General features: G+C 32.3%; 3 protein-coding genes across 11 annotated transcripts; all 3 read right to left on the reverse strand.

Moving 5' to 3' along the window:
• Window positions 1-7755: 7755 nt before the first annotated feature.
• On the reverse strand, window positions 7756-12448 carry LOC141705739 (protein EXECUTER 1, chloroplastic-like). 5 transcript variants are annotated; one of them, XM_074508627.1, is made up of 10 exons: window positions 12385-12448; window positions 11484-11590; window positions 11014-11095; window positions 10250-10762; window positions 9998-10151; window positions 9702-9880; window positions 8764-8838; window positions 8515-8601; window positions 8291-8411; window positions 7756-8000 (listed from the first exon to the last, which is right to left on the reverse strand). In XM_074508627.1, exons 1-8 carry the CDS (start codon window positions 12424-12426, stop codon window positions 8515-8517), a joined length of 1239 nt encoding a protein of 412 aa, XP_074364728.1. In that variant the 5' UTR covers window positions 12427-12448; the 3' UTR covers window positions 7756-8000; window positions 8291-8411. The 5 variants fall into 5 exon arrangements, with proteins under 5 accessions (XP_074364728.1, XP_074364727.1, XP_074364726.1 ...); XM_074508626.1 differs by having other exon boundaries at window positions 8515-8838; window positions 10028-10151; XM_074508625.1 differs by having other exon boundaries at window positions 8515-8838.
• A 17563-nt stretch (window positions 12449-30011) lies between these two features.
• Window positions 30012-34622, reverse strand: LOC141705741 (protein EXECUTER 1, chloroplastic-like). 5 transcript variants are annotated; one of them, XM_074508632.1, is made up of 10 exons: window positions 34559-34622; window positions 33658-33764; window positions 33188-33269; window positions 32424-32936; window positions 32172-32325; window positions 31876-32054; window positions 30938-31012; window positions 30689-30775; window positions 30465-30585; window positions 30036-30174 (listed from the first exon to the last, which is right to left on the reverse strand). In XM_074508632.1, exons 1-8 carry the CDS (start codon window positions 34598-34600, stop codon window positions 30689-30691), a joined length of 1239 nt encoding a protein of 412 aa, XP_074364733.1. In that variant the 5' UTR covers window positions 34601-34622; the 3' UTR covers window positions 30036-30174; window positions 30465-30585. The 5 variants fall into 5 exon arrangements, with proteins under 5 accessions (XP_074364734.1, XP_074364733.1, XP_074364732.1 ...); XM_074508631.1 differs by having other exon boundaries at window positions 30689-31012; window positions 32202-32325; XM_074508630.1 differs by having other exon boundaries at window positions 30689-31012.
• A 17436-nt stretch (window positions 34623-52058) lies between these two features.
• On the reverse strand, window positions 52059-60352 carry LOC141705738 (protein EXECUTER 1, chloroplastic-like). Its single transcript, XM_074508624.1, has 9 exons — window positions 59999-60352; window positions 58056-58252; window positions 55787-55894; window positions 55317-55398; window positions 54553-55065; window positions 54301-54454; window positions 54005-54183; window positions 53067-53141; window positions 52059-52303 (listed from the first exon to the last, which is right to left on the reverse strand). The coding sequence occupies exons 1-9, from the start codon at window positions 60350-60352 to the stop codon at window positions 52277-52279; spliced, it is 1689 nt and encodes a 562-aa protein (XP_074364725.1). The 3' UTR covers window positions 52059-52276.
• Window positions 60353-61373: the final 1021 nt, after the last annotated feature.

Consider the following 61373-nt stretch of genomic DNA (forward strand, 5'->3'; position numbering starts at 1 on the left):
AGTCTTTTCCATCTTCTAATAAAGTGCGCTGTCAGTTGTGCAACAAATCTGGGCATACAGCCAATATGTGTCGTACGAAGTCAGACAACAACATGAAAGCCAGAGCCAATCTCGCACATAGTGTTTATTCCAGTTCATGGGTTGTAAATTCTGGTGCATCACACCATATTACAAACGATGTCCACAATTTTTAGTCACCTCAAGACTACACTAGACTCGAGAAATTAACTATGGGGGATGTAAATCAATTGCTATCTCTCATACTGATAACACGTCTTTTTACACTACTAATCATCAATTTACTTTGTCTAATACATTATGTGCATCTGTTATAAAATTAAATTTTATATCAGTAATCAGTTTTATCAAAACAATAATATGTCTATTGAATTTTTTCCATCATTTTTTCATGTTAAGGATCGGCTCTGGTGTGCGTCGTCCAGATAAGAATAGGCTTTCTCCACCCACTATGTATTCATCTCAAACTCAGTCCTCTCTACAATTGTGGCATTTGGGCTACCCCAACTTTAAATCTTAATATTAGTTTTGAATTCAATTTTAGTTCCTTGTAATTCTGAAAACTCATTATCTTGTGATTCTTGCTGTATAAAAGCCACAGATTGCCATTTTTTTCAATTTCTCCTAATTCCAATAAATCTCTTGAATAATTATCATGGATGCCTGAGGTCCTGCACCACTTCTTTCCATTGACAGGAAATATTATTATATGATTTTTGTCGACCATTATACCAGGTATCATGGTTTTACAAAATAAAATCTATACTGATGTCAAAATAGTTTTTCAAAAATTTCAGTATCTGGTTGAAAGAATTTTTTACACTAAAATTAAGTCCATATATACGGATGGAAGTGGTGAATTTCCTAGTTTACAGTCACATCTTCACACAAGGGATTGAAGATCTTAAATCACCACCATATACTCCTCAAATAGTCGCTTTTGCAGAACATAAACACCGCCACATTATAGAAACTGCAAAAACCGTTTTACATCAAAATTTAATGCCATTAGACTTTTGGTCTTTTGCTTGTCATCATAATGTTTACCTCATAAATAGAATGATAATGTCTACCTTGGAAATAAATTACCATATGAATATCTGTTTCGAAGTTCTCCTGATTAACATTCTATTCTTGTCTTTGGTAGCTTATGTTATCCGTGGCTTCGGATCTATACTGCGATAAGTTAGAACCACGATCCCAGCCATGTCTATGCCTTGGTTTTTCTACACAATATTACAACCATTTGAGCTTTGAACCCTATCTCTCAATATTGTATATTTCGAGAGATGTTGTTTTTGTGAGAATAGGTTTCCTTTCTTCACTCTATTCATATCCATTCATCATATTTTTCCTCCGTAAATTGGGATCTACCAACCAGTACTACTGATCCTGCTTCTCTTATCTCCACAGAAACATCCCATCCAAATTTAAGTGAACTTCACTGCCATTAAATGTATCCAGAGCTGTACCTATTACTGCATAGCAGGAAAGTCCGTAATATTCAAGTAATTCTTTAACTTCATCTAATGACACTCTGACTCCATCACATTCACATTCTACATCGTCCTCCATACCAGATATGATATATTCAAATTCTACTGCCACCATTCAGTCATAAAATGACTCCATAACCTCTTCTCCCACTTCTGACATACCAATACAAAATAGCCGTATTATAACAAGGTCTCAAAATAATATTTACAAGCCAAATAAATTCTATGGTTTTACAGTTACTACATCTCCTTATTATGTGCCAACATCATACAAGCATGCCAAAAAACATGTTCATTGCGGAATGCTATGAAAGCCGATTTATTGCTCTTTTACAAAATCACACATGGGATCTTGAACCAGCTGATGCTTCTAAAAATATTATTGATTGTAACTGGGTTTTTAGTATAAAATATAAGCCTGATGAAAGTATTGACAATTTCAAAGTCAGACTTGTTTCAAGGGGTTTAAATAATGTTCATGCATTTACTTCCATCATACTTCTAGTCCTGTTATAAAATCATCTACAGTCGGCTTGTTCTTTCCATTGTATACAGAAAATGGTGGCATTTCACCAACTGGATGTGAATAACGCTTTTCTCCATAGCCGACATAATGATGAGGTTATATGAGGCAACCCTGAGTTCGAAGATTCTGTATTTCCTACTTATAAATTTATGGACAACGCCTACTACTACGACTACTACCACTAATTGGTTAATCAAAACTTCCTAACATATTTATGGGATGAAGCAATCAATACAGAATGTTACACTCAAAATATCTCTTTAATCAATAAAGCACATGGCATGACACCATTTTAATTATTGAAAGGAAAGAAATTAATAATAAGCTTTTTGCATATATTTGAATGCAAATATTTTGTGTTAAGAAATCTTAGTGAGCATCCTAAAAAATTGAAAGCAAAAGCCAGAAGAAATAATTTTTATTGAATATGTAATTATAAGGGCCTACCTAATATACAATCTAAGACTCGACATCGTTATAGAATCTGTACATGTTGTCTTTGGTGAAATAATATCCAAATATTGTTATATGAAGGTTATCGCAATGCATTCAAATTAAAATGATATGGATATATGGTATGTTCTATAAAAGTGAAGATGATGGAGATGAGCCAGTTAGAAGAACTCATGGTTCTGAGAATAATGCATATTGTCCCACCAACGAATAATTCATCCATCGAAAATCATATTGGATCATCTGATGTTCAAAGTAGAGCAACATTGATCGATTAACTATAATACAATCAATTACTATAGTGAGGTTGATTCTTCAAGGTTCATGAACTTAGGCGGAGCTTCCGAGAATCGAAATTCAAGTTCAAATCGTAGGCACTATATTTGTATCTTGAGAGAAAATAACATAAACTTAAGAAGAATTATTTTAAGCAAAGTGTTGACGGAGGAATTTGGGAACAATAAAACTTGAGGTTAGTAGCCGGAAACAAGATCTGTGATGGCGGGTTCTTTATCGGAAACTGTGAGCAGTAGTCGGTGGATCCGATGAACAGTATTCATCGGAAAAAGATGAACAGTATTTGGTGGGTGGTGATTATTGGGGGCTGAGATTGCTTAGGGTTAGTGGTGGCTCCTTTGCGCTCCTCGCTTCTGACCCCTTACAATGTGCATACGTACCCCTATTTATAGGGGATCAAGCCCACGTAATTCTTGGGGAACAAGAAACCTAATGGGCTTAGATTCTTATCCCGAGGCCCAATAGGAAACCTACTGGAAACCGTCTTCTACTAGCTTTAGGAATGTCCGCCGATGAGGCCCAACCACAAAGGCCCAAGGCTCGTCCGCGGCTCTTCGAGACTTCACGGATAAGGCATCTCCCTGGCCAAGGATAACCCTCCGCTACCAGCTGTTCTCTAGTCCGTGGACGCAGGTATAGCCGTGGTTCACCCCAAATGTTGGACGCATCCTTGTCCCCCGATAAGGAGCCCCTACCAGATTGCAGGACAAGTGATCCCAAGCTTTTGGGTGCAAAGTGCAGGATACTCCGAAGTCTCCCAACGAGGACACCCGTGACTACAGAGACAGAGCTCCCAAAGCACACACCAGATTTCACCCCACATCCCCAATGAGGACACCCATTGACTACAGGAGGAGGCCTTCAGTCCAGGCATACCCTGGAGGTCTCTGACCACGGACACCGCCTTTCCTGTAGATATGCTACAGGAAGGAGTTCCTCAATAGAGTACCTGCATCAAGTAGGTTAGTAATAATAATCTCCATCTTCCTTGAGCCTTCTAGAGAATCTACCTAATCAGCACATAAAAGATATACTTATGTCCAAGTAGAAATTCAAGGCGCGCCCTAACATCTCTGTATGTTGGCGCCGCCCTGTATCACCAGCTTTTGGTTTCTCATACCATTTTACATCATAAGGCGCGCCCTAAACTATTCATCTTTGGGGCTGACTTTAATTCTGCCCAAGCCACAGTATGGACATGTCGAAGTAATCATGTCCAAATGATCCACCCAAGGAGCCTTCCTTACCTAGGGCGCGCCCTAAGGCTCACTATAGGACAGACTCCAATTAAGCCACTCATCTATCTTTTTTCAACGATTGGGAGCACCGTCATGTTCAAGGGCGCCTTTAAGGCAAAAACGGTCAGGGTCACTCAATGTTTAACCAATGCAGCGGTTCTTAGGGCGTGCCATCTGTTTATGGAAAGTTAATCTTATCTTTTCCAAGTTTTTTAGGCGTTTCTCCTTCAATTTTACCTATTTTATCAATCTTAATCTGAATATTGTTTATACCAACATTTGGGCATAACACAAAGTACGAGAAGTGAATATTGCAAGACGTGAAATATTTATGAAACCAATTGAAGAAATCTAGTTCTCGATTTGCTTTTTTTATCGATATATCATCATCTTTATGCTTATTAGTTAAATTTTTTTATTTAATAAAATACCATATTTTTCTTATACACTTATTGATTATAGTATAAGGAATTGAACTTAGACTTGAGTTAAATATTAGTCCTTCCCTATTAACAACACAAAATATACTTCTACAAAAGATATTGATATATTTGATTTTTATAAAATTCGTCTCCAAACTAATATCAAATATTAAGGGCTACCAAAATAGCTGGATTAGATCGGGGTCGATTTACTAGGTAAATTAATATTTTGAGTAAATAAGCCATCAAAATGTTATAGACTTTAAAAAACATACTAGCTTTAAGGGTGCGAATTATCATTCCATGAAACCTACAATCATTTACAAGCCATCAACTAAATTTGTGAATTAGCATCCCCTATGTCCCCTAACATACACATAACTAAATTTGTGAATTAGTATCCACTGTGTCCCCTAACATGCCCCCTTTACTTGTTATGGTTAGTTATTATTATTTTACTGTCATCTCTACTTCCTTCTTATATTCTATATAATATAAATATTAATATATATTATGGTATAATTAGATAATACAAATATATTAATTCAACAGAGTATGTATCAATAAAATTGTAAGTATATCAACAGTTTTCAACTTTGTAGAACAAACTCTCAATTGATAATTTAATTCAGAAAATATAAAGGAGTATTTATCATATAATACCTTTTTTATATTTATAAAATGTATTTTTAATTGATTAACTATTAGATAAATAAATATTTTAATAATTGAATATACATTATATAAATTTGAAAGAAAATAATAAATTAAAGGTGGGACAAAAAAGAATTTGTAAAAAATAATTAATTGACCAATAAAAAAAAGAGATCTCAGATGACACTGAAAATTTAATAATTAACCAATAAGAAAAAGAGGACATGGTAGGGAACACGACAAGGGAGGAGAGGATCCCGACTCCTTTATCACATATATATTGACGGGATCAGGCCCATCCACATAAGATGCAAAAGTTAGCTTAAAAATTTGACCCATATAAATAAATGCACATAAATTAATAAATATTATATCCATAATCCTCACTATTTAATCTGAGGTAAAAAAATAATTGAAAAGAGAAAAAAAGAGTAGCAAGTCTTAAACAGAGTCAATGACAACTTATATAATAAACGATTATAAATTTATAATCTTTTACATTATGGGCTTTTAAAATCTTTATATAATTTGATCGATATTTCTTTGAATTTGGTCATAGGTAGTCCTTGTATTGGCGAAACCGAAAATAAGTAATTGAATTTATTTTATTAAAACGATGGTAATTAAATTTTACTAATTTCATAGCCTTTTGCTTTAATTTTTTTCTTTCTCCCTTTTCTAATTCTTTACCTTTAAATTTTAAATATACAAAAAAAAAATTATTGATATAGTTTTTAAACTAAATATATCAATTCATGGTAAAAATTGAATGAAGTATGAAAAAATAATCTCTAATGGTAATGTTTAAATTTGTTAAGTTAGTATTTTAATAGTTTATAATATAAATTATGCATTATTTCCTTTTTTTATTGTTTCACCTTTGGACGTATTATATATGGATCTACCGTATTATATATGGATCACGTAAGTTCAAACCCAAAATATATTGATCAAACTATATCATAGGCTTTGGAGCCCATGATCTCGAAGATTCTCGATTTTAAATCATTTATTATATAAATCATCATTAACTTTTACAATTATCATGTGAGCTAAATAATAGTCGATAGCCTTTTATGACTTGCATCAATTTTTTATATTTTAAAACTTTTTTCTCCACGAGATTCAATGGTAAGGTTTATTGATCTAATAACCTCCAATTATGTTAATATACGTGTGCATTTGTGTCTTTATTTACATGTATCCATGATAATCTATTAGCGATTAATATTAGTAAGAGACGGATAATTCATACCCCCAAATTCGGTATTTTTTCTTTGAAATCTATCAAAATATTTAAACATTTTTTTTCGTGTAACAATTTAAGATGTGAATGGATCTTAATCGGATCAAGATACAAGTGAAAATTTTTATTCAATATTAATATAATGTCAATTACGATCTACTAATTTTGTTAATATATGTGTGCACATGTGTGTTTATTTTTATGTAACTATGACGATGAATAAGTAATCAAGTTTAAAGAATGATAATTATGACTCGTATGCCTTGTCTATTTTCGAAGTCTGTCACATATTTGAGAACTTTCGGTTGATGTTAGAAAAATGAATAAACATGTTTGTAGTTCATTGTACATTTGTGTATATTAGAGAAATGTCAAAAAAAGGCGCATATATGAATATTTTTACTTTTGAAGTCATTTTAATTTATTATTTTTGTTATGAAAGTCATTTTAATTTATTTATTTTGTCACGGAAATCATTTTAATTCTAATCAAGCTCAATTTATAATTTTTTCATTCATTTATTTATAAAATACTTGCAGCAAACAATGAACACGGTGCTCCAAAAAGAATTTAGATCATCAAAACCAAGGTGACATTCTTATTTATATATAGACTAATATCCATCATTCGTATCTTCGTTAATTAGTATCTCTTTTTAAAAAGTTGACTGAAACTCATAATCGATCGTGGTCAAAGTTTGCACATCGGTCATTTTTATTTGAGAAGCTAATTTTCAACAAAAAATATCCTTCCTAAATATCAAGACTGACCAACTTTTTGGTAGGTTTTGCTTTTTTGACTATAATTTTGACCCCGTTTTGGTCACCTTCTTTCCAATCATAAATAAATCTGATATATATCATAAACTAATTCGAGCTCACAAAGTCAAGATTTTTGTTAGGAGGTTTTTGTCCCAGTATCATTCATGTAAGTACAAGGTTATGTGGGAACGAAAATTGTTGGCACAAGATGGGTCTACCTTTGGATTAGAGTATGTTCTAGGATCCTCTCTTTTGCTTCTATCTCCATCACTGAGTGCAGTAAGAGAATGATGGCAGATTGGCGAGCTGTCAAGACTAAGAAGATGAGTACAGTTCCTAGATATAACCATTCAGTAAGTGATTTCAAGTAGATATAGGAAGAGTCAAGAAGATATATTATTGTCAATCATCTCAAAAAACAAGCGAACGAATCTGCCGATTTGATGGCTAGAGTTCCATGTTTGCTAAATAGCTACAATGAAAATGAAATCATGTACTTGGCAAAAAAATATGAAATCAAGTCTCATCCTACTAATTTGTTGGAGACTCTCACGTATGATTCTCGTTTTATCAAATAAAATTTAATTTCTTTCGTAAAATAATAAAACCCCAGGTTTCTCATCACACAGTCTTCTACATGGATGTAATTTTGAAAACCAAATACCAAATTTAGTCTCATCATAAAAATGCCAACAAGGCTCAACACTAATCACGATTTTTTTTCCAATCTTGTCGATTCTTAATATTCAACACAATCCAAACTTTGGAGAGTAGCATACTAAGAACAGATGACATAACAAAGTTCAAATACCCAATAGCTAACATCCTATTACATTAGATATGCAGTTCATTCCATCAGTACTCAGCGCCAAAGGACACAATATGTGAGCTGCAACAAAACAACAGGATGTAAACATATGTGTATTAGTTAGTAGAATAATGACATGGAAATGTTTATCTAAGCTCATTACGACAAGACATAGGTTATCAGGTTTCCCAAGTCTATCATTTCTACATCGAATTTACAGTGTTAAAGTTGTTGTGAAGTTAATTCTTGTATAATATATAAGCTCTGGACAAGAATTACTATGAATATCTGAACTACTTTTCTTATTTCAAATTTCAGTGTTCTTTTGCATGATATAAACTAGATTGAGAAGCCAAGGGAAAAGGGCTTACTTGGAAATCATGATCAGTGACATTTTTAGACACTTGGCAGACTCAGCTGCTTAAACAACTTCAACACATGATATGTTGAAGCTGAATATAGCATTCCAATAGCAAATCCATTTTTGCGATACTGCACTTACACAATATTTATCACACACTGTAATGACTGGTACTTAAAATAAGTCTAAAGCAAGAAATGGAAGCAAAAAGAAACCAAAGAAAAAAGACTGCACCTATCCCCCGAGAATAAAGAGATCAACATCAACCCATCCAGATTTCTGAAAACCAGTTAACCTGCCATATCCCTTATAGAGAGCAACCTAATTTCCTCAACGACCAAATGGCAATTACTAGTTCAATAGCAGATGGCACAACAAAATTGCAGATTTTGTTCGCGGACAAATAGTACATAAAGGGGTAAAATATGACTGAAAGAACTGTAAAGCGTTGAAAGTCTTAAGCAGTAAAGATAAACAATATACCGCTCCAAATTTTTCTTCTAGAACAGATCCCGGATGAAGTTTATATTTGTCCCCAACTTTTACTCTGAATGCAACCTGTAGAAAATGGATACTATTATCAGATAAGTATTTGTAAATGCATCTGAAAGATAACCAAAGAACAGAGCCCGGCTTATGTATTCCTAGCAAACTATATTGACTGGAATATTACAATGCTTGACATTAAGATTTAAACATCGAACAATTAGAATAGAAGCAGTAAGCACCCCACGCCAAACCATGCTAAAATATATAGAACTAAGTAACCTCATCCTATGACAACTATCTTTAGTTTTAATTCAGCTATCAGAGAAGGTAGTAATAGACATATCTCATCATATAAGAAATTAAATTAACCATTGCAGAAAACTTTTACCACTAATATTGAAACTTCCTATATGCCTATGTGCCACTAATCAACTCTCGAAGTCACAGATTTACAAATGTAGCTCTAGAGTTCACATATTATTAACAATTCACTGAAGAGAGAGACATATTTTGCTACTCATACAACTCCAAACAGAAGTTACTGTTTAAAAAGATATAAAAAAAATCCGCAACTGACAATCTAGAGAAGAGAAAGACATGTATGATACTCATTACAAACAACGCTCAAAATTGACAAAAGAAAAGTGCAAATGATATAGCATGATAGAAGTGTTCCATATCAGTATCTTTTTCTAGTTGTCACGAATTAAAATGCCCTTAAAAACACAAAGAATGCTCATTCTACATCTTATCATGTCTACCAATCACATACTGACAATCTAGAGAAGAGAAAGAATGCTCAAAATTGACTGTATAAAATTAATGTCAAGATAACAAAATATTGTGGGAACAATGATGTTAATCAACAAATTTCTAAAACAGGATGTACACAAGGATCTTTGTAACACAAACAAATATCAGAAAATACTTGCCTTTCCAGCTGGCAGCTCAGGATCACCAGTTAGTTTTACAGCTTCAACATAGACTACATAGTCATCTGACTCGTTCTTTGAAAGATTCTCCAGTTCACCATCCTTGCGCCACTGACCATACTTGCGCGTTATCTGAATAACTTCCGTAACGATGTAGCCATTTGAGCACAAATATAACCCTAATTATGTATAAGAAAATATCATTAAAAAGACACCAGTCTTGAATGAGGAAGTAACGGGAATGGGAAGCAAAAACAGAATGACACAAGAATGATTTAATAGGTGTTTGAACACACACGTCAAATAAATTTTATCCCACATTCTACCAGTTAGAGGATCAGATGATGTTGTAACGTCGATGCGATTAAACATTGTTAATCCAGATAGGCAAGGTTGCTTATTTAGGGCTCGACTGCGGATAAGCTGCCAGAACTTTTCTGCATCTTCATTCTGTAACATGTATACAAAGATAGGTTTTAGGATAATATTTCTAAATTGATAGTACACTTTCAATAACAAAGCACGATATACAAACAAGAGAAATAAACCTTTTCGGGCTTTCCCTTGCCAATGCACTCCACTTTATCAAAGATGGTGTGGTCTAAAGTACGATACCCTTTAAGAATATCGTCACCAGCTGCTAGATCTTTGTCTTCTTCTACAGTCAAACAAAACTTGAAGTAACCTTTCCTCTCTAGCGTACCTGGGACTTGAAGCAACTCTTTCTCCAATTTCCTTGTGTTATTCTCTTTAAGACCACCGACAGAAAAATCAATCCAAATTACAGTTTGGTCTTTTTCATCTGAATCACCAGTACTAGAATTTGTTGCAGCCTTAGTTGATTTGGGATTAATTTGATGTTTAGACAGTAACTTCATAAACGTCTCTTTGTTAGCATCTGTTTTTCCACCTGATACCGCTAATTTCTTAAGTGTCTCGGCCCATTGATCCTGACTGGTTTCAAATGATGGCGTCAATTGAAACACTCGCAAAGCAAGCTGCACATTAGAATCCTTCCCTTTACCATCTTGAGGAGCTGCCTTATGCTTCAGGTAGATAGCCTATAACACATGTACAAAGCCTAAATACTTGTATAATCATGGCCTCGCAGAGTTATGTCAATGAACTTAGTTCACGTGGAAAAAACTTGGTAGCTTTGTAAGAAAAGCTTAGTAAGAAAGATTTTCAGTTTTACATAAATCTATAAGCAATTCCAAACCTAGATACTATGTAATACTACATCATAATGTAAAAGCAGAGCTGTATTAAATGCATAAAATCGGAGCATGCTCAGCTTACAAGTGAAGAGTACCTTCTCTTTGTCTTCACCTTCCTCACTCATTGGGGCACATATCTCGAACAATGGGGTACCCTCATTGGCTGTTGCAAGCTGCCTGAAACCCGAACACAATTACACATTAAATAAGTTATATCGCAGGGTACTGAAATCCAATAAAGAAGCATCTTATACAAAAGACAGAATGAATCAACTAATGACAAAGTGCACACAAATAATATGATATGATAATGCAAATTTTAAGCCAACAAGGCAGTAGTCAAATGATTTAGGAGAAAAACTAAAGAATAATAAACTTTAAACAAAAATGCCCAAAATGATGCTAGAAGAGACAATGATCTATATCATTTTCACAGTCCATATATCATAATGAAATTCTATGTTAGCAAATGACATGTAGTATAAGTGTTACACTATATTCTATAATATAAACAGAGTAAAATGTAGGTATACAGTAGAAGTGGCAACAAAGTTATAGACCTTACCATGGACTATAACTTATTGCCAAGTAATTTCCATCCGTCGACTTAATTTGAATAATGTGACCATAAGGATCTTTACCGTCTTGGCAAACACTAAACCACCATCCCTCCTGAAAGAAATGAAATATAATGAAGAGATAAACTTGTATAAACATCAGGTATAGATGTATAGAGAAATAGAAAACAATGTCTGCTCGATATCGTATATAAGTCACAAGATGGTGTCTATGGTGGAGAACAGGTAAATGATGTTGCCATTTCTTTGAAACAAAGTCATTCTAAATATTTTTCACTATCAGACACACATGTACAAGAAGAAATAGAAGAAAATGAAGACACTATGCTGAGAGAAACATCTATAAATTAAAGAGAGTAAATATCTATGAGTAACAGATGCTAATTTGCAAATCACATATATGTTTCTGTCCTAGACTACAGGTGAAGTTCATGTACTACACCTCAATTGCTTAAAGAAGTCACCAATATAAACATTACAAATTACTAGCTAAATTATATTCCAAATTGTCGAAGATCTATAATGTGAAGCTAACAGAGTAACAAAGTAATGTCACATGAAGGTACTAGAGAAACGAAAGGCAAACCAAAACTCCCTTGTTACATACTCATTAAACTCGCATCTTGGTGTTGACATATCACACCACACCACATATGACTCTAAGCCTTCATCTGACGAAGTTTACTTAACATGGTATCAGAGCTTATACGGTACTTAAACATACGAAATCCATATCTAATATTCACATCCTGCGTTCTAAAACGTACAAAACACGCACGTACAAAACACGCAGCATTTTCCATTTCTCTGTATAAAATTAACAAAATTATTAACACAAAACAAGAAGAACAAACAAAAAAATCTCGAAAAATTTAATCAAACACTTACAAGCCCATGCTTAGTCGACAAAGATGAAGATGAAGAGGCCATTATCAAACTCACAGAGGTTTTAATTTTTATGAAATTTGTTTGTATTACGTTTTTCGAATTTTCTTGTGGGCACATGTTAAGAATCCGTGATTAATGAGTTGTCAAAATTTTATTGGTGGGGAGCTTATTAATAATGATGTACCCTGTGCATACACAAAATTCTCCACCAATAAAATTCTCCATCAATCACGAATTAAAAGTAGCTTTTTTGGAGGCAAAAGTTATAGGTAGGGCCACACAAGTTTATTGTTAGTTAAAAGCTTATATAATAATAATATTTTTCATTCAATTTATTTTGGTACTTTCAACTTTCAAGTCATTGCACCTTGAAAGTGTTATTTTAAAAATTCCTGATAAATCCCGATTCAAGCGATTAATCCTCGATTAATTTCCTACAAAATATTTGATTGATTCTATTTTTGAAATTCGATTAATTTTTACTAATTTTTTTTATTGGAGTATATATAATTATTTATTAAAAATTAAAATACTATATTAATTGAAATATGAATAAGTATAGAAATTACGATATAATAAATATATATTTGTCAATAAATAACTAATATAATGACAATGATATATTAAATATAATTTAATATTAAAATACATCCGATTTTTATTCCAATTAATCATTCTGATTAATCCCCGATTTTCATTTAATCCTAAATCGGTAACTCGACTGATCTTCCCCGATTCCCAATTTTTACAACCCTGCTTAAAAAATTCTTAATTGATGGTCAATTTCAGTGGCACATATCAGACCTGACAAATTGAATAATCGGTTCGATTTTCGGATCGGATCAATTTGGGATCGTGTTCACTTTCGTATGATAATATATTTGGAGACTATTCGGGTCGGGTCGGATGCAATTCGATTCGAGTCTATTTTGAATTAAAATTTAAAATAATTTGGATAAAGATCAAATAAAATTGAGTTTCGATTAAATTCGGTTCGGATAATTTCGGATCATAACTTATTCATTTTTCAACTTACGAGACTTATCAAATATTTTTTTTAATAAAAGTAGTGTTTTTAATATAATATTATGTAATTTTAGAAATATTTATGATCAAATAATTATGTTATCATCAATATAAAATTATTTTAAGTACTAATCTTACTTATTTCCGGTCATACTCAATTCACATAATATATATTTCAATTTTGATCAATTCATTGGATACTTAGTAGAAAATCGGCTTTTTTATAATCGAATCAAATTTACAATTATGATCACCGGAATATCATAAACATACCTATTTTCACTCTTTCATTTGGTAAATCTAATGATATATTTCTCAAGTCTTGTGACGCTCTATTTCACTCTTTCATTTGGTAACCCGACCCCTCTCCAAAAAGAAAATCAAATGGTGTGCCCGTCGAATCCGCTGCCACCGCCTGCGGAGAGGAGCCGGAACTGGCTGTCACTTCCGGCGGAGCTGACGTCATCAATTCTCATACGTTTAGGTGCAGTTGAGGTGCTGACGAGTGCTCGAAAAGTGTGTAAAACATGGCGCCAAATCTGCTCCGACCCGGAAATGTGGCGGGTCATAAAAATACAACATTTGGATTATGAAAAAACACCCAAAATATTGAAGCATGTGGTTATGAAAGCTGTTGATTTGAGTTGTGGCCAGTTATTCCATCTTGATCTCCAGATTTGGGGGCATCCTCGTAATATGTTTGCGAGGTAGGCACCGAGACTTGTCTTTTTAATCTCAAGTATACCTCTCAATATATAGGCATCTCAAGTTGCTCTTCTTCTATTTTACTCGATGAGGTACACCAAGTAACAAAACAGAAAAAGTAAACAAAATGGGTTTTCCTTATTATTTATATTATATCCTGATTAATTAATATTAATATTACAAAATATATTCAGAGTATGATTAAAATAATCCTTACTCAATATATTTTATATTAATAATTAAATAATCAATATAAATAATTAAACTTGTAATAGAAAAGAAAAATATAAGAGTTCCCACTAGTACTAGGCCACACAATCATTCCACTTATGCTAGTAGTTGTAAACAACACTAACAAAAGATGCTATATAAACTCAATATCTTTCTTTTACAATATCAATGTGGGACAAAATCCCCATAACCCATTTCAAATAAGCAACTTTGTCTCAATATATTCATGGATTCCACTAAGAAAATATCTTAGATCCAAATATGCAAGTTTAAGTCCTCATGTCAAGGAACAACCTCCAAGTGTTAATTTTCGGAAATCATATCAAGAACATATATAAAATATGCTTCAAACTTTCCATTTTCTAACACTTGGTATATCCTTTTTTAATCTATAGTTATTTATTTTTGGACTCTGGTATGAAATTAATCTGTTGTATCCGAACGTGTATGAAGATCGTGGAATACACCCCATCTAGAGTTGATGAAGAGTCTTTAGGATTTAAACAAAATCCTTCAAAATCTTACGAATTATGGTCGAATTTCAAAAACCATAAATACATTGAACAATCCCACAAAATTCATCATTTTATGAAGTCCAAAAAAATCCTCCAGCATGTGAATACCATCAGATTTTAATGGATTTTAAATAAGCTCAGTTGAATACCATCCGATTTTTAAGCATAATTTAAAATCCTGATTGAATATCACCAGATTTTGAAGAATAATTTAAAATCCTAGTTGAATACCATAAAATTCTGATACATTTTTAAAATCCCAGTTGAATACAACTAGATTATATGAATTAAAAAAAATCCTTTAAAATTCCAGTTCAATACACCCCCTGTAGAGTTGATGAAGAGTCTTTAGGATTTAAACAGAATCCTTCAAAATCTCATGAATTATGGTCGAATTTCAAAAACCATAAAATACATTGAACAATCCCACAAAATTCATCATTTTATGAAGTTCAAAAACATCTTTCAGCATGTGAATATCATCAGATTTTAATGGATTTTAAATAAGCTCAGTTGAATATCATCATATTTTTAACCATAATTTAAAATCCTGATTGAATACCACCATATTTTCTAGCATAATTTAAAACCCTAGTTGAATACCATTAAATTCTGATACATTTTTTAAAATCCCAGTTGAATGCACCTGGATTTCATGAATGAAAAAATTACTTTAAAATCTTAGTTCAATACGCCCCTTAATTTTAATTTTGCAAATTGCACTATAATAAAGAAGCAAAGAACAACCGTTACCCTACCACAAAGAATAGGTTTCCTTTCTCCACTCTATTCATATCCATTTATCATTTTTTTTCCTCCTTAAATTGGTATCTACCAACCAGTGCTACTGATCCTGCTTCCCTTATCTCCGTAGAAACATCTGATCCAAATTTAAGTGAACTTCCACCGCCATTAAAATAATCCCGAGCTGTACCTATTGCCGCATACCAGAAAAGTCTGCAATATTCAGGTACCATTAAATGTATCCCGAGCTGTACCTATTGCCGCATACCAGAAAAGTCTGCAATATTCAGGTAATTCTTTAACTTCATCTAATGACACTCTAACTCCATCACATTCACATTCTACATCTTCCTCCATACCAGATATGATATATTCAAATTCTACTACCACCATACAGTCATAAAATGACTCCATAAATGACTCCATAACCTCTTCTGCCACTTCTGACATACCAATACAAAATAGCCGTATTATAACAAGGTCTCAAAATAATATTTACAAGCCAAACAAAATCTATGGTTTTACTATTATTACATCTCCTTATTATGTGCCAACATCATACAAGCATGCCCAAAAACATGTTCATTGGCGGACCGCTATGAAAGTCGTGTTTAATGCTCTTTTACAAAATCACACATGGGATCTTGAACCGGCTGATGCTTTTAAAAATATTGTTGATTGCAAATGGGTTTTCAGTATAAAATATAAGCCTGATGAAAGTATTGACAATTACAAAGTCAGACTTGTCGCCAAGGGGTTTACACAATGTCCAGGCATTTACTTCCATCATACTTCTAGTCCTGTTATAAAATCATCTACAATTCGTCTTGTTCTTCCTATTGCTATACAGAAAAGGTGGCATATTCACCAAATGGATGTGAATACCGATTTTCTCCATAGCAGACTTAATGATGAGGTTTATATGAGGCAACCCCTGAGTTCGAAGATTCTATATTTCCTACTTATAAATTTATGGACAACGCCTACTACTACGACTACTACCACTAATTGGTTAATCAAAACTTCCTAACATATTTATGGGATGAAGCAATCAATACAAAATGTTACACTCATAATATCTTTTTAATCAATAAAGCACATGGCATGACACCATATTAGTTATTGAAAGGAAAGAAATTAATAATAAGCTTTTTGCATATATTTGAATGCAAATATTTTGTGTTAAGAAATCTTAGTGAGCATCCTAAAAAATTGAAAGCAAAAGCAGAAGAAATATTTTTTATTGAATATGTAGTTATAAGGGCCTACAGAATATACAATCTAAGACTCGACATCGTTATAAAATCTATACACATGTTGTCTTTATTTTTAGCAAAGTACAAGAAGTGAATTTTGCAAATGGCTAAAGGTGTACCCATTTTTCCACGTCATTTTTTCAAAAAAATTGCCACTTATAAAATGACATCGTTTTAAGCAAAGTATTTTGTACCGCACTACCGTGGTAGGTTTTGTGCATCTCATTTCCTACCTCGGCAGGAAATGGATCTGTATGACTCATTTCCTACCACTTCGATGCGGTAGGAAATGAGGTTGTCTACTCAGCACTAATGGACTAATGTGTTATATTGTGATTGGTTTGTATCTCACATGATTTTCCCTACCAAGAAGCGGTAGGAAATGACTAGTTAAGTTTCCTACCAATTAGTTACATTTCCTACCAACTATTTGTCATTTTTTTAAATAAAATTGAATTTGGTAGTAGTTAAACTACTAGATGACTTTTAAAATTTCAAATCAAATACATTTATTTTTTCTAAATTTTTTATCATATATATCACTGAAATATATACGTATTGACATCTGTAAGGTTGAATCATTCATAAACATTTTTTTAAAAATCGAAACATCGGTATGGGATTAAACACTAGTAAGAACGACTGGTCAAATTACTAGTTGACTGTTAAAATAGCAAACCAAATACATTTATTTTTTTCTAATTTTTTTATCATATCACTAAATTATATGGATATTGACACATCTGTAAGGTTGGATCATTCATAAATATTTTTTTAATAATCAAAACATCAGTATGAAACTAAACACTAGTAAGAAGTATGAGTCAAACTACTAGTTCACTGTTAAAATAGCATACTAAATATATTTTTTCATTCTAAATTTTTTATCATATCACTAAAATAGATAGATCTTGACGTCTATAAGGTTGGATCATTCATAAACATTTTTTAAAAAATTGAAACATCGGTATGCGGTTAAACACTACTAAGAAGTACTGGTCAAACTACTAGTTGACTGTTAAAATAGCAAATCAAATATATTTATTTTTTTCTAAAAATTTTATCATATCACTAAAATAAATAGATCTTGACATCTGTAAGGTTGGATCATTCATAAACATTTTTTAAAAAATTGAAACATCGATATTGGACTAACACTACTAAGAAGTATTAGTCAAACTACTAGTTGACTGTCAAAATAGCGAACCAAATATATTTTTTTCATAAAATTTTTATCATATCACTAATATATATAGGTACCGATATCTGTAAGGTTGGATCATTCATAAACATTTTTAAAAAAATTGAAACATCGATATTGGACTCACACTAGTAAGAAGTACTGCTCAAACTACTAGTTGACTGTTAAAATAGCAAACCAAAAACATTTATTTTTTTCTAAAACTTGTATCATATCACTAAAATATATACGTATTGATATCTATATGGTTGGATCACTCATAAACATTTTTTAAAAAACCAAAACATCGATATGGGGCTTAACACTAGTAAGAAGTATGAGTCAAACTACTAGTTCACTGTTAAAACAGCATACTAAATATATATTTTAATTCTAAATTTTTAATCATATCACTAAAATATAGTTCTTGACATCTGTAAAGTTGGATCATTCATAAACATTTTTAAAAAATTGAAACATCGATATTGGACTAACACTAATAAGAAGTAGTGGTCAAACTACTATTTGACTGTTAAAATAGCAAATCAAATACATATATTTTTTTCTAAAATTTTTATCATATCACTTAAATATATAGATATTGACATCAGTAAGTTTGGACCATTCATTAACATTTTTTAAAAAATTGAAACATCGGTATGCGACTAAACACTACTAAGAAGTACTGGTCAAACTACAAGTTGACTGTTAAAATAACAAATCAAATATATTTATTTTTTCTAAAATTTTTATCATAACAATAAAATATATATATACTGATATCTGTAAGGTTGGATCATTCTTAAACATTTTATAAAAAATCGAAACATCGATATTGAACAAACACTAGTAAGAAGTACTGGTCAAACTACTTGTTAAAATAGCAAACCAAATACATTTATTTTTTTCTAAAAATTTTATCATATCACTAAAATATATAGATCTTGACATGTGTAAGATTGGATCATTTATAAATATTTTTTTAAAATTGAAACATCGGTATGGGACTAAACAATAGTCAGAAGTATCGGTCAAACTAATAGTTGACTGTTAAATAGCAAACCAAATACATTTATTCTTTTATAAAAATTTTATCATATCACTAAAATAAATAGATATTGACATCTATAAGGTTGGCTCATTCATAAACATTTTTTAAAAATTTAAAACATCGGTATGGGACTAAAGACTGATAAAAAGTATTGGTGAAACTACTAGTTGAATGTTAAAATAGCAAACCCAATACATTTTATTTATTTTTTTCAATTTTTATAATATCACTAAAATATATAGATATTGACATCTGTAAGGTTGGATCATTCATAAACATTTTTTAAAAATTAGAATTTTTTTAACTTCATTTGCAATTATATTTTAACAAACATAAGTTTTCAAGGAATGATAATAATTCAACTCAACCAAAAAAAAGAAATTCAACAAATTTTTTTTAGAAATTTGAATAAGAGATATTGTATATTTAAGGATTGAAATTTAGGGGTTAAATTAGGGTTACATAACTATTTTTTAAAAAAATATATATCAATGATCGAACCGTAGGGATGTTAAAACAATTATCACGATGCACGCAAAACATAAAATTTTTCAATTTCATTTTCAATGATTTTATAATGAATATTCAAAAATAAACCGCTAAAACCAAAATGGCCCCAAATTAAAAAAAAATCAATTTTTTTGTTCAAACTCATAACATACCGCAAGTCGGTAGGAAATGCCCAAAAGTTTCAAATATTTCGAAAATTTGAAAGTTGGCGCCCAAATCAAAATTTAAATTCAAATGGCTCCAAACTGAAAAATTCAAAATTTTCGTACAAACTTATAACCTACCACAATTCGGTAGGAAATGCCCAAAATTTTCAAAAAAAATCAAAAATTTGAAAGTTGGTGCCTAAATCAAAATTCAAATTTTTTGCCAAATTCAAAAATTCAAAATTATACCCATCCTCTACTTCTTCTCTCTTCTCTCTTTTTAACCTCATTTCATCTTCCTCTCCCCTCTTGCATCTATTATTTTCTCTCTTCTCACTTCACTAAAAATTCAATTTACATACGTCTCTTAATCAAATTTAATCACCTCACCTCATTCATCTCAATTGTTTTCATATTATCATGTGTTTTTTAGTTTTTGTGATACTTTGTTTATGTATTAGTTTTTTATTTGTTGATACTAATTTTTATTTATTTACTTCTTATTTAAATAGATTGGACATAATACAAGCAAACCGAAATTTATGGATTGAAGATAAAGAAATGGAGAAAGCGATTTCGAACGTTGATGAAGGACTAAACGATGATGACCCATTTTGGGGGTAACTAATTTTGGAGTTTATCATAATTTTTGATTTCATGTAATTTTTGTAAATTTTGTACATTTGTATGGTATATAATTATAAATAAAATGATAGTGGTAAGATGAATTGTATTTTATGATGTATGATTTTCGATTTTGGTTGTTTGTTTGAGATTTAGACATTGATATTGGTAGGAAATATGTTATATATTAAATCAATGAATTATTTTTTAAAAAAACTTAACCAGAAATTCCTACCACATTCCAGCTATTTCCTACCATCTTCAAGCTATTTCCTACCATCTTCAAGCTATTTCCTACTATTTTCAAGCTATTTCCTACCATCTTCAAGTTATTTCGTATTGTCTTCAACAAGGTATTTCCTACCGAGGATGGTAAGAAATGACTGGTAGAAAATGGTGTTTACATGGTATTCTGATATAATTCCTACCAAGTGGCCTAATTTCCTACCACTGGTCATATTTCCTACATACCTATTTCCTACCACCAGTGGTAGGAAATTTGTATTTCCACATGGCATCTTACTTGGCATGCGAGTCCTTGACATGTGGTTGTCCACATCACCAAGTGGGGCCCACGTTGACTGTGATCATACTCATTTCCCACCAATGTCATTTCCCACTTAGTAATTTCCTATCGTTCCTTATCGGTAGGAATTGGGTCATTTTCTATCAATTTTGGGGGCATTTCCTACCGATTCGACGGTAGGATATACCCGTTTTTCTTGTAGTGGTCGCATAAATAGTACTTATCTAGTCTGTAATGATAAGGATAAATATGTATAGTAAAGATATATTTTTTCATTAGATAATACTAATCCTATATTCTCTAAATAGGATTTATATTGTATATATATTGACACCAAGGGAGGTAAATAGGACGGAAGATCAGTTTAACCCATATTATGGTATCAAAGCTCTAAGGACTAATCGTCATAAGTTTTTCTTCATGTTCACATATCAATCATTCGTACTCGTGGATATCTCTAATCCTAACAGCTCCACAATATCAACAACTGCGCAGTTGATTCAATTTAATCCAACATCACAACTGCCCATTAAACTCGTCTGCAGTCACAATTTCACAACTTGGAAGGCCCAATTTAAGCTTCTTCTTCATGGCTATGACTTTTTTTCCATCTTAATGGTTCTGTATCGGCTCCACCATCCACCATTACTACAGGAGATAAAAGCTCTCCAAATTCGGAGACCAGTTATAATTTCGCCAAAATAAACTTATTCATAATGCAATTCTGGCCTCAGTTACTACTGCTCCCGATGCTCATGCCGCTTGGAAATCCTTACATACCTCATTTGCTAATAAATATCAAACACGTATCTTTAGACTACGTGATCTAGTTAAGAAAAGTTTCAAAAGCAAACCGTTCGGTTGTTGAATATCTCCGTGACATCAAGTCCATCAGTGACAAATTAGCAACAGTCGGGTCTCCAGTTTTAAATACGGAATTAGTTATCAAAATACTCGGTGGTCTGGGCTCCGAATATAATCCTTTAGCATCTGCTATTCGTGCTCGCGAATCACCCATATCTTGTGAAGAACTATTTGATCAATTCTTGAATCATGAGTTCTTCCTTAAGTACACTGAGAGTCACCAACCGTCAGCTCCTAATTTGTCTATTTCAGCCACGGCTGCTATTGTTTAACGCGGCCCATATCCAGAAAAGTTTTCTAGCTCCTAGTAACAGGCTTCCTCGGAGAAATTATCATAATCAAGCTCGTAATACTCGTATATAAGGTACGTCATGGCATAATCAGTCTTTTCCATCTTCTAATAAAGTGCGCTGTCAGTTGTGCAACAAATCTGGGCATACAGCCAATATGTATCGTACGAAGTCAGACAACAACATGAAAGCCAGAGCCAATCTCGCACATAGTGTTTATTCCAGTTCATGGGTTGTAAATTCTGGTGCATCACACCATATTACAAACGATGTCCACAATTTTTAGTCACCTCAAGACTACACTAGACTCGAGAAATTAACTATGGGGGATGGTAAATCAATTGCTATCTCTCATACTGATAACACGTCTTTTTACACTACTAATCATCAATTTACTTTGTCTAATACATTATGTGCATATGTTATAAAATTAAATTTTATATCAGTAACTCAGTTTTATCAAAACAATAATATGTCTATTAAATTTTTTCCATCATTTTTTCATGTTAAGGATCGGCTCTGGTGTGCGTCGTCCAGGATAAGAATAGGCTTTCTCCACCCACTATGTATTCATCTCAAACTCAGTCCTCTCTACAATTGTGGCATTTGGGCTACCCCAACTTTAAATCCTTAATATTAGTTTTGAATTCAATTTTAGTTCCTTGTAATTCTGAAAACTCATTATCTTGTGATTCTTGCTGTAATAAAAGCCACCGATTGCCATTTTTTTCAATTTCTCCTAATTCCAATAAATCTCTTGAATAATTATCATGGATGCCTGAGGTCCTGCACCACTTCTTTCCATTGACAGGAAATATTATTATATGATTTTTGTCGACCATTATACCAGGTATTCATGGTTTTACAAAATAAAATCTACTACTGATGTCAAAATAGTTTTTCAAAAATTTCAGTATCTGGTTGAAAGAATTTTTTACACTAAAATTAAGTCCATATATACGGATGAAAGTGGTGAATTTCCTAGTTTACAGTCACATCTTCACACACAAGGGATTGAAGATCTTAAATCACCACCATATACTCCTCAAATAGTCGCTTTTGCAGAACATAAACACCGCCACATTATAGAAACTGCAAAAACCGTTTTACATCAAAATTTAATGCCATTAGACTTTTGGTCTTTTGCTTGTCATCATAATGTTTACCTCATAAATAGAATGATAATGTCTACCTTGGGAAATAAATTACCATATGAATATCTGTTTCGAAGTTCTCCTGATTAACATTATATTCTTGTCTTTGGTAGCTTATGTTATCCGTGGCTTCGGATCTATACTGCGAGTAAGTTAGAACCACGATCCCAGCCATGTCTATGCCTTGGTTTTTCTACACAATATTACAACCATTTGAGCTTTGAACCCTATCTCTCAATATTGTATATTTCGAGAGATGTTGTTTTTGTGAGAATAGGTTTCCTTTCTTCACTCTATTCATATCCATTCATCATATTTTTCCTCCGTAAATTGGGATCTACCAACCAGTACTACTGATCCTGCTTCTCTTATCTCCACAGAAACATCCCATCCAAATTTAAGTGAACTTCTACTGCCATTAAATGTATCCAGAGCTGTACCTATTACTGCATAGCAGGAAAGTCCGTAATATTCAAGTAATTCTTTAACTTCATCTAATGACACTCTGACTCCATCACATTCACATTCTACATCGTCCTCCATACCAGATATGATATATTCAAATTCTACTGCCACCATTCAGTCATAAAATGACTCCATAACCTCTTCTCCCACTTCTGACATACCAATACAAAATAGCCGTATTATAACAAGGTCTCAAAATAATATTTACAAGCCAAATAAATTCTATGGTTTTACAGTTACTACATCTCCTTATTATGTGCCAACATCATACAAGCATGCCAAAAAACATGTTCATTGCCGGAATGCTATGAAAGCCGAATTTATTGCTCTTTTACAAAATCACACATGGGATCTTGAACCAGCTGATGCTTCTAAAAATATTATTGATTGTAACTGGGTTTTTAGTATAAAATATAAGCCTGATGAAAGTATTGACAATTTCAAAGTCAGACTTGTTTCCAAGGGGTTTAAATAATGTTCATGCATTTACTTCCATCATACTTCTAGTCCTGTTATAAAATCATCTACAGTTCGGCTTGTTCTTTCCATTGCTATACAGAAAAGGTGGCATATTCACCAACTGGATGTGAATAACGCTTTTCTCCATAGCAGACATAATGATGAGGTTTATATGAGGCAACCCTTGAGTTCGAAGATTCTGTATTTCCTACTTATAAATTTATGGACAACGCCTACTACTACGACTACTACCACTAATTGGTTAATCAAAACTTCCTAACATATTTATGGGATGAAGCAATCAATACAGAATGTTACACTCAAAATATCTCTTTAATCAATAAAGCACATGGCATGACACCATTTTAATTATTGAAAGGAAAGAAATTAATAATAAGCTTTTTGCATATATTTGAATGCAAATATTTTGTGTTAAGAAATCTTAGTGAGCATCCTAAAAAATTGAAAGCAAAAGCAGAAGAAATAATTTTTATTGAATATGTAATTATAAGGGCCTACCTAATATACAATCTAAGACTCGACATCGTTATAGAATCTGTACATGTTGTCTTTGGTGAAATAATATCCAAATATTGTTATATGAAGGTTATCGCAATGCATTCAAATTAAAATGATATGGATATATGGTATGTTCTATAAAAGTGAAGATGATGGAGATGAGCCAGTTAGAAGAACTCATGGTTCTGAGAATAATGCATATTGTCCCACCAACGAATAATTCATCCATCGAAAATCATATTGGATCATCTGATGTTCAAAGTAGAGCAACATTGATCGATTAACTATAATACAATCAATTACCTATAGTGAGGTTGATTCTTCAAGGTTCATGAACTTAGGCGGAGCTTCCGAGAATCGAAATTCAAGTTCAAATCGTAGGCACTATTTTGTATCTTGAGAGAAAATAACATAAACTTAAGAAGAATTATTTTAAGCAAAGTGTTGACGGAGGAATTTGGGAACAATAAAACTTGAGGTTAGTAGCCGGAAACAAGATCTGTGATGGCGGTTCTTTATCGGAAACGTGAGCAGTAGTCGGTGGATCCGATGAACAGTATTCATCGGAAAAGATGAACAGTATTTGGTGGTGGTGATTATTGGGGGCTGAGATTGCTTAGGGTTAGTGGTGGCTCCTTTGCGCTCTCGCTTCTGACCCCTTACAATGTGCATACGTACCCCTATTTATAGGGGATCAAGCCCACGTAATTCTTGGGGAACAAGAAACCTAATGGGCTTAGATTTCTTATCCCGAGGCCCAATAGGAAACCTACTGGAAACCGTCTTCTACTAGCTTTAGGAATGTCCGCCGATGAGGCCCAACCACAAAGGCCCAAGGCTCGTCCGCGGCTTCGAGACTTCACGGATAAGGCATCTCCCTGGCCAAGGATAACCCTCCGCTACCAGCTGTTTCTCTAGTCCGTGGACGCAGGTATAGCCGTGGTTCACCCCAAATGTTGGACGCATCCTTGTCCCCCGATAAGGAGCCCCTACCAGATTGCAGGACAAGTGATCCCAAGCTTTTGGGTGCAAAGTGCAGGATACTCCGAAGTCTCCCAACGAGGACACCCGTTGACTACAGAGACAGAGCTCCCAAAGCACACACCAGATTTCACCCCACATCCCCAATGAGGACACCCATTGACTACAGGAGGAGGCCTTCAGTCCAGGCATACCCCTGGAGGTCTCTGACCACGGACACCGCCTTTCCTGTAGATATGCTACAGGAAGGAGTTCCTCAATAGAGTACCTGCATCAAGTAGGTTAGTAATAATAATCTCCATCTTCCTTGAGCCTTCTAGAGAATCTACCTAATCAGCACATAAAAGATATACTTATGTCCAAGTAGAAATTCAAGGCGCGCCCTAACATCTCTGTATGTTGGCGCCGCCCTGTATCACCAGCTTTTGGTTTCTCATACCATTTTACATCATAAGGCGCGCCCTAAACTATTCATCTTTGGGGCTGACTTTAATTCTGCCCAAGCCACAGTATGGACATGTCGAAGTAATCATGTCCAAATGATCCACCCAAGGAGCCTTCCTTACCTAGGGCGCGCCCTAAGGCTCACTATAGGACAGACTCCAATTAAGCCACTCATCTATCTTTTTTCAACGATTGGACGCACCTCGTCATGTTCAAGGGCGCGCCTTTAAGGCAAAACGGTCACGGGTCACTCAACTGTTTAACCAATGCAGCGCGTTCTTAGGGCGTGCCATCTGTTTATGGAAAGTTAATCTTATCTTTTCCAAGTTTTTAGGCGTTTCTCCTTCAATTTTACCTATTTTATCAATCTTAATCTGAATATTGTTTATACCAACATTTGGGCATAACACAAAGTACGAGAAGTGAATATTGCAAGACGTGAAATATTTATGAAACCAATTGAAGAAATCTAGTTCTCGATTTGCTTTTTTTATCGATATATCATCATCTTTATTGCTTATTAGTTAAATTTTTTTATTTAATAAAATACCATATTTTTCTTATACACTTATTGATTATAGTATAAGGAATTGAACTTAGACTTGAGTTAAATATTAGTCCTTCCCTATTAACAACACAAAATATACTTCTACAAAAGATATTGATATATTTGATTTTTATAAAATTCGTCTCCAAACTAATATCAAATATATAAGGGCTACCAAAATAGCTGGATTAGATCGGGGTCGATTTACTAGGTAAATTAATATTTTGAGTAAATAAGCCATCAAAATGTTATAGACTTTAAAAAACATACTAGCTTTAAGGGTGCGAATTATCATTCCATGAAACCTACAATCATTTACAAGCCATCAACTAAATTTGTGAATTAGCATCCCCTATGTCCCCTAACATACACATAACTAAATTTGTGAATTAGTATCCACTGTGTCCCCTAACATGCCCCCTTTACTTGTTATGGTTAGTTATTATTATTTTACTGTCATCTCTACTTCCTTCTTATATTCTATATAATATAAATATTAATATATATTATGGTATAATTAGATAATACAAATATATTAATTCAACAGAGTATGTATCAATAAAATTGTAAGTATATCAACAGTTTTCAACTTTGTAGAACAAACTCTCAATTGATAATTTAATTCAGAAAATATAAAAGGAGTATTTATCATATAATACCTTTTTTATATTTATAAAATGTATTTTTAATTGATTAACTATTAGATAAATAAATATTTTAATAATTGAATATACATTATATAAATTTGAAAGAAAATAATAAATTAAAGGTGGGACAAAAAAGAAATTTGTAAAAAATAATTAATTGACCAATAAAAAAAAGAGATCTCAGATGACACTGAAAATTTAATAATTAACCAATAAGAAAAAGAGGACATGGTAGGGAACACGACAAGGGAGGAGAGGATCCCGACTCCTTTATCACATATATATTGACGGGATCAGGCCCATCCACATAAGATGCAAAAGTTAGCTTAAAAAATTTGACCCATATAAATAAATGCACATAAATTAATAAATATTATATCCATAATCCTCACTATTTAATCTGAGGTAAAAAAATAATTGAAAAGAGAAAAAAAGAGTAGCAAGTCTTAAACAGAGTCAATGACAACTTATATAATAAACGATTATAAATTTATAATCTTTTACATTATGGGCTTTTAAAATCTTTATATAATTTGATCGATATTTCTTTGAATTTGGTCATAGGTAGTCCTTGTATTGGCGAAACCGAAAAATAAGTAATTGAATTTATTTTTATTAAAACGATGGTAATTAAATTTTACTAATTTCATAGCCTTTTGCTTTAATTTTTTTTCTTTCTCCCTTTTCTAATTCTTTACCTTTAAATTTTAAATATACAAAAAAAAAATTATTGATATAGTTTTTAAACTAAATATATCAATTCATGGTAAAAATTGAATGAAGTATGAAAAAATAATCTCTAATGGTAATGTTTAAATTTGTTAAGTTAGTATTTTAATAGTTTATAATATAAATTATGCATTATTTCCTTTTTTTATTGTTTCACCTTTGGACGTATTATATATGGATCTACCGTATTATATATGGATCACGTAAGTTCAAACCCAAAATATATTGATCAAACTATATCATAGGCTTTGGAGCCCATGATCTCGAAGATTCTCGATTTTAAATCATTTATTATATAAATCATCATTAACTTTTACAATTATCATGTGAGCTAAATAATAGTCGATAGCCTTTTATGACTTGCATCAATTTTTTATATTTTAAAACTTTTTTCTCCACGAGATTCAATGGTAAGGTTTATTGATCTAATAACCTCCAATTATGTTAATATACGTGTGCATTTGTGTCTTTATTTACATGTATCCATGATAATCTATTAGCGATTAATATTAGTAAGAGACGGATAATTCATACCCCCAAATTCGGTATTTTTTCTTTGAAATCTATCAAAATATTTAAACATTTTTTTTCGTGTAACAATTTAAGATGTGAATGGATCTTAATCGGATCAAGATACAAGTGAAAATTTTTATTCAATATTAATATAATGTCAATTACGATCTACTAATTTTGTTAATATATGTGTGCACATGTGTGTTTATTTTTATGTAACTATGACGATGAATAAGTAATCAAGTTTAAAGAATGATAATTATGACTCGTATGCCTTGTCTATTTTCGAAGTCTGTCACATATTTGAGAACTTTCGGTTGATGTTAGAAAAAATGAATAAACATGTTTGTAGTTCATTGTACATTTGTGTATATTAGAGAAATGTCAAAAAAGGCGCATATATGAATATTTTTACTTTTGAAGTCATTTTAATTTATTATTTTTGTTATGAAAGTCATTTTAATTTATTTATTTTGTCACGGAAATCATTTTAATTCTAATCAAGCTCAATTTATAATTTTTTCATTCATTTATTTATAAAATACTTGCAGCAAACAATGAACACGGTGCTCCAAAAAGAATTTAGATCATCAAAACCAAGGTGACATTCTTATTTATATATAGACTAATATCCATCATTCGTATCTTCGTTAATTAGTATCTCTTTTTAAAAAGTTGACTGAAACTCATAATCGATCGTGGTCAAAGTTTGCACATCGGTCATTTTTATTTGAGAAGCTAATTTTCAACAAAAAATATCCTTCCTAAATATCAAGACTGACCAACTTTTTGGTAGGTTTTGCTTTTTTGACTATAATTTTGACCCCGTTTTGGTCACCTTCTTTCCAATCATAAATAAATCTGATATATATCATAAACTAATTCGAGCTCACAAAGTCAAGATTTTTGTTAGGAGGTTTTTGTCCCAGTATCATTCATGTAAGTACAAGGTTATGTGGGAACGAAAATTGTTGGCACAAGATGGGTCTACCTTTGGATTAGAGTATGTTCTAGGATCCTCTCTTTTGCTTCTATCTCCATCACTGAGTGCAGTAAGAGAATGATGGCAGATTGGCGAGCTGTCAAGACTAAGAAGATGAGTACAGTTCCTAGATATAACCATTCAGTAAGTGATTTCAAGTAGATATAGGAAGAGTCAAGAAGATATATTATTGTCAATCATCTCAAAAAACAAGCGAACGAATCTGCCGATTTGATGGCTAGAGTTCCATGTTTGCTAAATAGCTACAATGAAAATGAAATCATGTTACTTGGCAAAAAAATATGAAATCAAGTCTCATCCTACTAATTTGTTGGAGACTCTCACGTATGATTCTCGTTTTATCAAATAAAATTTAATTTCTTTCGTAAAATAATAAAACCCCAGGTTTCTCATCACACAGTCTTCTACATGGATGTAATTTTGAAAACCAAATACCAAATTTAGTCTCATCATAAAAATGCCAACAAGGCTCAACACTAATCACGATTTTTTTTTCCAATCTTGTCGATTCTTAATATTCAACACAATCCAAACTTTGGAGAGTAGCATACTAAGAACAGATGACATAACAAAGTTCAAATACCCAATAGCTAACATCCTATTACATTAGATATGCAGTTCATTCCATCAGTACTCAGCGCCAAAGGACACAATATGTGAGCTGCAACAAAACAACAGGATGTAAACATATGTGTATTAGTTAGTAGAATAATGACATGGAAATGTTTATCTAAGCTCATTACGACAAGACATAGGTTATCAGGTTTCCCAAGTCTATCATTTCTACATCGAATTTACAGTGTTAAAGTTGTTGTGAAGTTAATTCTTGTATAATATATAAGCTCTGGACAAGAATTACTATGAATATCTGAACTACTTTTCTTATTTCAAATTTCAGTGTTCTTTTGCATGATATAAACTAGATTGAGAAGCCAAGGGAAAAGGGCTTACTTGGAAATCATGATCAGTGACATTTTTAGACACTTGGCAGACTCAGCTGCTTAAACAACTTCAACACATGATATGTTGAAGCTGAATATAGCATTCCAATAGCAAATCCATTTTTGCGATACTGCACTTACACAATATTTATCACACACTGTAATGACTGGTACTTAAAATAAGTCTAAAGCAAGAAATGGAAGCAAAAAGAAACCAAAGAAAAAAGACTGCACCTATCCCCCGAGAATAAAGAGATCAACATCAACCCATCCAGATTTCTGAAAACCAGTTAACCTGCCATATCCCTTATAGAGAGCAACCTAATTTCCTCAACGACCAAATGGCAATTACTAGTTCAATAGCAGATGGCACAACAAAATTGCAGATTTTGTTCGCGGACAAATAGTACATAAAGGGGTAAAATATGACTGAAAGAACTGTAAAGCGTTGAAAGTCTTAAGCAGTAAAGATAAACAATATACCGCTCCAAATTTTTCTTCTAGAACAGATCCCGGATGAAGTTTATATTTGTCCCCAACTTTTACTCTGAATGCAACCTGTAGAAAATGGATACTATTATCAGATAAGTATTTGTAAATGCATCTGAAAGATAACCAAAGAACAGAGCCCGGCTTATGTATTCCTAGCAAACTATATTGACTGGAATATTACAATGCTTGACATTAAGATTTAAACATCGAACAATTAGAATAGAAGCAGTAAGCACCCCACGCCAAACCATGCTAAAATATATAGAACTAAGTAACCTCATCCTATGACAACTATCTTTAGTTTTAATTCAGCTATCAGAGAAGGTAGTAATAGACATATCTCATCATATAAGAAATTAAATTAACCATTGCAGAAAACTTTTACCACTAATATTGAAACTTCCTATATGCCTATGTGCCACTAATCAACTCTCGAAGTCACAGATTTACAAATGTAGCTCTAGAGTTCACATATTATTAACAATTCACTGAAGAGAGAGACATATTTTGCTACTCATACAACTCCAAACAGAAGTTACTGTTTAAAAAGATATAAAAAAAATCCGCAACTGACAATCTAGAGAAGAGAAAGACATGTATGATACTCATTACAAACAACGCTCAAAATTGACAAAAGAAAAGTGCAAATGATATAGCATGATAGAAGTGTTCCATATCAGTATCTTTTTCTAGTTGTCACGAATTAAAATGCCCTTAAAAACACAAAGAATGCTCATTCTACATCTTATCATGTCTACCAATCACATACTGACAATCTAGAGAAGAGAAAGAATGCTCAAAATTGACTGTATAAAATTAATGTCAAGATAACAAAATATTGTGGGAACAATGATGTTAATCAACAAATTTCTAAAACAGGATGTACACAAGGATCTTTGTAACACAAACAAATATCAGAAAATACTTGCCTTTCCAGCTGGCAGCTCAGGATCACCAGTTAGTTTTACAGCTTCAACATAGACTACATAGTCATCTGACTCGTTCTTTGAAAGATTCTCCAGTTCACCATCCTTGCGCCACTGACCATACTTGCGCGTTATCTGAATAACTTCCGTAACGATGTAGCCATTTGAGCACAAATATAACCCTAATTATGTATAAGAAAATATCATTAAAAAGACACCAGTCTTGAATGAGGAAGTAACGGGAATGGGAAGCAAAAACAGAATGACACAAGAATGATTTAATAGGTGTTTGAACACACACGTCAAATAAATTTTATCCCACATTCTACCAGTTAGAGGATCAGATGATGTTGTAACGTCGATGCGATTAAACATTGTTAATCCAGATAGGCAAGGTTGCTTATTTAGGGCTCGACTGCGGATAAGCTGCCAGAACTTTTCTGCATCTTCATTCTGTAACATGTATACAAAGATAGGTTTTAGGATAATATTTCTAAATTGATAGTACACTTTCAATAACAAAGCACGATATACAAACAAGAGAAATAAACCTTTTCGGGCTTTCCCTTGCCAATGCACTCCACTTTATCAAAGATGGTGTGGTCTAAAGTACGATACCCTTTAAGAATATCGTCACCAGCTGCTAGATCTTTGTCTTCTTCTACAGTCAAACAAAACTTGAAGTAACCTTTCCTCTCTAGCGTACCTGGGACTTGAAGCAACTCTTTCTCCAATTTCCTTGTGTTATTCTCTTTAAGACCACCGACAGAAAAATCAATCCAAATTACAGTTTGGTCTTTTTCATCTGAATCACCAGTACTAGAATTTGTTGCAGCCTTAGTTGATTTGGGATTAATTTGATGTTTAGACAGTAACTTCATAAACGTCTCTTTGTTAGCATCTGTTTTTCCACCTGATACCGCTAATTTCTTAAGTGTCTCGGCCCATTGATCCTGACTGGTTTCAAATGATGGCGTCAATTGAAACACTCGCAAAGCAAGCTGCACATTAGAATCCTTCCCTTTACCATCTTGAGGAGCTGCCTTATGCTTCAGGTAGATAGCCTATAACACATGTACAAAGCCTAAATACTTGTATAATCATGGCCTCGCAGAGTTATGTCAATGAACTTAGTTCACGTGGAAAAAACTTGGTAGCTTTGTAAGAAAAGCTTAGTAAGAAAGATTTTCAGTTTTACATAAATCTATAAGCAATTCCAAACCTAGATACTATGTAATACTACATCATAATGTAAAAGCAGAGCTGTATTAAATGCATAAAATCGGAGCATGCTCAGCTTACAAGTGAAGAGTACCTTCTCTTTGTCTTCACCTTCCTCACTCATTGGGGCACATATCTCGAACAATGGGGTACCCTCATTGGCTGTTGCAAGCTGCCTGAAACCCGAACACAATTACACATTAAATAAGTTATATCGCAGGGTACTGAAATCCAATAAAGAAGCATCTTATACAAAAGACAGAATGAATCAACTAATGACAAAGTGCACACAAATAATATGATATGATAATGCAAATTTTAAGCCAACAAGGCAGTAGTCAAATGATTTAGGAGAAAAACTAAAGAATAATAAACTTTAAACAAAAATGCCCAAAATGATGCTAGAAGAGACAATGATCTATATCATTTTCACAGTCCATATATCATAATGAAATTCTATGTTAGCAAATGACATGTAGTATAAGTGTTACACTATATTCTATAATATAAACAGAGTAAAATGTAGGTATACAGTAGAAGTGGCAACAAAGTTATAGACCTTACCATGGACTATAACTTATTGCCAAGTAATTTCCATCCGTCGACTTAATTTGAATAATGTGACCATAAGGATCTTTACCGTCTTGGCAAACACTAAACCACCATCCCTCCTGAAAGAAATGAAATATAATGAAGAGATAAACTTGTATAAACATCAGGTATAGATGTATAGAGAAATAGAAAACAATGTCTGCTCGATATCGTATATAAGTCACAAGATGGTGTCTATGGTGGAGAACAGGTAAATGATGTTGCCATTTCTTTGAAACAAAGTCATTCTAAATATTTTTCACTATCAGACACACATGTACAAGAAGAAATAGAAGAAAATGAAGACACTATGCTGAGAGAAACATCTATAAATTAAAGAGAGTAAATATCTATGAGTAACAGATGCTAATTTGCAAATCACATATATGTTTCTGTCCTAGACTACAGGTGAAGTTCATGTACTACACCTCAATTGCTTAAAGAAGTCACCAATATAAACATTACAAATTACTAGCTAAATTATATTCCAAATTGTCGAAGATCTATAATGTGAAGCTAACAGAGTAACAAAGTAATGTCACATGAAGGTACTAGAGAAACGAAAGGCAAACCAAAACTCCCTTGTTACATACTCATTAAACTCGCATCTTGGTGTTGACATATCACACCACACCACATATGACTCTAAGCCTTCATCTGACGAAGTTTACTTAACATGGTATCAGAGCTTATACGGTACTTAAACATACGAAATCCATATCTAATATTCACATCCTGCGTTCTAAAACGTACAAAACACGCACGTACAAAACACGCAGCATTTTCCATTTCTCTGTATAAAATTAACAAAATTATTAACACAAAACAAGAAGAACAAACAAAAAAATCTCGAAAAATTTAATCAAACACTTACAAGCCCATGCTTAGTCGACAAAGATGAAGATGAAGAGGCCATTATCAAACTCACAGAGGTTTTAATTTTTATGAAATTTGTTTGTATTACGTTTTTCGAATTTTCTTGTGGGCACATGTTAAGAATCCGTGATTAATGAGTTGTCAAAATTTTATTGGTGGGGAGCTTATTAATAATGATGTACCCTGTGCATACACAAAATTCTCCACCAATAAAATTCTCCATCAATCACGAATTAAAAGTAGCTTTTTTGGAGGCAAAAGTTATAGGTAGGGCCACACAAGTTTATTGTTAGTTAAAAGCTTATATAATAATAATATTTTTCATTCAATTTATTTTGGTACTTTCAACTTTCAAGTCATTGCACCTTGAAAGTGTTATTTTAAAAATTCCTGATAAATCCCGATTCAAGCGATTAATCCTCGATTAATTTCCTACAAAATATTTGATTGATTCTATTTTTGAAATTCGATTAATTTTTACTAATTTTTTTTATTGGAGTATATATAATTATTTATTAAAAATTAAAATACTATATTAATTGAAATATGAATAAGTATAGAAATTACGATATAATAAATATATATTTGTCAATAAATAACTAATATAATGACAATGATATATTAAATATAATTTAATATTAAAATACATCCGATTTTTATTCCAATTAATCATTCTGATTAATCCCCGATTTTCATTTAATCCTAAATCGGTAACTCGACTGATCTTCCCCGATTCCCAATTTTTACAACCCTGCTTAAAAAATTCTTAATTGATGGTCAATTTCAGTGGCACATATCAGACCTGACAAATTGAATAATCGGTTCGATTTTCGGATCGGATCAATTTGGGATCGTGTTCACTTTCGTATGATAATATATTTGGAGACTATTCGGGTCGGGTCGGATGCAATTCGATTCGAGTCTATTTTGAATTAAAATTTAAAATAATTTGGATAAAGATCAAATAAAATTGAGTTTCGATTAAATTCGGTTCGGATAATTTCGGATCATAACTTATTCATTTTTCAACTTACGAGACTTATCAAATATTTTTTTTAATAAAAGTAGTGTTTTTAATATAATATTATGTAATTTTAGAAATATTTATGATCAAATAATTATGTTATCATCAATATAAAATTATTTTAAGTACTAATCTTACTTATTTCCGGTCATACTCAATTCACATAATATATATTTCAATTTTGATCAATTCATTGGATACTTAGTAGAAAATCGGCTTTTTTATAATCGAATCAAATTTACAATTATGATCACCGGAATATCATAAACATACCTATTTCACTCTTTCATTTGGTAAATCTAATGATATATTTCTCAAGTCTTGTGACGCTCTATTTCACTCTTTCATTTGGTAACCCGACCCCTCTCCAAAAAGAAAATCAAATGGTGTGCCCGTCGAATCCGCTGCCACCGCCTGCGGAGAGGAGCCGGAACTGGCTGTCACTTCCGGCGGAGCTGACGTCATCAATTCTCATACGTTTAGGTGCAGTTGAGGTGCTGACGAGTGCTCGAAAAGTGTGTAAAACATGGCGCCAAATCTGCTCCGACCCGGAAATGTGGCGGGTCATAAAAATACAACATTTGGATTATGAAAAAAACACCCAAAATATTGAAGCATGTGGTTATGAAAGCTGTTGATTTGAGTTGTGGCCAGTTATTCCATCTTGATCTCCAGATTTGGGGGCATCCTCGTAATATGTTTGCGAGGTAGGCACCGAGACTTGTCTTTTTAATCTCAAGTATACCTCTCAATATATAGGCATCTCAAGTTGCTCTTCTTCTATTTTACTCGATGAGGTACACCAAGTAACAAAACAGAAAAAGTAAACAAAATGGGTTTTCCTTATTATTTATATTATATCCTGATTAATTAATATTAATATTACAAAATATATTCAGAGTATGATTAAAATAATCCTTACTCAATATATTTTATATTAATAATTAAATAATCAATATAAATAATTAAACTTGTAATAGAAAAGAAAAATATAAGAGTTCCCACTAGTACTAGGCCACACAATCATTCCACTTATGCTAGTAGTTGTAAACAACACTAACAAAAGATGCTATATAAACTCAATATCTTTCTTTTACAATATCAATGTGGGACAAAATCCCCATAACCCATTTCAAATAAGCAACTTTGTCTCAATATATTCATGGATTCCACTAAGAAAATATCTTAGATCCAAATATGCAAGTTTAAGTCCTCATGTCAAGGAACAACCTCCAAGTGTTAATTTTCGGAAATCATATCAAGAACATATATAAAATATGCTTCAAACTTTCCATTTTCTAACACTTGGTATATCCTTTTTTAATCTATAGTTATTTATTTTTGGACTCTGGTATGAAATTAATCTGTTGTATCCGAACGTGTATGAAGATCGTGGAATACACCCCATCTAGAGTTGATGAAGAGTCTTTAGGATTTAAACAAAATCCTTCAAAATCTTACGAATTATGGTCGAATTTCAAAAACCATAAATACATTGAACAATCCCACAAAATTCATCATTTTATGAAGTCCAAAAAAATCCTCCAGCATGTGAATACCATCAGATTTTAATGGATTTTAAATAAGCTCAGTTGAATACCATCCGATTTTTAAGCATAATTTAAAATCCTGATTGAATATCACCAGATTTTGAAGAATAATTTAAAATCCTAGTTGAATACCATAAAATTCTGATACATTTTTAAAATCCCAGTTGAATACAACTAGATTATATGAATTAAAAAAAATCCTTTAAAATTCCAGTTCAATACACCCCCTGTAGAGTTGATGAAGAGTCTTTAGGATTTAAACAGAATCCTTCAAATCTCATGAATTATGGTCGAATTTCAAAAACCATAAAATACATTGAACAATCCCACAAAATTCATCATTTTATGAAGTTCAAAAACATCTTTCAGCATGTGAATATCATCAGATTTTAATGGATTTTAAATAAGCTCAGTTGAATATCATCATATTTTTAACCATAATTTAAAATCCTGATTGAATACCACCATATTTTCTAGCATAATTTAAAACCCTAGTTGAATACCATTAAATTCTGATACATTTTTTAAAATCCCAGTTGAATGCACCTGGATTTCATGAATGAAAAAATTACTTTAAAATCTTAGTTCAATACGCCCCTTAATTTTAATTTTGCAAATTGCACTATAATAAAGAAGCAAAGAACAACCGTTACCCTACCACAAAGAATAGGTTTCCTTTCTCCACTCTATTCATATCCATTTATCATTTTTTTTCCTCCTTAAATTGGTATCTACCAACCAGTGCTACTGATCCTGCTTCCCTTATCTCCGTAGAAACATCTGATCCAAATTTAAGTGAACTTCCACCGCCATTAAAATAATCCCGAGCTGTACCTATTGCCGCATACCAGAAAAGTCTGCAATATTCAGGTACCATTAAATGTATCCCGAGCTGTACCTATTGCCGCATACCAGAAAAGTCTGCAATATTCAGGTAATTCTTTAACTTCATCTAATGACACTCTAACTCCATCACATTCACATTCTACATCTTCCTCCATACCAGATATGATATATTCAAATTCTACTACCACCATACAGTCATAAAATGACTCCATAAATGACTCCATAACCTCTTCTGCCACTTCTGACATACCAATACAAAATAGCCGTATTATAACAAGGTCTCAAAATAATATTTACAAGCCAAACAAAATCTATGGTTTTACTATTATTACATCTCCTTATTATGTGCCAACATCATACAAGCATGCCCAAAAACATGTTCATTGGCGGACCGCTATGAAAGTCGTGTTTAATGCTCTTTTACAAAATCACACATGGGATCTTGAACCGGCTGATGCTTTTAAAAATATTGTTGATTGCAAATGGGTTTTCAGTATAAAATATAAGCCTGATGAAAGTATTGACAATTACAAAGTCAGACTTGTCGCCAAGGGTTTACACAATGTCCAGGCATTTACTTCCATCATACTTCTAGTCCTGTTATAAAATCATCTACAATTCGTCTTGTTCTTCCTATTGCTATACAGAAAAGGTGGCATATTCACCAAATGGATGTGAATACCGATTTTCTCCATAGCAGACTTAATGATGAGGTTTATATGAGGCAACCCCTGAGTTCGAAGATTCTATATTTCCTACTTATAAATTTATGGACAACGCCTACTACTACGACTACTACCACTAATTGGTTAATCAAAACTTCCTAACATATTTATGGGATGAAGCAATCAATACAAAATGTTACACTCATAATATCTTTTTAATCAATAAAGCACATGGCATGACACCATATTAGTTATTGAAAGGAAAGAAATTAATAATAAGCTTTTTGCATATATTTGAATGCAAATATTTTGTGTTAAGAAATCTTAGTGAGCATCCTAAAAAATTGAAAGCAAAAGCAGAAGAAATATTTTTTATTGAATATGTAGTTATAAGGGCCTACAGAATATACAATCTAAGACTCGACATCGTTATAAAATCTATACACTGTTGTCTTTATTTTTAGCAAAGTACAAGAAGTGAATTTTGCAAATGGCTAAAGGTGTACCCATTTTTCCACGTCATTTTTTCAAAAAAATTGCCACTTATAAAATGACAGTCGTTTTAAGCAAAGTATTTGTACCGCACTACCGTGGTAGGTTTTGTGCATCTCATTCCTACCTCGGCAGGAAATGGATCTGTATGACTCATTTCCTACCACTTCGATGCGGTAGGAAATGAGGTTTGTCTACTCAGCACTAATGGACTAATGTGTTATATTGTGATTGGTTTGTATCTCACATGATTTTCCCTACCAAGAAGCGGTAGGAAATGACTAGTTAAGTTTCCTACCAATTAGTTACTTTCCTACCAACTATTTGTCATTTTTTTAAATAAAATTGAATTTGGTAGTAGTTAAACTACTAGATGACTTTTAAAATTTCAAATCAAATACATTTATTTTTTCTAAATTTTTTATCATATATATCACTGAAATATATACGTATTGACATCTGTAAGGTTGAATCATTCATAAACATTTTTTTAAAAATCGAAACATCGGTATGGGATTAAACACTAGTAAGAACGACTGGTCAAATTACTAGTTGACTGTTAAAATAGCAAACCAAATACATTTATTTTTTTTCTAATTTTTTTATCATATCACTAAATTATATGGATAGTGACACATCTGTAAGGTTGGATCATTCATAAATATTTTTTTAATAATCAAAACATCAGTATGAAACTAAACACTAGTAAGAAGTATGAGTCAAACTACTAGTTCACTGTTAAAATAGCATACTAAATATATTTTTTCATTCTAAATTTTTTATCATATCACTAAAATAGATAGATCTTGACGTCTATAAGGTTGGATCATTCATAAACATTTTTTAAAAATTGAAACATCGGTATGCGGTTAAACACTACTAAGAAGTACTGGTCAAACTACTAGTTGACTGTTAAAATAGCAAATCAATATATTTATTTTTTTCTAAAAATTTTATCATATCACTAAAATAAATAGATCTTGACATCTGTAAGGTTGGATCATTCATAAACATTTTTAAAAAATTGAAACATCGATATTGGCCTAACACTACTAAGAAGTATTAGTCAAACTACTAGTTGACTGTCAAAATAGCGAACCAAATATATTTTTTTCATAAAATTTTTATCATATCACTAATATATAGGTACCGATATCTGTAAGGTTGGATCATTCATAAACATTTTTAAAAAAATTGAAACATCGATATTGGACTCACACTAGTAAGAAGTACTGCTCAAACTACTAGTTGACTGTTAAAATAGCAAACCAAAAACATTTATTTTTTTTCTAAACTTGTATCATATCACTAAAATATATACGTATTGATATCTATATGGTTGGATCACTCATAAACATTTTTTAAAAAACCAAAACATCGATATGGGGCTTAACACTAGTAAGAAGTATGAGTCAAACTACTAGTTCACTGTTAAAACAGCATACTAAATATATATTTTAATTCTAAATTTTTAATCATATCACTAAAATATAGTTCTTGACATCTGTAAAGTTGGATCATTCATAAACATTTTTAAAAAATTGAAACATCGATATTGGACTAACACTAATAAGAAGTAGTGGTCAAACTACTATTTGACTGTTAAATAGCAAATCAAATACATATATTTTTTTCTAAAATTTTTATCATATCACTTAAATATATAGATATTGACATCAGTAAGTTTGGACCATTCATTAACATTTTTTAAAAATTGAAACATCGGTATGCGACTAAACATACTAAGAAGTACTGGTCAAACTACAAGTTGACTGTTAAAATAACAAATCAAATATATTATTTTTTCTAAATTTTTATCATAACAATAAATATATATATACTGATATCTGTAAGGTTGGATCATTCTTAAACATTTTATAAAAAATCGAAACATCGATATTGAAACAAACACTAGTAAGAAGTACTGGTCAAACTACTTGTTAAAATAGCAAACCAAATACATTTATTTTTTTCTAAAAATTTTATCATATCACTAAAATATATAGATCTTGACATGTGTAAGATTGGATCATTTATAAATATTTTTTTAAAATTGAAACATCGGTATGGGACTAAACAATAGTCAGAAGTATCGGTCAACTAATAGTTGACTGTTAAATAGCAAACCAAATACATTTATTCTTTTATAAAATTTTATCATATCACTAAAATAATAGATATGACATCTATAAGGTGGCTCATTCATAAACATTTTTTAAAAATTTAAAACATCGGTATGGGACTAAAGACTGATAAAAAGTATTGGTGAAACTACTAGTTGAATGTTAAAATAGCAAACCCAATACATTTTATTTATTTTTTTCAATTTTTATAATATCACTAAATATATAGATATTGACATCTGTAAGGTTGGATCATTCATAAACATTTTTTAAAATTAGAATTTTTTTAACTTCATTTGCAATTATATTTTAACAAACATAAGTTTTCAAGGAATGATAATAATTCAACTCAACCAAAAAAAAGAAATTCAACAATTTTTTTTAGAAATTTGAATAAGAGATATTGTATATTTAAGGATTGAAATTTAGGGGTTAAATTAGGGTTACATAACTATTTTTTAAAAAAATATATATCAATGATCGAACCGTAGGGATGTTAAAACAATTATCACGAGTGCACGCAAAACATAAAAATTTTTCAATTTCATTTTCAATGATTTTATAATGAATATTCAAAAATAAACCGCTAAAACCAAAATGGCCCCAAATTAAAAAAAATCAATTTTTTTGTTCAAACGTCATAACATACCGCAAGTCGGTAGGAAATGCCCAAAAGTTTCAAATATTTCGAAAATTTGAAAGTTGGCGCCCAAATCAAAATTTAAATTCAAATGGCTCCAAACTGAAAAATTCAAAATTTTCGTACAAACTTATAACCTACCACAATTCGGTAGGAAATGCCCAAAATTTTCAAAAAAATCAAAAATTTGAAAGTTGGTGCCTAAATCAAAATTCAAATTTTTTGCCAAATTCAAAAATTCAAAATTATACCCATCCTCTACTTCTTCTCTCTTCTCTCTTTTTAACCTCATTTCATCTTCCTCTCCCCTCTTGCATCTATTATTTTCTCTCTTCTCACTTCACTAAAAGTTCAATTTACATACAGTCTCTTAATCAAATTTAATCACCTCACCTCATTCATCTCAATTGTTTCATATTATCATGTGTTTTTTAGTTTTTGTGATACTTTGTTTATGTATTAGTTTTTTATTTGTTGATACTAATTTTTATTTATTTACTTCTTATTTAAATAGATTGGACATAATACAAGCAAACCGAAATTTATGGATTGAAGATAAAGAAATGGAGAAAGCGATTTCGAACGTTGATGAAGGACTAACGATGATGACCCATTTTGGGGGTAACTAATTTTGGAGTTTATCATAATTTTTGATTTCATGTAATTTTTGTAAATTTTGTACATTTGTATGGTATATAATTATAAATAAAATGATAGTGGTAAGATGAATTGTATTTTATGATGTATGATTTTCGATTTTGGTTGTTTGTTTGAGATTTAGACATTGATATTGGTAGGAAATATGTTATATATTAAATCAATGAATTATTTTTTAAAAAAAACTTAACCAGAAATTCCTACCACATTCCAGCTATTTCCTACCATCTTCAAGCTATTTCCTACCATCTTCAAGCTATTTCCTACTATTTTCAAGCTATTTCCTACCATCTTCAAGTTATTTCGTATTGTCTTCAACAAGGTATTTCCTACCGAGGATGGTAAGAAATGACTGGTAGAAAATGGTGTTTACATGGTATTCTGATATAATTCCTACCAAGTGGCCTAATTTCCTACCACTGGTCATATTTCCTACATACCTATTTCCTACCACCAGTGGTAGGAAATTTGTATTTCCACATGGCATCTTACTTGGCATGCGAGTCCTTGACATGTGGTTGTCCACATCACAAGTGGGGCCCACGTTGACTGTGATCATACTCATTTCCCACCAATGTCATTTCCCACTTAGTAATTTCCTATCGTTCCTTATCGGTAGGAATTGGGTCATTTCTATCAATTTTGGGGGCATTTCCTACCGATTCGACGGTAGGATATACCCGTTTTTCTTGTAGTGGTCGCATAAATAGTACTTATCTAGTCTGTAATGATAAGGATAAATATGTATAGTAAAGATATATTTTTTCATTAGATAATACTAATCCTATATTCTCTAAATAGGATTTATATTGTATATATATTGACACCAAGGAGGTAAATAGGACGGAAGATCAGTTTAACCCATATTATGGTATCAAAGCTCTAAGGACTAATCGTCATAAGTTTTCTTCATGTTCACATATCAATCATTCGTACTCGTGGATATCTCTAATCCTAACAGCTCCACAATATCAACAACTGCGCAGTTGATTCAATTTAATCCAACATCACAACTGCCCATTAAACTCGTCTGCAGTCACAATTTCACAACTTGGAAGGCCCAATTTAAGCTTCTTCTTCATGGCTATGACTTTTTTTCCATCTTAATGGTTCTGTATCGGCTCCACCATCCACCATTACTACAGGAGATAAAAGCTCTCCAAATTCGGAGACCAGTTATAATTTCGCCAAAATAAACTTATTCATAATGCAATTCTGGCCTCAGTTACTACTGCTCCCGATGCTCATGCCGCTTGGAAATCCTTACATACCTCATTTGCTAATAAATATCAAACACGTATCTTTAGACTACGTGATCTAGTTAAGAAAAGTTTCAAAAGCAAACCGTTCGGTTGTTGAATATCTCCGTGACATCAAGTCCATCAGTGACAATTAGCAACAGTCGGGTCTCCAGTTTTAAATACGGAATTAGTTATCAAAATACTCGGTGGTCTGGGCTCCGAATATAATCCTTTAGCATCTGCTATTCGTGCTCGCGAATCACCCATATCTTGTGAAGAACTATTTGATCAATTCTTGAATCATGAGTTCTTCCTTAAGTACACTGAGAGTCACCAACCGTCAGCTCCTAATTTGTCTATTTCAGCCACGGCTGCTATTGTTTAACGCGGCCCATATCCAGAAAAGTTTTCTAGCTCCTAGTAACAGGCTTCCTCGGAGAAATTATCATAATCAAGCTCGTAATACTCGTATATAAGGTACGTCATGGCATAATCAGTCTTTTCCATCTTCTAATAAAGTGCGCTGTCAGTTGTGCAACAAATCTGGGCATACAGCCAATATGTATCGTACGAAGTCAGACAACAACATGAAAGCCAGAGCCAATCTCGCACATAGTGTTTATTCCAGTTCATGGGATTGTAAATTCTGGTGCATCACACCATATTACAAACGATGTCCACAATTTTTAGTCACCTCAAGACTACACTAGACTCGAGAATTAACTATGGGGGATGGTAAATCAATTGCTATCTCTCATACTGATAACACGTCTTTTTACACTACTAATCATCAATTTACTTTGTCTAATACATTATGTGCATCTGTTATAAAATTAAATTTTATATCAGTAACTCAGTTTTATCAAAACAATAATATGTCTATTAATTTTTTCCATCATTTTTTCATGTTAAGGATCGGCTCTGGTGTGCGTCGTCCAGGATAAGAATAGGCTTTCTCCACCCACTATGTATTCATCTCAAACTCAGTCCTCTCTACAATTGTGGCATTTGGGCTACCCCAACTTTAATCCTTAATATTAGTTTTGAATTCAATTTTAGTTCCTTGTAATTCTGAAAACTCATTATCTTGTGATTCTTGCTGTAATAAAAGCCACCGATTGCCATTTTTTTCAATTTCTCCTAATTCCAATAAATCTCTTGAATAATTATCATGGATGCCTGAGGTCCTGCACCACTTCTTTCCATTGACAGGAAATATTATTATATGATTTTTGTCGACCATTATACCAGGTATTCATGGTTTTACAAAATAAAATCTACTATGATGTCAAAATAGTTTTTCAAAATTTCAGTATCTGGTTGAAAGAATTTTTTACACTAAAATTAAGTCCATATATACGGATGAAAGTGGTGAATTTCCTAGTTTACAGTCACATCTTCACACACAAGGGATTGAAGATCTTAAATCACCACCATATACTCCTCAAATAGTCGCTTTTGCAGAACATAAACACCGCCACATTATAGAAACTGCAAAAACCGTTTTACATCAAAATTTAATGCCATTAGACTTTTGGTCTTTTGCTTGTCATCATAATGTTTACCTCATAAATAGAATGATAATGTCTACCTTGGGAAATAAATTACCATATGATATCTGTTTCGAAGTTCTCCTGATTAACATTATATTCTTGTCTTTGGTAGCTTATGTTATCCGTGGCTTCGGATCTATACTGCGAGTAAGTTAGAACCACGATCCCAGCCATGTCTATGCCTTGGTTTTTCTACACAATATTACAACCATTTGAGCTTTGAACCCTATCTCTCAATATTGTATATTTCGAGAGATGTTGTTTTTGTGAGAATAGGTTTCCTTTCTTCACTCTATTCATATCCATTCATCATATTTTTCCTCCGTAAATTGGGATCTACCAACCAGTACTACTGATCCTGCTTCTCTTATCTCCAACAGAAACATCCCATCCAAATTTAAGTGAACTTCTACTGCCATTAAATGTATCCAGAGCTGTACCTATTACTGCATAGCAGGAAAGTCCGTAATATTCAAGTAATTCTTTAACTTCATCTAATGACACTCTGACTCCATCACATTCACATTCTACATCGTCCTCCATACCAGATATGATATATTCAAATTCTACTGCCACCATTCAGTCATAAAATGACTCCATAACCTCTTCTCCCACTTCTGACATACCAATACAAAATAGCCCGTATTATAACAAGGTCTCAAAATAATATTTACAAGCCAAATAATTCTATGGTTTTACAGTTACTACATCTCCCTTATTATGTGCCAACATCATACAAGCATGCCAAAAAACATGTTCATTGCCGGAATGCTATGAAAGCCGAATTTATTGCTCTTTTACAAAATCACACATGGGATCTTGAACCAGCTGATGCTTCTAAAAATATTATTGATTGTAACTGGGTTTTTAGTATAAAATATAAGCCTGATGAAAGTATTGACAATTTCAAAGTCAGACTTGTTCCAAGGGGTTTAAATAATGTTCATGCATTTACTTCCATCATACTTCTAGTCCTGTTATAAAATCATCTACAGTTCGGCTTGTTCTTTCCATTGCTATACAGAAAAGGTGGCATATTCACCAACTGGATGTGAATAACGCTTTTCTCCATAGCAGACATAATGATGAGGTTTATATGAGGCAACCCTTGAGTTCGAAGATTCTGTATTTCCTACTTATAAATTTATGACAACGCCTACTACTACGACTACTACCACTAATTGGTTAATCAAAACTTCCTAACATTATTTATGGATGAAGCAATCAATACAGAATGTTACACTCAAAATATCTCTTTAATCAATAAAGCACATGGCATGACACCATTTAATTATTGAAAGGAAAGAAATTAATAATAAGCTTTTTGCATATATTTGAATGCAAATATTTGTGTTAAGAAATCTTAGTGAGCATCCTAAAAAATTGAAAGCAAAAGCAGAAGAAATAATTTTTTATTGAATATGTAATTATAAGGGCCTACCTAATATACAATCTAAGACTCGACATCGTTATAGAAATCTGTACATGTTGTCTTTGGTGAAATAATATCCCAATATTGTTATATGAAGGTTATCGCAATGCATTCAAATTAAAATGATATGGATATATGGTATGTTCTATAAAGTGAAGATGATGGAGATGAGCCAGTTAGAAGAACTCATGGTTCTGAGAATAATGCTATTGTCCCACCAACGAATAATTCATCCATCGAAAATCATATTGGATCATCTGATGTTCAAAGTAGAGCAACATTGATCGATTAACTAAATACAATCAATTACCTATAGTGAGGTTGATTCTTCAAGGTTCATGAACTTAGGCGGAGCTTCCGAGAATCGAAATTCAAGTTCAAATCGTAGGCACTATTTTGTATCTTGAGAGAAAATAACATAAACTTAAGAAGAATTTTTTAAGCAAAGTGTTGACGGAGGAATTGGGAACAATAAAACTTGAGGTTAGTAGCCGAAACAAGATCTGTGATGGCGGTTCTTTATCGGAAACGTGAGCAGTAGTCGGTGGATCCGATGAACAGTATTCATCGGAAAAGATGAACAGTATTTGGTGGTGGTGATTATTGGGGGCTGAGATTGCTTAGGGTTAGTGGTGGCTCCTTTGCGCTCTCGCTTCTGACCCCTTACAATGTGCATACGTACCCCATATTTATAGGGGATCAAGCCCACGTAATTCTTGGGGAACAGAAACCTAATGGGCTTAGATTTCTTATCCCGAGGCCCAATAGGAAACCTACTGGAAACCGTCTTCTACTAGCTTTAGGAATGTCCGCCGATGAGGCCCAACCACAAAGGCCCAAGGCTCGTCCGCGGCTTCGAGACTTCACGGATAAGGCATCTCCCTGGCCAAGGATAACCCTCCGCTACCAGCTGTTTCTCTAGTCCGTGGACGCAGGTATAGCCGTGGTTCACCCCAAATGTTGGACGCATCCTTGTCCCCCGATAAGGAGCCCCTACCAGATTGCAGGACAAGTGATCCCAAGCTTTTGGGTGCAAAGTGCAGGATACTCCGAAGTCTCCCAACGAGGACACCCGTGACTACAGAGACAGAGCTCCCAAAGCACACACCAGATTTCACCCCACATCCCCAATGAGGACACCCATTGACTACAGGAGGAGGCCTTCAGTCCAGGCATACCCCTGGAGGTCTCTGACCACGGACACCGCCTTTCCTGTAGATATGCTACAGGAAGGAGTTCCTCAATAGAGTACCTGCATCAAGTAGGTTAGTAATAATAATCTCCATCTTCCTTGAGCCTTCTAGAGAATCTACCTAATCAGCACATAAAAGATATACTTATGTCCAAGTAGAAATTCAAGGCGCGCCCTAACATCTCTGTATGTTGGCGCCGCCCTGTATCACCAGCTTTTGGTTTCTCATACCATTTTACATCATAAGGCGCGCCCTAAACTATTCATCTTTGGGGCTGACTTTAATTCTGCCCAAGCCACAGTATGGACATGTCGAAGTAATCATGTCCAAATGATCCACCCAAGGAGCCTTCCTTACCTAGGGCGCGCCCTAAGGCTCACTATAGGCAGACTCCAATTAAGCCACTCATCTATCTTTTTTCAACGATTGGACGCACCTCGTCATGTTCAAGGGCGCGCCTTTAAGGCAAAACGGTCACGGGTCACTCAACTGTTTAACCAATGCAGCGCGTTCTTAGGGCGTGCCATCTGTTATGGAAAGTTAATCTTATCTTTTCCAAGTTTTTAGGCGTTTCTCCTTCAATTTTACCTATTTTATCAATCTTAATCTGAATATTGTTTATACCAACATTTGGGCATAACACAAAGTACGAGAAGTGAATATTGCAAGACGTGAAATATTTATGAAACCAATTGAAGAAATCTAGTTCTCGATTTGCTTTTTTATCGATATATCATCATCTTTATTGCTTATTAGTTAAATTTTTTTATTTAATAAAATACCATATTTTTCTTATACACTTATTGATTATAGTATAAGGAATTGAACTTAGACTTGAGTTAAATATTAGTCCTTCCCTATTAACAACACAAATATACTTCTACAAAAGATATTGATATATTGATTTTATAAAATTCGTCTCCAAACTAATATCAAATATATAAGGGCTACCAAAAATAGCTGGATTAGATCGGGGTCGATTTACTAGGTAAATTAATATTTTGAGTAAATAAGCCATCAAAATGTTTATAGACTTTAAAAAACATACTAGCTTTAAGGTGCGAATTATCATTCCATGAAACCTACAATCATTTACAAGCCATCAACTAAATTTGTGAATTAGCATCCCCTATGTCCCCTAACATACACATAACTAAATTTGTGAATTAGTATCCACTGTGTCCCCTAACATGCCCCCTTTACTTGTTATGGTTAGTTATTATTATTTTACTGTCATCTCTACTTCCTTCTTATATTCTATATAATATAAATATTAATATATATTATGGTTATAATTAGATAATACAAATATATTAATTCACAGAGTATGTATCAATAAAATTGTAAGTATATCAACAGTTTTCAACTTGTAGAACAAACTCTCAATTGATAATTTAATTCAGAAAATATAAAAGGAGTATTTATCAATAATACCTTTTTATATTTATAAAATGTATTTTTAATTGATTAACTATTAGATAAATAAATATTTTAATAATTGAATATACATTATATAAATTTGAAAGAAAATAATAAATTAAAGGTGGGACAAAAAAGAAATTTGTAAAAAAATAATTAATTGACCAATAAAAAAAAGAGATCTCAGATGACACTGAAAATTTAATAATTAACCAATAAGAAAAAGAGGACATGGTAGGGAACACGACAAGGGAGGAGAGGATCCCGACTCCTTTATCACATATATATTGACGGGATCAGGCCCATCCACATAAGATGCAAAAGTTAGCTTAAAAAATTTGACCCATATAAATAAATGCACATAAATTAATAAATATTATATCCATAATCCTCACTATTTAATCTGAGGTAAAAAAATAATTGAAAAGAGAAAAAAAGAGTAGCAAGTCTTAAACAGAGTCAATGACAACTTATATAATAAACGATTATAAATTTATAATCTTTTACATTATGGGCTTTTAAAATCTTTATATAATTTGATCGATATTTCTTTGAATTTGGTCATAGGTAGTCCTTGTATTGGCGAAACCGAAAAATAAGTAATTGAATTTATTTTTATTAAAACGATGGTAATTAAATTTTACTAATTTCATAGCCTTTTGCTTTAATTTTTTTTCTTTCTCCCTTTTCTAATTCTTTACCTTTAAATTTTAAATATACAAAAAAAAAATTATTGATATAGTTTTTAAACTAAATATATCAATTCATGGTAAAAATTGAATGAAGTATGAAAAAATAATCTCTAATGGTAATGTTTAAATTTGTTAAGTTAGTATTTTAATAGTTTATAATATAAATTATGCATTATTTCCTTTTTTTATTGTTTCACCTTTGGACGTATTATATATGGATCTACCGTATTATATATGGATCACGTAAGTTCAAACCCAAAATATATTGATCAAACTATATCATAGGCTTTGGAGCCCATGATCTCGAAGATTCTCGATTTTAAATCATTTATTATATAAATCATCATTAACTTTTACAATTATCATGTGAGCTAAATAATAGTCGATAGCCTTTTATGACTTGCATCAATTTTTTATATTTTAAAACTTTTTTCTCCACGAGATTCAATGGTAAGGTTTATTGATCTAATAACCTCCAATTATGTTAATATACGTGTGCATTTGTGTCTTTATTTACATGTATCCATGATAATCTATTAGCGATTAATATTAGTAAGAGACGGATAATTCATACCCCCAAATTCGGTATTTTTTCTTTGAAATCTATCAAAATATTTAAACATTTTTTTCGTGTAACAATTTAAGATGTGAATGGATCTTAATCGGATCAAGATACAAGTGAAAAATTTTTATTCAATATTAATATAATGTCAATTACGATCTACTAATTTTGTTAATATATGTGTGCACATGTGTGTTTATTTTTATGTAACTATGACGATGAATAAGTAATCAAGTTTAAAGAATGATAATTATGACTCGTATGCCTTGTCTATTTTCGAAGTCTGTCACATATTTGAGAACTTTCGGTTGATGTTAGAAAAAATGAATAAACATGTTTGTAGTTCATTGTACATTTGTGTATATTAGAGAAATGTCAAAAAAGGCGCATATATGAATATTTTTACTTTTGAAGTCATTTTAATTTATTATTTTTGTTATGAAAGTCATTTTAATTTATTTATTTTGTCACGGAAATCATTTTAATTCTAATCAAGCTCAATTTATAATTTTTTCATTCATTTATTTATAAAATACTTGCAGCAAACAATGAACACGGTGCTCCAAAAAGAATTTAGATCATCAAAACCAAGGTGACATTCTTATTTATATATAGACTAATATCCATCATTCGTATCTTCGTTAATTAGTATCTCTTTTTAAAAAGTTGACTGAAACTCATAATCGATCGTGGTCAAAGTTTGCACATCGGTCATTTTTATTTGAGAAGCTAATTTTCAACAAAAAATATCCTTCCTAAATATCAAGACTGACCAACTTTTTGGTAGGTTTTGCTTTTTTGACTATAATTTTGACCCCGTTTTGGTCACCTTCTTTCCAATCATAAATAAATCTGATATATATCATAAACTAATTCGAGCTCACAAAGTCAAGATTTTTGTTAGGAGGTTTTTGTCCCAGTATCATTCATGTAAGTACAAGGTTATGTGGGAACGAAAATTGTTGGCACAAGATGGGTCTACCTTTGGATTAGAGTATGTTCTAGGATCCTCTCTTTTGCTTCTATCTCCATCACTGAGTGCAGTAAGAGAATGATGGCAGATTGGCGAGCTGTCAAGACTAAGAAGATGAGTACAGTTCCTAGATATAACCATTCAGTAAGTGATTTCAAGTAGATATAGGAAGAGTCAAGAAGATATATTATTGTCAATCATCTCAAAAAACAAGCGAACGAATCTGCCGATTTGATGGCTAGAGTTCCATGTTTGCTAAATAGCTACAATGAAAATGAAATCATGTTACTTGGCAAAAAAATATGAAATCAAGTCTCATCCTACTAATTTGTTGGAGACTCTCACGTATGATTCTCGTTTTATCAAATAAAATTTAATTTCTTTCGTAAAATAATAAAACCCCAGGTTTCTCATCACACAGTCTTCTACATGGATGTAATTTTGAAAACCAAATACCAAATTTAGTCTCATCATAAAAATGCCAACAAGGCTCAACACTAATCACGATTTTTTTTCCAATCTTGTCGATTCTTAATATTCAACACAATCCAAACTTTGGAGAGTAGCATACTAAGAACAGATGACATAACAAAGTTCAAATACCCAATAGCTAACATCCTATTACATTAGATATGCAGTTCATTCCATCAGTACTCAGCGCCAAAGGACACAATATGTGAGCTGCAACAAAACAACAGGATGTAAACATATGTGTATTAGTTAGTAGAATAATGACATGGAAATGTTTATCTAAGCTCATTACGACAAGACATAGGTTATCAGGTTTCCCAAGTCTATCATTTCTACATCGAATTTACAGTGTTAAAGTTGTTGTGAAGTTAATTCTTGTATAATATATAAGCTCTGGACAAGAATTACTATGAATATCTGAACTACTTTTCTTATTTCAAATTTCAGTGTTCTTTTGCATGATATAAACTAGATTGAGAAGCCAAGGGAAAAGGGCTTACTTGGAAATCATGATCAGTGACATTTTTAGACACTTGGCAGACTCAGCTGCTTAAACAACTTCAACACATGATATGTTGAAGCTGAATATAGCATTCCAATAGCAAATCCATTTTTGCGATACTGCACTTACACAATATTTATCACACACTGTAATGACTGGTACTTAAAATAAGTCTAAAGCAAGAAATGGAAGCAAAAAGAAACCAAAGAAAAAAGACTGCACCTATCCCCCGAGAATAAAGAGATCAACATCAACCCATCCAGATTTCTGAAAACCAGTTAACCTGCCATATCCCTTATAGAGAGCAACCTAATTTCCTCAACGACCAAATGGCAATTACTAGTTCAATAGCAGATGGCACAACAAAATTGCAGATTTTGTTCGCGGACAAATAGTACATAAAGGGGTAAAATATGACTGAAAGAACTGTAAAGCGTTGAAAGTCTTAAGCAGTAAAGATAAACAATATACCGCTCCAAATTTTTCTTCTAGAACAGATCCCGGATGAAGTTTATATTTGTCCCCAACTTTTACTCTGAATGCAACCTGTAGAAAATGGATACTATTATCAGATAAGTATTTGTAAATGCATCTGAAAGATAACCAAAGAACAGAGCCCGGCTTATGTATTCCTAGCAAACTATATTGACTGGAATATTACAATGCTTGACATTAAGATTTAAACATCGAACAATTAGAATAGAAGCAGTAAGCACCCCACGCCAAACCATGCTAAAATATATAGAACTAAGTAACCTCATCCTATGACAACTATCTTTAGTTTTAATTCAGCTATCAGAGAAGGTAGTAATAGACATATCTCATCATATAAGAAATTAAATTAACCATTGCAGAAAACTTTTACCACTAATATTGAAACTTCCTATATGCCTATGTGCCACTAATCAACTCTCGAAGTCACAGATTTACAAATGTAGCTCTAGAGTTCACATATTATTAACAATTCACTGAAGAGAGAGACATATTTTGCTACTCATACAACTCCAAACAGAAGTTACTGTTTAAAAAGATATAAAAAAAATCCGCAACTGACAATCTAGAGAAGAGAAAGACATGTATGATACTCATTACAAACAACGCTCAAAATTGACAAAAGAAAAGTGCAAATGATATAGCATGATAGAAGTGTTCCATATCAGTATCTTTTTCTAGTTGTCACGAATTAAAATGCCCTTAAAAACACAAAGAATGCTCATTCTACATCTTATCATGTCTACCAATCACATACTGACAATCTAGAGAAGAGAAAGAATGCTCAAAATTGACTGTATAAAATTAATGTCAAGATAACAAAATATTGTGGGAACAATGATGTTAATCAACAAATTTCTAAAACAGGATGTACACAAGGATCTTTGTAACACAAACAAATATCAGAAAATACTTGCCTTTCCAGCTGGCAGCTCAGGATCACCAGTTAGTTTTACAGCTTCAACATAGACTACATAGTCATCTGACTCGTTCTTTGAAAGATTCTCCAGTTCACCATCCTTGCGCCACTGACCATACTTGCGCGTTATCTGAATAACTTCCGTAACGATGTAGCCATTTGAGCACAAATATAACCCTAATTATGTATAAGAAAATATCATTAAAAAGACACCAGTCTTGAATGAGGAAGTAACGGGAATGGGAAGCAAAAACAGAATGACACAAGAATGATTTAATAGGTGTTTGAACACACACGTCAAATAAATTTTATCCCACATTCTACCAGTTAGAGGATCAGATGATGTTGTAACGTCGATGCGATTAAACATTGTTAATCCAGATAGGCAAGGTTGCTTATTTAGGGCTCGACTGCGGATAAGCTGCCAGAACTTTTCTGCATCTTCATTCTGTAACATGTATACAAAGATAGGTTTTAGGATAATATTTCTAAATTGATAGTACACTTTCAATAACAAAGCACGATATACAAACAAGAGAAATAAACCTTTTCGGGCTTTCCCTTGCCAATGCACTCCACTTTATCAAAGATGGTGTGGTCTAAAGTACGATACCCTTTAAGAATATCGTCACCAGCTGCTAGATCTTTGTCTTCTTCTACAGTCAAACAAAACTTGAAGTAACCTTTCCTCTCTAGCGTACCTGGGACTTGAAGCAACTCTTTCTCCAATTTCCTTGTGTTATTCTCTTTAAGACCACCGACAGAAAAATCAATCCAAATTACAGTTTGGTCTTTTTCATCTGAATCACCAGTACTAGAATTTGTTGCAGCCTTAGTTGATTTGGGATTAATTTGATGTTTAGACAGTAACTTCATAAACGTCTCTTTGTTAGCATCTGTTTTTCCACCTGATACCGCTAATTTCTTAAGTGTCTCGGCCCATTGATCCTGACTGGTTTCAAATGATGGCGTCAATTGAAACACTCGCAAAGCAAGCTGCACATTAGAATCCTTCCCTTTACCATCTTGAGGAGCTGCCTTATGCTTCAGGTAGATAGCCTATAACACATGTACAAAGCCTAAATACTTGTATAATCATGGCCTCGCAGAGTTATGTCAATGAACTTAGTTCACGTGGAAAAAACTTGGTAGCTTTGTAAGAAAAGCTTAGTAAGAAAGATTTTCAGTTTTACATAAATCTATAAGCAATTCCAAACCTAGATACTATGTAATACTACATCATAATGTAAAAGCAGAGCTGTATTAAATGCATAAAATCGGAGCATGCTCAGCTTACAAGTGAAGAGTACCTTCTCTTTGTCTTCACCTTCCTCACTCATTGGGGCACATATCTCGAACAATGGGGTACCCTCATTGGCTGTTGCAAGCTGCCTGAAACCCGAACACAATTACACATTAAATAAGTTATATCGCAGGGTACTGAAATCCAATAAAGAAGCATCTTATACAAAAGACAGAATGAATCAACTAATGACAAAGTGCACACAAATAATATGATATGATAATGCAAATTTTAAGCCAACAAGGCAGTAGTCAAATGATTTAGGAGAAAAACTAAAGAATAATAAACTTTAAACAAAAATGCCCAAAATGATGCTAGAAGAGACAATGATCTATATCATTTTCACAGTCCATATATCATAATGAAATTCTATGTTAGCAAATGACATGTAGTATAAGTGTTACACTATATTCTATAATATAAACAGAGTAAAATGTAGGTATACAGTAGAAGTGGCAACAAAGTTATAGACCTTACCATGGACTATAACTTATTGCCAAGTAATTTCCATCCGTCGACTTAATTTGAATAATGTGACCATAAGGATCTTTACCGTCTTGGCAAAACACTAAACCACCATCCCTCCTGAAAGAAATGAAATATAATGAAGAGATAAACTTGTATAAACATCAGGTATAGATGTATAGAGAAATAGAAAACAATGTCTGCTCGATATCGTATATAAGTCACAAGATGGTGTCTATGGTGGAGAACAGGTAAATGATGTTGCCATTTCTTTGAAACAAAGTCATTCTAAATATTTTTCACTATCAGACACACATGTACAAGAAGAAATAGAAAGAAATGAAGACACTATGCTGAGAGAAACATCTATAAATTAAAGAGAGTAAATATCTATGAGTAACAGATGCTAATTTGCAAATCACATATATGTTTCTGTCCTAGACTACAGGTGAAGTTCATGTACTACACCTCAATTGCTTAAAGAAGTCACCAATATAAACATTACAAATTACTAGCTAAATTATATTCCAAATTGTCGAAGATCTATAATGTGAAGCTAACAGAGTAACAAAGTAATGTCACATGAAGGTACTAGAGAAACGAAAGGCAAACCAAAACTCCCTTGTTACATACTCATTAAACTCGCATCTTGGTGTTGACATATCACACCACACCACATATGACTCTAAGCCTTCATCTGACGAAGTTTACTTAACATGGTATCAGAGCTTATACGGTACTTAAACATACGAAATCCATATCTAATATTCACATCCTGCGTTCTAAAACGTACAAAACACGCACGTACAAAACACGCAGCATTTTCCATTTCTCTGTATAAAATTAACAAAATTATTAACACAAAACAAGAAGAACAAACAAAAAAAATCTCGAAAAATTTAATCAAACACTTACAAGCCCATGCTTAGTCGACAAAGATGAAGATGAAGAGGCCATTATCAAACTCACAGAGGTTTTAATTTTTATGAAATTTGTTTGTATTACGTTTTTTCGAATTTTCTTGTGGGCACATGTTAAGAATCCGTGATTAATGAGTTGTCAAAATTTTATTGGTGGGGAGCTTATTAATAATGATGTACCCTGTGCATACACAAAATTCTCCACCAATAAAATTCTCCATCAATCACGAATTAAAAGTAGCTTTTTTGGAGGCAAAAGTTATAGGTAGGGCCACACAAGTTTATTGTTAGTTAAAAGCTTATATAATAATAATATTTTTCATTCAATTTATTTTGGTACTTTCAACTTTCAGTCATTGCACCTTGAAAGTGTTATTTTAAAAATTCCTGATAAATCCCGATTCAAGCGATTAATCCTCGATTAATTTCCTACAAAATATTTGATTGATTCTATTTTTGAAATTCGATTAATTTTACTAATTTTTTTTATTGGAGTATATATAATTATTTATTAAAAATTAAAATACTATATTAATTGAAATATGAATAAGTATAGAAATTACGATATAATAAATATATATTTGTCAATAAATAACTAATATAATGACAATGATATATTAAATATAATTTAATATTAAAATACATCCGATTTTTATTCCAATTAATCATTCTGATTAATCCCCGATTTTCATTTAATCCTAAATCGGTAACTCGACTGATCTTCCCCGATTCCCAATTTTTACAACCCTGCTTAAAAAATTCTTAATTGATGGTCAATTTCAGTGGCACATATCAGACCTGACAAATTGAATAATCGGTTCGATTTTCGGATCGGATCAATTTGGGATCGTGTTCACTTTCGTATGATAATATATTTGGAGACTATTCGGGTCGGGTCGGATGCAATTCGATTCGAGTCTATTTTGAATTAAATTTAAAATAATTTGGATAAAGATCAAATAAAATTGAGTTTCGATTAAATTCGGTTCGGATAATTTCGGATCATAACTTATTCATTTTTCAACTTACGAGACTTATCAAATATTTTTTTTAATAAAAGTAGTGTTTTTAATATAATATTATGTAATTTTAGAAATATTTATGATCAAATAATTATGTTATCATCAATATAAAATTATTTTAAGTACTAATCTTACTTATTTCCGGTCATACTCAATTCACATAATATATATTTCAATTTTGATCAATTCATTGGATACTTAGTAGAAAATCGGCTTTTTTATAATCGAATCAAATTTACAATTATGATCACCCGGAATATCATAAACATACCTATTTTCACTCTTTCATTTGGTAAATCTAATGATATATTTCTCAAGTCTTGTGACGCTCTATTTCACTCTTTCATTTGGTAACCCGACCCCTCTCCAAAAAGAAAATCAAATGGTGTGCCCGTCGAATCCGCTGCCACCGCCTGCGGAGAGGAGCCGGAACTGGCTGTCACTTCCGCGGAGCTGACGTCATCAATTCTCATACGTTTAGGTGCAGTTGAGGTGCTGACGAGTGCTCGAAAAGTGTGTAAAACATGGCGCCAAATCTGCTCCGACCCGGAAATGTGGCGGGTCATAAAAATACAACATTGGATTATGAAAAAACACCCAAAATATTGAAGCATGTGGTTATGAAAGCTGTTGATTTGAGTTGTGGCCAGTTATTCCATCTTGATCTCCAGATTTGGGGGCATCCTCGTAATATGTTTGCGAGGTAGGCACCGAGACTTGTCTTTTAATCTCAAGTATACCTCTCAATATATAGGCATCTCAAGTTGCTCTTCTTCTATTTTACTCGATGAGGTACACCAAGTAACAAAACAGAAAAAGTAAACAAAATGGGTTTTCCTTATTATTTATATTATATCCTGATTAATTAATATTAATATTACAAAATATTCAGAGTATGATTAAAATAATCCTTACTCAATATATTTTATATTAATAATTAAATAATCAATATAAATAATTAAACTTGTAATAGAAAAGAAAAATATAAGAGTTCCCACTAGTACTAGGCCACACAATCATTCCACTTATGCTAGTAGTTGTAAACAACACTAACAAAAGATGCTATATAAACTCAATATCTTTCTTTTACAATATCAATGTGGGACAAAATCCCCATAAACCCATTTCAAATAAGCAACTTTGTCTCAATATATTCATGGATTCCACTAAGAAAATATCTTAGATCCAAATATGCAAGTTTAAGTCCTCATGTCAAGGAACAACCTCCAAGTGTTAATTTCGGAAATCATATCAAGAACATATATAAAATATGCTTCAAACTTTCCATTTTCTAACACTTGGTATATCCTTTTTTAATCTATAGTTATTTATTTTGGACTCTGGTATGAAATTAATCTGTTGTATCCGAACGTGTATGAAGATCGTGGAATACACCCCATCTAGAGTTGATGAAGAGTCTTTAGGATTTAAACAAAATCCTTCAAAATCTTACGAATTATGGTCGAATTTCAAAAACCATAAATACATTGAACAATCCCACAAAATTCATCATTTTATGAAGTCCAAAAAAATCCTCCAGCATGTGAATACCATCAGATTTTAATGGATTTTAAATAAGCTCAGTTGAATACCATCCGATTTTTAAGCATAATTTAAAATCCTGATTGAATATCACCAGATTTTGAAGAATAATTTAAAATCCTAGTTGAATACCATAAAATTCTGATACATTTTTAAAATCCCAGTTGAATACAACTAGATTATATGAATTAAAAAAAATCCTTAAAATTCCAGTTCAATACACCCCCTGTAGAGTTGATGAAGAGTCTTTAGGATTTAAACAGAATCCTTCAAAATCTCATGAATTATGGTCGAATTTCAAAAACCATAAAATACATTGAACAATCCCACAAAATTCATCATTTTATGAAGTTCAAAAACATCTTTCAGCATGTGAATATCATCAGATTTTAATGGATTTTAAATAAGCTCAGTTGAATATCATCATATTTTTAACCATAATTTAAAATCCTGATTGAATACCACCATATTTTCTAGCATAATTTAAAACCCTAGTTGAATACCATTAAATTCTGATACATTTTTTAAAATCCCAGTTGAATGCACCTGGATTTCATGAATGAAAAAATTACCTTTAAAATCTTAGTTCAATACGCCCCTTAATTTTAATTTTGCAAATTGCACTATAATAAAGAAGCAAAGAACAACCGTTACCCTACCACAAAGAATAGGTTTCCTTTCTCCACTCTATTCATATCCATTTATCATTTTTTTTCCTCCTTAAATTGGTATCTACCAACCAGTGCTACTGATCCTGCTTCCCTTATCTCCGTAGAAACATCTGATCCAAATTTAAGTGAACTTCCACCGCCATTAAAATAATCCCGAGCTGTACCTATTGCCGCATACCAGAAAAGTCTGCAATATTCAGTACCATTAAATGTATCCCGAGCTGTACCTATTGCCGCATACCAGAAAAGTCTGCAATATTCAGGTAATTCTTTAACTTCATCTAATGACACTCTAACTCCATCACATTCACATTCTACATCTTCCTCCATACCAGATATGATATATTCAAATTCTACTACCACCATACAGTCATAAAATGACTCCATAAATGACCCATAACCCTCTTCTGCCACTTCTGACATACCAATACAAATAGCCGTATTATAACAAGGTCTCAAAATAATATTTACAAGCCAAACAAAATCTATGGTTTACTATTATTACATCTCCTTATTATGTGCCAACATCATACAAGCATGCCCAAAACATGTTCATTGGCGGACCGCTATGAAAGTCGTGTTTAATGCTCTTTTACAAAATCACACATGGGATCTTGAACCGGCTGATGCTTTTAAAAATATTGTTGATTTGCAAATGGGTTTTCAGTATAAAATATAAGCCTGATGAAAGTATTGACAATTACAAAGTCAGACTTGTCGCCGAAGGGGTTTACACAATGTCCAGGCATTTACTCTCCATCATACTTCTAGTCCTGTTATAAAATCATCTACAATTCGTCTTGTTCTTCCTATTGCTATAACAGAAAAGGTGGCATATTCACCAAATGGATGTGAATACCGATTTTCCTCCATAGCAGACTTAATGATGAGGTTTATATGAGGCAACCCCTGAGTTCGAAGATTCTATATTTCCTACTTATAAATTTATGGACAACGCCTACTACTACGACTACTACCACTAATTGGTTAATCAAAACTTCCTAACATATTTATGGGATGAAGCAATCAATACAAAATGTTACACTCATATATCTTTTTAATCAATAAAGCACATGGCATGACACCATATTAGTTATTGAAAGGAAAGAAATTAATAATAAGCTTTTTGCATATATTTGAATGCAAATATTTTGTGTTAAGAAATCTTAGTGAGCATCCTAAAAAATTGAAAGCAAAAGCAGAAGAAATATTTTTTATTGAATATGTAGTTATAAGGGCCTACAGAATATACAATCTAAGACTCGACATCGTTATAAAATCTATACACATGTTGTCTTTATTTTTAGCAAAGTACAAGAAGTGAATTTGCAAATGGCTAAAGGTGTACCCATTTTCCACGTCATTTTTTCAAAAAAATTGCCACTTATAAAATGACATCGTTTTAAGCAAAGTATTTTGTACCGCACTACCGTGGTAGGTTTTG

The sequence above is a fragment of the Apium graveolens genome, unplaced genomic scaffold (assembly GCF_009905375.1).
Source record: "Apium graveolens cultivar Ventura unplaced genomic scaffold, ASM990537v1 ctg942, whole genome shotgun sequence".
In the NCBI taxonomy this organism is placed as follows: Eukaryota; Viridiplantae; Streptophyta; class Magnoliopsida; order Apiales; family Apiaceae; genus Apium; species Apium graveolens.

Excerpts from the sequence above, each read along its gene's own strand:
- LOC141705739 (XM_074508625.1), bottom strand. The coding sequence starts at position 12,426 with ATGGCCTCTTCATCTTCATCTTTGTCGACTAAGCATGGGCTT. Across the intron at positions 11,591-12,384 it reads TGTCGACTAAGCATGGGCTT|GAGGGATGGTGGTTTAGTGT; the intron begins GTAAGTGTTTGA and ends CATTTCTTTCAG. Across the intron at positions 11,096-11,483 it reads GCAATAAGTTATAGTCCATG|GCAGCTTGCAACAGCCAATG; the intron begins GTAAGGTCTATA and ends TTCGGGTTTCAG.
- LOC141705741 (XM_074508630.1), bottom strand. The coding sequence starts at position 34,600 with ATGGCCTCTTCATCTTCATCTTTGTCGACTAAGCATGGGCTT. Across the intron at positions 33,765-34,558 it reads TGTCGACTAAGCATGGGCTT|GAGGGATGGTGGTTTAGTGT; the intron begins GTAAGTGTTTGA and ends CATTTCTTTCAG. Across the intron at positions 33,270-33,657 it reads GCAATAAGTTATAGTCCATG|GCAGCTTGCAACAGCCAATG; the intron begins GTAAGGTCTATA and ends TTCGGGTTTCAG.
- LOC141705738 (XM_074508624.1), bottom strand. The coding sequence starts at position 60,352 with ATGTCAGAAGTGGCAGAAGAGGGTTATGGGTCATTTATGGAGTCATTT. Across the intron at positions 55,895-58,055 it reads TCGGGTTACCAAATGAAAGA|GAGGGATGGTGGTTTAGTGT; the intron begins GTGAAATAGAGC and ends CATTTCTTTCAG. Across the intron at positions 55,066-55,316 it reads AAGGTGAAGACAAAGAGAAG|GCTATCTACCTGAAGCATAA; the intron begins GTACTCTTCACT and ends CATGTGTTATAG.